Source organism: Aethalodelphis obliquidens, unplaced genomic scaffold (assembly GCF_003676395.1).
Source record: "Aethalodelphis obliquidens isolate GAN/ISIS:26980383/991018 unplaced genomic scaffold, ASM367639v1 scaffold9, whole genome shotgun sequence".
Taxonomy (NCBI): Eukaryota; Metazoa; Chordata; class Mammalia; order Artiodactyla; family Delphinidae; genus Aethalodelphis; species Aethalodelphis obliquidens.
In genome coordinates, this window is record NW_020837953.1 from 3283226 (window position 1) to 3355314 (window position 72089).

Consider the following 72089-nt stretch of genomic DNA (forward strand, 5'->3'; position numbering starts at 1 on the left):
TGGAAAGGAGGTGCTGCCCTTTGGGCAGCCAGAGACAACATACAAAAGAGGAAAAAGGAAGTGACCTCCAGCTAGAAAGCAGCAGAAGGGTGCGGCTCTCCCTGACCCAGGCACTCAGGGGGAGGCACAGATTTTCCAAGGCTATTTGTTTGTAGGTTACATTTTTCCTGAACAGAATCCAAATGTCTTTGTTTTCGCAAAGAGCACCATAGTTTCCAAAGAAAAGAAAAAACAGACTTCTTGGTCCAAGGGCTTTCCCTGAGAAATATTCTAATGGCTATGGGCCAAGATAGGGTTCCACCAAGCTCTGCACTCGGAGAACAAGAGAGCAGCAGGCTAGAATCTTCTTCAGAACCTGCAAGAAAATGGAAATTCAAAGAACATTCCCTGGGAGATTTTTAAATACAAGTAATATGTCCTGTTGGATCTGCCCCAACAAAACCCTCCTACACGAGGTTCCCAGAATATTGCGTGCAGTGTGAAAATTCTGTGCCTGTCAGGCACAGTCACTTACACCCCACCCGACAGCCCTGCCTCCTCTTCCCTGTTTGGCATGGCCCTCTCTTCCTGCAAGCCCAGCCGAAATACTCCTCCTCTGTGAGCTTTGCCTGGCGAATCTCGGCCCCCAAACCAGAGTGGTAGGGTGGCTTTGACCTCAGTGCTCCTACAGAGCCATGGACCCACCTCTACAGACAGTCACCTCACCGCTTTGCAATCATGGAACATCTTTTCCCCAACCCACCCACCCCGACCCCACGCCATCTCTCTCTCTTAATCTTGTGAGCCAGTGATGAACCGAAGATGGTGGATATGAGCCGTCCACTCTGGGTGCAGGTAATAAGAGGGGGGAGGGGGTCATTATCTGTAGCAGACTTTAAGAAGTAAATTTTTTTTTTTTTTTTTTTTTTTTTTGCGGTAAGCGGGCCTCTCACTTGTGGCCTCTCCCGTTGCGGAGCACAGGCTCCGGACGCGCAGGCTCAGCGGCCATGGCTCACGGGCCCAGCCACTCCGCGGCATGTGGGATCTTCCCGGACCGGGGCACGAACCCGTGTCCCCTGCATCGGCAGGCAGACGCTCAACCACTGCGCCACCAGGGAAGCCCAAGAAGTAAATTTAATAAAAGTCAGTCTTTTTTTATTGTCACCATGTGCAGGCAATTCTGAACAATGTCAGAAATAAAATACTCTTCCTCTCTGGAGCAAATGGTACGTGGCAAGTGGCATACCCCTTGGTGTGCCACTCCTGTGAACACACTCCAATTCCTTCTGTCCAGGAAAAGGATATGCATCAGTGACAGAATGTAATGCTGGCCAGCGCTTTCAGTCAGTCAAGAGTTACTTACTAAGGCCCACTACGTGCCAGGTACCACACTAGCCATTTTATATGCATTATATCCAATCTTCCCAACAACCCTGAAATATGTGCATCTCTATTTGGTCATTTGTCATATGAAGAAACTGAGTCTCAACTTAGGGAAAGGATTTGTCCAGGGTCCAACAACAAGGAAGTAGTGGAGAGAAATTCGAACCCAGATCTGTGCACCCAGTGTCCCTGTTCTTTCTCCTGTGCCTGGAACATCATGTCCACCCCATACCAAGGGCTAGAACTGCAAGCCACACATCCCCTTCTTAGAAGTTCACAGCCTAATGGAGAAAGAGACTCATGCAACTCACCATGATTCAGCTTAGCATGTGACAAGTAGCTTCAGGAATAAACCAGACGAACCCCCAACTACAGCCACCGCATTGAGGATTTAAGTCTGAAGATCCACGTGGAGGAGGAGGGGTTGGCAAGAGAAGTAATCAGCACTGATTGATCTTATACCAGATGGTCTTCTGGATATACACACATGTTCTCCTGCTTGGGTCTTCCAACAAATAGCTCTGAGGTAGGTCTCATTGTCCTGAGTTCTCAGAAGTTCTCAGCGAGGGTAAATGACTCACCCAGGGTCACATAGCAGCTAGTAGTCGGTAAAGTGGGGAACTGAGCAGAAGCCTCTCCGACTCGGAAGCTGGCGCTCCGGGCACAGCAGCAGCCTGATGAGCAGGGTGTGAGCACATCCACCCTGGAGGTCCTCTTAGGGACTAGGGAATATAATAATGACAAAGAGGACAAGGAAGAGGAAAATGATAATTCCTCATTTTTCTTTCAGCACTTTACAATTTATAACATGATTTCTCGTCCATTGTCTAATTGGATCCCTATGAATTTGGGAGGATGGGTATTACCTCCAGTTTGCAGATGAAAAAATGGAGGCTTTAGTAAAGTTATAAGATGTTCCTGAGATCATACTAGTTGGTTACAGAGAGCCTACTGTTACTTTATCTTACTTGCTCCACACATTATCACAGGTAATAGACAGGTACCTGACTCTTGAAACAAGCCAGGAGGTAGGCTGGGCGAGTCTGATGCTCCTCGCTTTACTGTGGAAGAAATGGAATCTGGAGACGGTAAGGGACTTACCCAAGAGGTGGAACTGGGACTAGAAGGCAGGCGCTCCCTATCATACGACATGGAACAAATCACTCATTTACTCATTCAGCACCAAACTTAGCAGGCTTGCCAATCACTTGGGAGTGGGCGTGTCCCTAAGAAGCCCACCATCATGTTGGACATCCAGGTCCCTTCCCCTCCAATAGCTCTTAGATCTCCCACTACCGCCACCTCCAAACCTTGATATCAAAAGGCAACTCTCGCAGACCCTTGAGTCCGCTTAGCCAACAGGAGGCAAAGAGTGATCAAACAGTGGACCCCACTACCGACATAACTGCATCTTAAATAAACCTTAGTTTATTTCCCTTTCCCCCGCCCTTTTTTAAAGTTTCCCTCCAGTTCTAAAGAAAGGTATAAAATTTCTCCTCTGCCAACTTATTTCAAGTTTCTTGACCAAGATCCTATAATTATAAGCAAGAAAACAAGCAAAGTAAAGGCTGAATGACTTACTAAGCAAGAATATCAATTATGCACAGGTCAGCCAGAATTCATTTGGTTCCTGAAAAACAGAAATTATCATTTTTGTTGTTTCAGAGACATTGTAGACACACGGTCGGGGAGCCCGAAAGACAAGGCAATGTGGTGGAAATGTCTGGGCCTGTGGATTATTAAGAGTTCTAGCAGATAAAACTGAGGCTCAGAGAGGTTAAGTAACGTGCTGAAGGTCACACAGCACTCCATGGAGTTGAGAATGAAGAATCTGAATCCAGGTCCTTCTGCCTTCATATTGCTTCCCTGCCCTCTTGGTGTAAAGTGTGTATTTACTCAATGGCTGAGTAAAAGCAAACCAAGGGGTTGCAAACTGTGCCTAGGGACGGGGGCCCCTGGCTCTCCCTTAACTGTCCTGGGTCCTATAATCATTATATTGATAGTATAATGAGTGCTACATGCATGAGGCAGCACTGAGGCAGAAGAATGTCCAGATCAACCTTTTTTTATTCTGCCTTATTGTACCAGATAATGTCATTGTTCTGACCAGATTCCAGTGGGATTCCTCTTTATTGTTTACTGGCAGGGCAGAGGGGACCACCTCTGGTGTGACTTCAATGGCCAGTGCTATTCTTGGGAGGACGGTCAAGTGCTGTAGCTCCCTAGCCTTGAGTGGGGGTGACTGAGGTGTAACACACACTCCACAGTCCCCCAGCAGGATCAAGCTGAAGCTACCCTCTGCAGGTGGCATCTCAGTGCTCTCCCCAAAATTACAGTGGAAGCAACTTGTACATTTCTGTTGAAATAACCCTGGGATGGATTTGGCGGATTCCTTTTTAAGGAATAAACAGTAAAATGCCATCTATTTTACACTCAGAAACTCACTTGACTTTGTTCTATTTTGGTCATTTAAACTGATTTTAAAGATCATATTGCCCTTATATTTTGCTCCACAAGCCTTCATTCTGTTGCTGACTAAAAGCTATAAAAATCTGACCAAGGTATTCAGCCCAATTTCCTGGCTGAGAGACCATGTTTCATTCATTCACTCATTCATTCACCCACAGCTGAGTTGAACTCAGAACAAACTGCATATTGATCTTCTCTCACTACCAAATTATCATCAAACACCAGCAGCTGCCATTGAAAACAACATGGGACCTACCCTAGCCCACCTCAGGGCCTTTGCACTTGCTGCTTCCTCTGCTTGGAATACACTTCCTCCAGATCTTCACCTGGCTCCCTCCATCACTGCATTCCAGCCTCTGCCAAATGCCAGTTCTTCAAAGAGCCTTCTTGGACCTCCCCATCTAAAACAGTCTGCCCATCCTCCATTCCATCTGCCTTTTGTGATCCTGTTATTTCTTCATAATATTTATTACCATCTGAACCGAGACATTTATTATTTACTTATTTATTGTCTTTCTCCCCCAGGAGAGTGGAAATTACATGAGGGGAGATAGTTTATCTACCTTGCTTGCTACTGTATCTGTGGTGCCCAAAATAGCCCCTGGGAGATAGCAGGCAATATTTTTTTGAATAAACAAAGAATGAATGAAAACAAATGCTCTTCCCCAGCGTCTTTTTTATAAAATAAAACCTTTCCAGGGAAAGATTACAAAGGCAAAGGCCTGGAAACTGGGAGATCTATAGCTTCTATCCCATGAGAAAGTCTCTATGTTGCCTGTGGATCAAGGAACTCTCTACCTCAAAAACCTGCAGTGGCTCCCTATTGCTTCAAAAGAGGACAGTTGTCCGTGAGAGCTTAGTGCTTGGGTGAAGACTGTTAAAATAATCTGATAGTGACATTCAGTGTGGGTGTGTACACATATATTTATCTCACACACACTTACTGAGTGCTTGCTATATTCCAGTCACTCCGCTGAAAAAATATAAAGTTGTGGTTCCATCCCAATCCACCATAATTTGGGCAGTGGTGGTGGTGGCAGCATGCACAGGGAGGTCATAAGTGACTGAGAGGGAGGGACTTGTCAATAACATGTAAGTATAACAAATGCCAGGAGATAGTTCTACCCAGGCAGGCAGGAAAGAAGAATCAGTCCCTTCACTTGGATATAGATGGAAGTCCAGAAATCTTCCTAAGGGAGAGGCATTTCCCCTGAATCTTGATGCACAGGAGTTCACCGGGAAAACTGGAGCAGGGAGGGTGGGGGCAGGATGAGAGCATTCCAGGCAGAAGATATGGCTACGCAGAGGCCTGGAAGGATGACATATTCTGGAACTCCAGGTGATAAAGTCAGTCTGAAGCATGGACCCTGAGCTAAGGTGTGGTGAGAGACCAAACCGAGAGGCAAGTGGGGTTGTTAGACAAAAGACACCGCACTTGGAGCTAGCCAGTCAGACCTAAGTTCACGTGCTGACTGTGTCACTAGCAATTCACTCCTCTCTGGGCTCAACTTCCCAGGAAGGAAATGATCAGGAGGTGGGGGGGCACAGGCAGCAGCTCTCCACTGGGGTGGGTGGAGGAGAGGAGCTAGAACCCTGGAGAGGCGTACTGTGTTTAAAAACAAAATACTCAAAATGGGACTTCCCTAGCGGTCCAGTGGTTTAAGACCCTGCGCTTCTAATGCAGGGGGTGTGGGTTCGATCCCTGGTTGGGGAACTAAGATCCCACATGCCACAGAGCGCAGTCAAAAAGGTAAATAAATAAATAATACTGAAAAGGCTGTCCCTATGCTTTGTTTTGAATCACGATATTTAAATTATTTTGAATTTGAAACTCATTCAAAAAGCGTGCGAGGCTTTTGCATTTATCTAGGGTGACCTGGATTTCACAAAGAGGCAGAGAAACCCTGGCTAAGGTGATCTTCAAGTCCCCTCTGATTCTCGTCTCCAGGTCTAAGATGACTGACAGCCAGGCGTACAGGAAAAAGCAGAGTGGTGCAGTGAATCAGCCGCTGAACTTGGAGTCAGACCCAAATTTCAACTCACACTATACCACTTACTCACTGGTGAGATAGACAAGTTAATGAACTTCTTGAAGTGTCCATTTCTTCCTCTATAACATGATATTTTCCTCACATGCTTATTGTGCAGCTTATTTGAAAAAATGGACTTACAAGCAACTAGCACATAGTAGGTGCTCAATAAAAATCAGTTGCGTGGAAAGACTTCAATGCTCTCTCTGCATCCCGGTCTCTAACCATAATGGCTTCCCCTTGAGTGCCTACCATACACTGAACACGCTCCACGAGCTATCCCACGTTCAAAGAGAAATTCACAATTTAATACTTTGTCCTCAATTGAGCTCATTGCATTGTCTAAAGGTGGTTTAACCCTCAGGATACAGCCACAGTGGATGATAGGAATGTAGGGTATGCTGCCTGGAACCAGACCAGGCTTCAAATCTTTTAAAATTTAAAGCTGTTTTTTATTACTCTGGAAACCTACCCACTGCACGTTTTTATTTCCAACCGTTAAGCATTTTTCTTTCTTGCTTTCCACATTTAACTCAAGGCTTCAAATGCAAAAGCCAAGCTTGAAATGATCATACCATTTAAGCAATGAATGTAACGACAGCTTACACTTGCATCGCAGGAAGATCTACATTCTCTATTTAATAGCTTTAGCCATTTACAGCAAGAGTTATCACAGGCACCCCAAAGAGGGAGGGTTGGAGAGGGAGAATTCTGTACCTTTCATTAAAGATGTCATAGTCATGAGCTGTTGTGGAAATGATTAAGTGATAAATACAGTAAATTCATCTTCTGTTCTGGGAAACCCACAGCGAAGACAGTAATTCTCAGAGGCAGAAGCAATCATTATTATTAAAAGGTCTAAACCTTAAGTGTGTGCACTTTCAATCTGCTGAACTGGAAGATCACTAAGTACAGGGAAGGAGGAACTCGTACGTGGAGCACCTGCTAGATACAAAGTGCCCCATCACCTAAAACATCTAAGGTCCACCCTCCAAGTAAAGACTTGTAACTAGACCCAAAAAATACAGGAAGAGGGAAATTAGCGATGTTGAATACCTCCCGAGTACAAGGTGCACACAATGGGTATATAAAATATGATAAAGTTCATGCAATGCTTAAGCATATAGAAGGAAGGCCAGCAAACTCAGAAAGGAGATCCTGCCTTTTGTTGAGGAGGTGGCTGTGTGACGTTATTCCTGGCTGCATCCCCAGACCTAGCATAGTGCCTGGTACATCTGGTAGGGGTTAGGAACATGGAGTAGAAAGCCAGATTTTGTGGCTTTGTGCAAATCCTACTTAGTAGCTGTGTGACCTTAGATAATCATTTAACCTCTCTGTGTCTCGGTTTCCTACTTGTGAAACGGAAAACGGTAATACCTCTCTCACACTGTAATTGTAGGATTAAATGCACTAATAAGTGCAAAGTGCTTAAGACATTGCTGGCAAATAACGAGTTGCAAACATAACCACGTGTGGACTTGCCAGATGCTGGGGAGGCCCTCTGTCCTCACCCCCACCCTGTTATGGAAAGTGTAATGAAGCTCCATTTTCCAGGTGGGGGAACTGAAGAAAGTCCATCTGCCCAGGTCATCCAGTTCTGAATTGGCCTGAGAGTCCCACCGGGACCCGCCTAACAATAATAGTAAAACCGCATTTAATTAGTTTCTTAAACGTTCTAGGCCTTTACAGATAGGCACACATTTACTTCTCACAGCAATTATATGAGGTAAGAGTCGCTAACTCCCATTCTACAGATGCAGAAACTGAGAGAGAGAGAGCGAGCTTAAGTAATTTTCTCAAGACTTTAGAGTTAGCAAATTATCACGGGCGGATTTAAGGCCAAGCCTAAGAACCTGACTGTCCCCACGCGCAAGGAGAGGGCCGCCGGTCCCAGAGGCCTGAGGTTGGGCGAACTGGCCAGAGGTCCCGGAGCATCTTTCAGCCCCTGCCGAGAGCAGGGGTTTGGGGCGGGGGCTCTCGGGTCCCGCGGGCCTGGGGCGGGGGCGTGGCCTGCGGCGCCCGCGGCCTGCGCAGGGCTGGACCGCAGAGAGCTGCCGGGGCAGGGCGCCTCCCGCGTTCTCGTACCGCGGGAATCCCAGCGGCGGCCCCGCCTGCGTGGGCGCCTGGGCTCTCGACCCGCCGCCCTCCCGGGCCCGTCGCCCGCGCGTCCCTTTCGCTTTTAGTCCCAGCCGTGCTGATTGCCTGCGATGACTCAGAATCGGCCGCACTTGGTTAACACAGAGACAAAGATCGGCAGTGGCTGTCCGAGAATACCTATTTACAAACAGGACCCGCGCCCCCAACAGAAAGCACCCCAGGCCGAGAGCCCAAAAGTCTCGGTTCTCCTCCCCCGCTCTGCCTCTCTCTCAGTGGGACTGGTTTCAGGTCTCAGTTTGCCCATCTGTGTAACTGACGTCAACAATGTTTCTGGACAATAGAACAAAAGGTGTGCGTTGTGGAAACAGCCTGAAATTTCTTTGAAGTCTCCTATTTTCAGCTACCATAATTCTAAAAATTATATTCTTCTCCATCGTTATCTGTTTTAAAAAATCTATATAATTTTTAATTTTAAAAAGAGTAAAATTGTCACCCAGGAAAAATAGTCTGTTATTTATCTTGTGGTTCGAATCCTCCTGTTTGAGACACAGGAGGAAGCTCTGGAAGGCCCTTTCAACTCCCTTTGATCTGTTAATCTGATTCGTTGTGGCTATTTTTTTTTTTTCTTCCCACCTTTACAGTCTCACTGGTGACCAGTGAGGTGGGGAAAAGACTAGGTTTTGCATCCAGAATTCGGTTAGAATTTCTTGGTCTGCCTTTTTTTTTTTTTTTTGCCTATGGGACCTCGGTCAAGTCACTTACACTTGCTGAGCCTCAGTCTCCCGTCTATAAAATGGGGAGAATACTCGCAGCGTCGCTGGGAGGATTCGGGATGATGTTTGTCAAGGGCCTGACACGTGCTGGGTGACCCATGGAAGAGGGTGCTAGCGGGGTGGGGACTCTCACGGTCTTAGCCTGGATTTCTTCGCTCTGCTCCTTCTAGGGGCCCCGGAGCACCGCCCCTGCGCTCAGGGCTGGGCGTGGCTGGCTTCCAGTCTCCCCGAGGCCCACCTGCTGTGGTTGCACCGGTTCCCTCCCGCCTCCCCCATCAGCCGGCTCCCGACCGCAACCTGCAGGCGGAAGGCCAGGCTTTATTTACACAAAAGCAGCCGGTGGAAGCTGGACTTGTATGGAAGAAAGAACGCTGGCGGACCGGGAACGTCGCGGGGGGAGGCAGTAAGAAGCGTTCGCCTGATAGGAATCTGTGAATAAATAAATAACGTGAATCAAAGAATGCACTGAAATGCCCTCCAAGATCACAGAAACACGACCCAAAGGCGGCCTTCGGAATCCTCCCACACACCCCATCCTATCTGATAGTTTGGCAAAGAGGTTCAAATATTTCTCGAGTTATTACCAAGCCAGGGCACCTGCCACCCAGACCCCACCGTCCTATGGTCGCCTGTGGGGCGCGACTTCCGGGCTGGGAGTGAGATCTGGGTCTGAAACGAAGAAGGGAAAGGGAACCCCGCTTCCTGGGCACCTACTCATGTGCCAGGCAATGTTCCTATGTGATTTCATTGACTCCTCACACTATGCTTGAGGGAGGGAATCCCCATTTTTCATCTGGCTAAATCTGGCTCAGGTAGGCAGGAGTAGTCAGTTGCCCCAGAACACAAAAGCCGGTAGATGGGACAGTTGGATTCAAATACAGCTCTGTCGCTGGTTCTTTCCATCCCACCGTGCTGCCCGGGAAGGCGCAGGGGTAAAGCGCAAAATGCGCGGTTACAACGTCAGGACAGTGGCGTGACGACCCAGCAGTTGTTTCTGGGCGCCGCCTCTTCCCTCATTTTCCTTCCCCTACCTGCAGGATGTCCAAAGCCTCTTCCAGTTCTACCTATCAGCTGATTCGCTGCTGCCGCGCCCGCTCGCCTGATTTAGCAGCCAGAAGTCGCACGCCCGGTGACCGCTGACCTAGAGCCTCTAGTCTTATTGCCAAAGCCAACGTCGCCCTGGAGGACACACAGGTGCGCCCAGGGCGCGCATTTCTCCGGCCTCCGCCCTAGTCACGGGGCTGCATCCGGTCCGGGAGCAATGGAAACTGGCCCAGCCGCCCCTTTCCCGGCAGGGCCCCTCCCGTGCCCACCCGGCGGAGGCCCAGAACAGGTTTCTTCACTTTGCCTGGCCCAGCTCCTGACGTGGTGGGTCGGGGCTGGCGGCGAGGAAGGGAAGCCGGTTGCTCAATGTGCCTGAGGACTGTTCTCGTTCTCAGGCGACTTGTGGACGAGCCATCAGTCAGGTGAACCCAGATCAAGACACCGGGCACGTACAGTGTCTTGCACACAGAGGTCTACCCAACAAACCCTTAGGGTGCCTCGTGTGACATGCAGGCCCCTTGTTCTGCTCACGGCCGGCCAGCATCAGGTCCCAAGGAGAAGGTGAGCAGAATGGGATGAGTCCCCCAGCCCACTGGGTCCATCCAGCAGTGGGGGGTTGTGGGAGTCCAGTGTCAGCCTTGGCCTGGGGGTGGCACATTGATCTGTCACTGGCCCTCCATCAGTATGCGCCCAATGACCCTAGGGGACTTTCCCAGAAGCCCCAGCTCCTTTGCTTTAGACCTCTTGGTCAAGAGGAAAGCTTGGACAGAAAATCCAGGCAAAGGACAGAATTTATTCACACATATTTATCAAGTGTCAGGCACTCTGCTAGGCCCTAGGGAGACCACCATGACCCAGACACAGAGCCTGCCCTCACCAGTCCCAGCCTAATGAGTCAGACAGGCAACAGGTCATTTTAATGCCCGGAAAGGAACCATTTCCTGGAGTACATCTGGGAGAAGACCCTGAGTTGGTTAGAGGTGGGGTCAGGAAGCATTAGGAAAAACTTTCTCAGGCTTCGAACGTTGCCCTTGTCCTTCTTTCCTCCATCTTTCCGCACACATTTCTGGAGTACCTGCATCATGCTGAGAGCTCAAGGAGCAGTTGGTGGTTCTCCAGGGACAGCAGTTTACGGTATCATGGTGTAGTGTTTAAAACATCAGGGCTCTGGCTACAGCCACTTACTCTGTGCCCCTGAATGATCTGCATAATTTCTCTGAACTCTGCCTTCTTTATCTGTAAAATAGGGATAAGGATAATACCAGCGTCATAGAACAAGGCTGGCCCACAGTAGGTACTAGTGAAATCTATCGTGTTACTTTGTTGTTTGTGGTTCACACACTTCTTCCAGTCCGCACGACAACCGCCCCCACCCCCACCCCCAGTGTGGCAGCACAAGTAACTTCATACCCATTTTACAGATGAGGAAGCTGATTTGGACAAATTAACAGGTTGGCTCATGCCTGGTAAGTTTTCAAGACCAGGACCGTGAGGAGGAGAGGCCTCCTGAAATAGGGGAGATATTCTGACCTTCACCTGCCCTCCCTGAAACCCCAGATGACTGGTTAAGACTGAACTGTCTGGGGAACTTCCTTTGACCTAGATCCTGTCAGCTCTGCCTGAACACCAGCCAGAAAATGCAGGCAGCCACACCCTCAGCGCTCTTGCCCCAACCCGCACTGCATGCCGGGGATTGTGCTTTCAGGGACTATTTTTTTAAAAGGGGGGAATATATGATAATTGGACACCTATTGTGTGCCAGACCCTACACCAGGGCATGCTCATGAGGGTTATTTCATCTTCTGTGAGCCATCTTATGTGGTTACAGAAAAGAAGAGGAAAGAATCAATTTATCCCAATAATAATTATGTGTCCATAATAAAACTTGACACATGCACATTCAGCCTGAGTGTTCTTTCTAAAGTGCAAATGTGATGATGTTACTCCAACTCTCTTGCTTAAAATCTCTCAGTGGTCTCCCACTGCCTTTACAGAGTCCACACTGAGGAAAGGCAGACTCAGCTAGCCACATTATCATATCTGCTGTGCCCTTGCCTTTGTATATGCAGTTTCTTCTTCCTGGAATGCCCTTCCCAACTCGTCACTTCCTTTCCTACTTTTATGTGGTTAAATACTATTCATCCTTCAGCTCTCAGCTTTAGATGTCACCTCCTCCAGGAAGCCTTCCTTGTCCACTCAGACAGGGCTAAGCCTGACCACACTCTATTGTAAGTATCTGTAAGTATCTGTTTAACAGGCTGTCCCCCTAGATGGTGAGCTCCTTAGGGTCAGGGACTGTGTCCTATTCCTCAGCACCTAGCATGGTGTGGCTCATAACAGGCATTCAATAAATATTTAATGGATGGATGAGAAAAGGTTGAGCATGAAGATTATCTCCATTTAACAGAGGAGAAAACCAAGTCTCAAAGAGGGCAAAAATACCTATCAGGTCAGACATCTGGCTAGTGGGTGAGTTATGCTAGAGCTAAATCCCTCCAAATCCCATCTTGTTTCACTATCTTACTTATACTGAAGATAATACAACCTCCTTCTAAGTTGTCTCATTGAAGTTGTTTCTAGCACTGTCTTTTCCATATTGCACAGAAAGAGATCCTGGGTCCTGATAATGGAATGTATATGAATACCAACCACCAAGTCTATAGTTAGTCACAGCTACTGATTTTAGGTGCCTGAGACAGATTACATCTCATAACATCTTAGAGAAGCCAACCAACATTGTGATGTCTACTTAGCAGATGAGGAAGCTGGTTCAGAGAGGTTAAGTGATTTTCCCAATGTTCCACAGCCTTCAAACCCAAGTCAGTCTCCGACACCTAAGCCCAGGTTCTTTCCGCTTCCCCAGACAGCCTCCTGACCAGGCTCTAGAGCCAGCTCTCCTGTGGCCTTAGGCACCAACTGGGCCCGAGTTCTCTCTCAACAGGATACACATGAGACGCTATAACTTCGAGGGATCCTCTGGGCTTGACCCAAATGTCATCCTAACACTGGCCTTTTTCTCTGGCCACTCTTCTCTTCTCCCTTGGATTCCAGCATCTGCACTGGTTCCAACTCTGGGGAAAAGCCAGGGCATGGGAAGCTGTCATTGTTCCTTGTTCCCAGTAAATGGCTCCCTTGGGAACTGGGCAGGTAGGGACAGATCCTCCCGTTCTCAGGTGTCTCGACAAAAAAACTATTTAGTAATTATACACACCCTTGGCTGGAGCACCCACAACCTTTCCTGACTCCTAGGAATTGCTCCTCAACTCTAGGGTCACCCCAAGAGCTTCCCTAAGGTGCTTGCATTGATTTATTTGTTCCATGAATATTTGCCCATCTCTTGCTACTGTTACATTGCTCTTTCAGCTAACAGTGTTCCCCTTGGAGCCCCAGCACTTCTTCAACTATCTGAGATGAGGAAGCTCCCCCAAACTATCTCATACTAGACAAGAAGCTGCATGACGGGCCGGGCGGCAACTGTTCTGTCACTCTATACCCATCACCTAGCACTGTGCCTGACACACGGTTGTCCTTTAATAAATGTTTGTTGAACAACTGAATAGCTGAATATTAAAAGCTCCATTCGTCTCTTAAAAGTTAATCCTCCACTTAGAGATAGGAATCATGGCATGTTAGATCAATAGAGACCACAGAGGAAGTAAAACTTACTCGAAACCCCTCATTCTTCAGAAAAGGAGACCCAGAGAAAGGAGATACAGAGTCCAGGGCAGACCTAAAGGACAACTCAGGCCTCCTGACTCTTGCCTCAGCGTCTTCTCTGTACTGAGACCCTACTCCCAAACCATAAACATATTCTTCTCTAATTCTCACAGCAGCCACCTGGAGCAGACAGCAGGGAAGGGCAAATGGCAGAGGAGAACAGTGGGGCTCAGAGAGGTAAGTGGAGTATCCCTAAGGTCACACAGCCAGAATCCTGGGCTTTCCCCATCACAGCCCGTGCTCAGAGCTCATTCTCCCCCATTCCTTCTACCCACTGCTCACTGCTTTTATGAGCTTTGAAAGAGCTTTGAAAAGACAGCCTCTAGGGTTTCAAGAACTTTCATCTTTATTATTCATCTTGCTTCTGGAAGCTTTGGTCAATCTGTGTGCCCAGTGCAAAAAATTAAGACCATTCAGGTTTTCAAAATTGTCATCTACTCTTAAAGGGGGCTGGTGGCCCAAATGCTTGTCTCAGAAGTCAAATGTTCGCAAGTGACACTGAGGACATCTTCTACTTTCTATGGGGGGCATGGTGAGTGGGGACCAGGGGACTTTGGGAGACTATTAGAGCCCATAGTCACAAATCTGAGGTCCCTTTAGACCCTGAGCACAGCAACTCTCTCTGACCACAGGCTCGTCAGGCCACAGGTCCTGCCTTCCCAGTCATGGCTGATGGTACCTCAGCAACCACATAACTATGGTGATGGTGGGGAAGGTCTTGAAAGGAGGCCAGTGCCTTAGGAAAAAAAAAAAAAAAGAAGTGTCAAATGAGCAAGGATGGCCATTGTTATACCCTCTAGACATCACACTCAAGTGACCTGGCGTGAAGATTCTTATCTCTGGGACAAAACAGCCCAGTTACTCAGGAATGAAAAGATAAAGCCCTTCTTTCTCTAAAAGAACAGGAGCAGAGTGAGTATGCCAGCATACTGGTTCATGAATTCGAGATCATTTAAAACTTTATTGAAAAATAAAATGTCCCACCAATAACTTTAAAACACCAGTGTAGCCTGTTGTTTGGACAGCACCAGACAGGAGCCCCTGTTCTACTCCACCCCAGTTGAGTGATCTTGGACAAATGGCCGCAGCTTCCTGAATCTGTCTCCTGGGCTGCACAGGGGCACTAATGGTGGCCCCTTGGCAGGGTTTGTGGGAGTTAAGTGATATCACAGATGTAAAGTGCCCAGCACCATGTCTGGCACATAATGGGTGCTAAACAAATATTAGTTCCTTCTTTAAAAAAAAGAATGGGAAATGAATTGTGCTTTGGAAATAGAACAGTCATGGAAAAACCCAGGGGCCCTCCAACAAAGTGAAGTTCTACTGGGGCTACCCAGAGCCACTTCCCATTGGTTTGTTTAAGGACCAGCCCTCACTGTGTGTCTGGCCTCCCATGCAGTGGGCTTTTGTGCTTCCTTTTCTCTTCTCCTTGAGCCAGGCTTTGCCAGCAAAATAATGCAGTTAGACACTCAAAACACAATTGTTACGACTCACCCAGCAGGCACGTTGACATGCCTGTTGACACGTGCACACAAATACTAAAAATGCACGCAATGCGATGCAGCCCGATAAAACGTGTGGCGCCCTTCCACGTACATTCAGTGAAACGGTAGAGCAGACTGGAAAGAGCAGGAACTTTGGAGCTGGATGAATGGGGGTTCAAAGCTGTTTCCTTCTTTTAATAGTGGTATGATCCGGAGCACGTCCCTGGGGATCTCAGTCCCCCTCATCCGAAACATGGTAATTAGAATACTCAGCTTTTGGTCTTATTGCAAGGATCATATAAGACAATGTATATAAAAGAATGGTCTGATATGCAATAGATGCTTAAAGGTATCTGTTGCAGAAATGCCAAGAATCTGAAAAGGGAAGAGAGAGGGAGAGTCTAGTGCCCACCTTCTTTATGGTCTTTTACCTAATGGTCTCTTCTGTTTCTCAACTCCTTAGGGGCTTTTTGCCTCTTAACAGCAAGACCTTGACCTCAGCTGACTCTGCTCTCTTACGGACCTGTTTCCATTTTGCCTCAACAAATAACTTCTCTGAGTGTGAATACTATGTTTCCCTTCTGTGTCTCCCCACCTCCCACCCACGATCCCAAATGCCCTGTGCAGAGCTTGGGACAGTACATCCTCAGCAAAGGCTGGGAAAGGAGCATCGGATTTACCTTCACCCTCAAACCTCTTTCCATGGCCCAAACTCCCTACCCTCTTCCCTCTGCCTCTTTGAGCCTGGTTGGGTGAGAAGGACAATAGTAAGCAGGAAGGTGGGAATAAAGAAGGGTACAGGAGTGACAGTCCAGATCTGGAATAGGTATTCTGGAATGGGAAACAGACAAACAAAAAGTGCTGCAAAAAGAGTAACTCTCCTCCTCCCCTCCTCGTTTATCTGAAACGCTGTCAGGTGGAGAAGGAAGAAGGTAAAGTGAAGAAATCCAGTTCTGAGACAGATTCGAATTTGAGAATCACACAAGCACTTTTTTTTCGCATAATGCAGAGAGCTTTCCCCACCTTTGTCCTGTTTCACCTTCACACCATCTTGTTGAGGTAGATACTGTTAGTCCATTCTACAGATGGTAAAACTGAGGATAAGGGAAGTATAGCCATTTGCCTGAGATCACACAGCAGAGAAATACTAGATATGGGGCTCAAAACTAAGTCTTCCTATTCCAGATCCCAGCAACTTCCTGCCATGGGGGTCATTTCTCCACAGGACAAACAAGAGTAATTGTGAGTCATTGGCCACCTTGAACTCTATTCTGCCTCTGCTCTGACAATTCACTTATGCATCAAGCTGCACTCTTATAACTTGTGCACTTTTCAGTGTATATGTTATACTTCTTTTTAAAAACACACACACACACACATACATAACATAATAAATACAATTTTTAGATCTACTGGAAAATCACTTTTCACTACAGGCTTTCTCTACTTTTTATTTTTAATAGGAGATCTGGTCATGCCTAGCTCTCCACTTCTCTCCGGATGGCTCACAGCACCCTATACAATCTGACCCCTTGCCTGCCTCTCTAGCCCACCACCCCCTACTTTGTGGAGGACCCACAGAGGTTGGGTTTTCTTTCCTTCTTCCTAGAACTCCTCCCACTTTGGGTGTGGCTGGCTCCTACTCCCTCATCCTTCAGGGATGGCTGGCTCCTACTCCCTCATCCTTCCCCCTCTGGGAAGACTTCTCTGACCACCACCCCTCCGGAGCTGTAACCCAAACTTTCTGCTAAGCCCCCAAAGCTTCAGCACCCACCTCCTCCAAGCCCTACCACACTGAGCTGGAAATGCCCGTTACTCTCTCCCTATACCACTCCCTTCCACCCCCTCCTACCCCCATCAGTCTGTGAATGCCTTAGCGTTTCTGCTTCCCTGCATGCAGCTCAGCAAGCATTCAGCAATGTTTCTGGATCAAAGAGTGAATGAATCACACCTCCTACCCACCATCCAGGAGGGGTTGTTTCACTCTTTACTTGAGACTGGTGGCTCAGGTGTGTGTATTGTGTCCCTTTGCCTAACTGAAATTCCCGGAGGGCACCGTAGTAGGTCGAACTGTGTCCCACCCCCAAAAGATATGTCCAACCCTGAGGATTTGGGAATATGACCCTATTGGAAATAGGGTTTTTGCAGATAGAACTAAGTTGAGCGTCTCGAGATGAGATCATTCTGGATTTAGGGTCAGCCCTAAATCCAATGACTAGTGGATGATAACAGAAAGGAGAGGGAGATTTGAGACACACAGATACCCAGAGGGGAAGGCCAGGCGAAGATGGAGGCAGAGATTGGAGAGATGCTGCCGAAAGCCAAGTGTTATCAGGAGTCACAGGAAGCTGGAAGAGGTAAAGAACGGATCCTCCCTTAGAGCCTTCAGAGGGAGTGTGGCCCTGCTGACACCTTGAGCTTGGACTTTTTGACCTCTAGAATTGTGCGAGAAGAAATTTCTGTTGTTTGAAGCCAGCAAGCTTGTGGCATTTGTTACAGCAGCCCTATCAAACTAAGAGGAGCAAAACTGTGCTTCTGTGCCTTGATATCCCACCCACCCACCTGCCTGCCCCAGAATCTTCTACCCCACCATGCAAACAGTGGGACCTCCATGAAAGCCTTATGAAGTACTGATTCTGAAAGGCCTTGTCTCCAGTTTTAGCTGGGTTGTCTATCCTAAAGGTTGGCCAAAGCCAAAGAAACGATATCAAAACATCACCGTCATAAATTTAAAAAAAATAAAAATAAGAAAGAAAAGATCACAGTCATGTAAATCAGTAGGCATGGAAGGTGCTAGCACTACTGCGGGCTACCCCTCTACCCTGGTGTTGCGTTTTGCCATCTTTCATTCAACACATTGTATTGAGTACATGTTGTCAAGGCCCATTTTACAGAGGAGGACACTGAGGGTTAGGGAGGTGAGTTAACCTGCTTGAGATCTCACAGTGAATAAGTGGTGGTGTTGGGACTGGAACCCTGGATGCCCAGTGTGACTCTGCCCTTTACTAAGCTACCATACTTTACGACAGGAACAGAATCAGGAAAGGGAGGGTGAAGGTAGGGAGAGGCCAGGTGGGAAAGAGTGATTCAGTGCTAGCAGACTTTGTGTTTTTGCTTTCATAGTCTGGGAATAATTAGGTAGCACACCTCCAACTTTCACTTTGTTGTGGTGGTACTAAATATAAACCATGAGTGATCTTTATCTGTGACCGATACCTATCTATGTGAGCAAAATTCATCATATTGCAAAACTGCCACGGGAATTCCAGACAACGTTGCAACTATGGCACAAAGCAGTGTAAAAGCAGGCATGTCACTGCCACAGATGAAACAGCGTTGGTCTTCAAGGCACATATATGAAGGGGATGGGCCCCAAAAGACCACCTGATTCTCCTATTCACTGCTCATCACTTTGGCTTGTGTAAAATAAATACTGGTCAGTGAGCCATCAGGGCTGGAATGTCTACAGAGGCTCTTTCCTGCCATTTCATACAGAGGCAACACACATTCATGTAGTCAGCAAATATTAATTGAGCACCTACTATGTGCCAGGCTCTGGGGATGCAGCACAAAACAAAACAAAGTCTGCTCTCATACAGCTTAGCTTCCATTGTGGGGAGAGAGGCAATCAAAAGGAAAGGAATAATATAGAATCCGTCAGTGAGAAAAAAAATGAAATGGAGGATTGAGAGTGATTGGGGGTGTTATTTTATGTAAGGTCATCAAGGAAGGCCTTTCTGATAAGGTGACATGTGGGCAGAGGCCTGAGGAAGTGAGAATGAACTCTACAGATATTTGGAGGGAGAGGGAACTGCACGTATAAAGGACGCAAAGCTGGAACGTGCTTGGAAAGGAAGCCTCAGAGGAAGCCTCTGAGGCTGGAGCAGAGTTAGAGAGAGCGCGCTAGGAAGCCGGGTTGGAGAGTTAGCCAGAAGACAGTTCACACAGAGCCTTGCGGGCCATGGTGAGGGCCACAGACTGCTCTGTGTGTGATGAGGATACTGGAAGGAGTGGCACAGAGGAGTAGCAAGGTTTGGGTCAGGTTGATGGAAGGACACCCTGTGTGAAGAATAAAACACAGAGCGCCAGATGGAGGGGAGGATGGAGGATGCCAGGGAGAGAGCTGCTGCGACAATCCAGGGACCAGGTGACCCTGGACAGAGGGTCTGAGTCACAGTAGATGGAGGCTGACCAAAAAAGAAAAAGAAAGGGGACGGATAGGGAAGGGAGGGAAATAAAGAAAAAGGGTGGGAAGGAGAAAATAAAGATGGAGTGTGAGAGAAAAGAATGTGTTTCACAAATCAAACAAGAACTTAGTCATGCATCCTTGAATGTCATCAGCCTCCAGGATGAAAAAAAGGGAAATGGATACCTCCAACGTGCTATCCTAGGTACTAGGTCTTCATAGGTCCCGCCTCATCACGTGACAATCGTTTGAGGTAGGAATAATGAGCCTCTATTTCATAGATGGGGAATCTGAGGCCCAGAAAAGTTAAGTAATTTCTCCAAGGCCACACAGCCAATATGGGAGTGCTAGAATCAAAGCTGAGGGATTATGTAAGTCCAAAGCCTGCTCTTTCCAAACCTCATTCTGGCTGGGTGCAGAGAAGTGTACAGACATAGTCCCTGCCCTCAAAAACCTCCCTGAGGTCAGAACTGTTTTAACCCCAATTTTTAGAAATGGGAAAACTAATGCCCAGAGAGGTTAAGTGACTTGCCTAAGTCACAACAGCTGTTAAGTGGCAGAGGCAGGATTCAAACTCCGGTCTAGCTCCAGATATCTTAACTACTACTCTGTATCATTATATAATGTAATTGTTTTGAATATTAGTAAAATATATTTTTAAACCTCATCTACAGCTAGATGGTAGCTAATAAAGGAACCAAATCATCTAAATCCACCAGTACCTCAAGATTTCCTGAACACACACACACACACACACACACACACACACGCACATACACACAATACATTTATTGACATATAATATGGACACACCCATAAAGTGCATGCATATATAACATTCCAAAGTCAACTACCTCCTAAATTAGCCTCTGTTATCTGGGTCTCTGGGGAAGTTAAGTCATTCAGCCAATTATGATGAATTGCCAAAATCACCTTGTCCATTCACAAGAAGTACATGGATGTAGTCTTCAAATTACTTCTTAAAAAGTCAACTGAGGGCTTTCCTGGTGGCGCGGTGGTTGAGAGTCCGCCTGCCGATGCAGGGGACGCGGGTTCGTGCCCCGGTCTGGGAAGATCCCACATGCCGCGGAGCAGCTGGGCCCGTGAGCCATGGCCACTGAGCCTGCGCGTCCAGAGCCTGTGCTCCGCAGCGGGAGAGGCCACAACAGTGAGAGGCCTGCGTATCGCAAAAAACAAAAAAAAGTCAACTGGAAAATTCTGTTAACATTTCCTTGAGAAGCTCGGGGAAGAGATGGGAGTTGGAAGGTTGAAATGTCAAATATTCATCCCCTAGCAATGGAGGACTCTGCAAAACACTGATTCCCAATGCCTTGCTTCCTCTCTGTTTGAAATACAGACTCAGCCCTGCTGGTGTGTAATTCAATTCCAAGCATCAGAAGCAAAAAGTCTCCTGTTGAGAGGTGCTATAGTGTAGGGAAATGTGTGGAGGCTAAATTTGTCCTCCGACAGTGCAGAGTTCTAAACCAATATCCAGCTATGTGACCTCAAGCAGGTGACTGGGTTCCCTTAGAAACAAAATAAGGATAATATAATACCCCCCTCTAAGCTGTCATGAGGATTATGAAAGATCCCTTAAAGTGTCAAGCACACAGTTGATGCTGATGAAGTGTCAAAGTTCAGTGTCTTGACCTTTTCCCTACAAGGTAGAAAGTCACTAACTTCCAACCAGTAGAACCTATAATTACTCTCCTTGGCCACCACAGGAAGGAGTTTAAAAAACAAAAAAAAGTTAGATGTTTGCACGCAGAAAGGCAGGCGCAGGCATCATTACCACGTTGCTAGGTGTTGTTAAACCACCCACCTAGCCGCAGAGTGGGCAGCAATTAATGTAATTAGCATAGTGATGAGTGTCCTCTGCAGCAATAAATAGCTCAGCCCTGTAGAACTTGACAGACCTGCTGTTCCCACAAGGCTCCTGGCCCTGTAGGTCCACTTGTGGAGCAGTGTAGTGTAGTTTTGTGGAAAGAGACCAGCTTTACTCAGAAACAGACGTAAATCCTGTCTTTACTAATTCCTAGCTGTGTGACTGAGGGCAAGCCATGCCACCTCTCTGAGCCTTAGTTTCCCTTATCTATAAAATGGGGTTAATGATATTTTCATAGGGTTGTTAGAGTTATATTTACCATCATTATCATCATCACCACCACCACCATCATCAACATCGCAGAAAACCCCAAGCCAGGCTGATGCTGCATTGGCAAAAGGTGCAGGGTTCCAAGAAGACACATTGCTGGTACCTAGAGCTGGAGCAACCCATTTCTTTTTCTCTGGCTAAATTCAGAGCATGTAGCACTGATCCAAGTGGCTTTAGGGAAACCACTGGAGTTTGGGATACAAAGGATACTGATACCCAGAAAAAAGGGTGGGGGGGGAGAGAGAGGAAGTACTCTGATTTGATTAATTATTTAAGATAATGTTATAAATAATTACCACAAGTGTTATCAGCAATACTACTGCTTACACACAACAAACGTCACAGCAATCTGGAAGTTGGTAATAAAATCAGGAAACCAGCTTATAACTTTGGATCTAGCAATTCCGTCCGAATTGACACCCTCAGAAAAGAAGTCAAATGATCCAAAGGTTATTACGTGTATGGATGCATATATTGAGGTTCTTGATAATCATTAAGAATTCACTAATTCATCCAACAGTTGCTAAGTGCCTGCTGGTGCCAGGAATAAAGACCTTGAGTGTGGGGAGATACACACACACAGTTAGGATTCATTGAAATGAAGGCTCTGAAAAGGTCTGTAAAGGAGAGTGAATCAAGAAGGGGGGATCAATAGGGAAAGTACTAAGCAAAACTGAAGCCGAATCCCTGAGGCTGACAAGGGAGAGAACCCCCGTGGATTCTTGGAAACATGCATATGAAATGGTGTTAAATGAAAGGAAACAAAGAGAAAAGACAAATAATTACAGGATTCAGAGAATGTCAGAGCTAGAGAGGACCTCAGCGAACAGCTAGTTCAGCAGTTCACAACCCCTTCCATGGATTTCTTGTGACAAGTGAGGCTCACGGAGCCTAACAATCTAGGCAGAGAAAAATTAAGTTCTGGGTTATTGTTCTGCTAGTTGTCAATCCACTGTTTTCTCCCCTACTTGAGAAAGCTTTTCAGTATACCAGAGAGAATGGCTCCATTTAATGAAATGGAGATTGGGAGTGAACACTGCAGCTGAAAACCAGTGATGTGGCCCAAGCCTTCACACTGTCGGTGGAGAAGCTGAGGCCCCAAGTAACCCTAGCACATACGTCACACTAGCACATACTTCTTGCTCAGCTGGTATCTGTTGAGTGAGTATTGGTGAAGGAAGAGGAAATGAGATGACGTAACCAAGGTTGCCCAAACTATGTGGTTGGCAACGTATCCTGATTAAAACTTGGGCATCGGTAATGAATTTAGACCATGGCACGTAGAAGTGCATGCTCATTATGTCTCCTTTCTTTAATCTGCTCAAGTGTAACCTAAGAAATAAAACAACGGCCCAGCCAGCATGGCAGTGTAGAGGGAGTCACAGTAACAGCCTGAAAGGACATGGAGTCCTAGAATCCTCAGGATATGGGTGGTACCAGTGTTCAGACCCCAGTGCTTGAAAGCCACCACTGAGGGCTCCCCATACAGTAGACACTGAAACTGAGCAACTGGGAACAAAGGGTCTTTTAACAAGATTGGCCAGGTGCAGAACCGGTAGGGGAAGGTCCTCAACACCTGATCACCTGATCACCAGTGAGGGCTCTTTCCTCTGCCTGGAACACCCCTCCCATGCCAACCTCCTCCTGCAAGAGTCAGTGTTTATATCCTTTATATTGCAGCCCCTCTTCAGAGAGGCCCTTTCAGATCACCCTCTTTAAGAAGTTCCCCACTGTTAATCTTCTTTCAAACCAGAAGTGTACAGAGATCTTTCAGGTCCCCAGGCCCAACCACCTCCCGACTCCCCTGTCAGATAACGTTTGCGTAGTCTACTAGCTACAGAGTTAGATAGAACCACAGAGTTCCAGGTTATTCCTGGAATTTCATTCATAATACTGATAGCTTATCATGATTTTATATTCATGTGTTTATCATCTATAGACAGCAACTGTAATACTACTAATTACAGTTAATATTTATTGGGCACTTACTGGGTCAGGTACTATTCTAAGTCCTTTATACGTCAATTCATTTAATATTCATAACAAGCCCCTGAATTAGGTTCTATTATGAGCCTTATTTTCCAGGTAAGGAAACAGATTTGGAGAGGAATTTGGCCACGTTCATATAGTGGGAAAAGGACAGAGCCAGATAACAGATCCAGGGAACATGGCTCCAGAAGTTAAGCACTTAACCTCTAGGCCACACAGAAGCGCCATGAGGGCAGATTCCACACGTCTTTCTCGCCCAACTTCATCCTCAGGACCTTGTATGGTGCCTGGTATGGGATAGGGGCCTGATAAATATTTGTTGAAAGGAAGGAAGGGAGGAGGGCTGAGGAGAAGGATGTGCTGCTAGCCCTGTCGTGGCCTCGCAGCTAAAGCAGGGCTGGGACCCACTGAGGAGTCCCTGCCTCAACTTGGGAGCAACAGGGATGCTGGACATAGAGCTGAATGAGACACCGTCCCTGTCCTTGAAGTGGGGGGGGTGGGGCGGGCAGTGCTTCCATCCTCATCTCAAGGTGCCCAGTGTTTCCGATGCGCTCCGATGAGCCCCGGGACCCTTCAGTGAGTTTGGGGCTCTTCCTTACCTACAAAAGGAGGCTCAACTGTAATGCAGCTATTCTGTTCCAGGGCCCCTGTGTGGGTCTTCAGAGCACATCAATGAATAAGACAGAGCCCTCTCTCAAGGAGCTCACAGGCTAGGGAGGGAAGAGGAAGCCTGACACCAAGGAAAGGAGAAGAAATTAGACTGGTCAGACTGAGAAGAGAGGGAAGGGGGCACGGAGAGGAGACTCACGTCTCTGAATGAATTCTACCTCTGGGAGTCTTTACTTGTTTTGCTCACGGAGCCTGGGACCGGGGCATGGGCTCCTGGTTGAGAACTGCACCTCCCCCTATCTGCATATGTGGACTGCTCCACAATACATGATACTGTGACCCGTGTTACTGGAAGACAAGGTAAGGCTGATAACTAGAGGAATGGGAGCAGTATAACGTGCAAGTTGCTTTATTCCACACTGATTTTTCCCAGGATGTTAACATTGTGTCCCACCGAGGAGCAGTGGCTGAGCAGAAACTACACTAACAGAGTGGAATGTGGTTGCCTCAGAGGCATCCAGTACTCTGGGTACTGGACAGAATGCCCTTTCACCCTCCATCCTCTTGCTGGGCTGTTTGCCTACATACTCCTTGAAAGAGCTTATGGCGTGGTGCGGTCCCATCTTTGAGCGTTTGCCCTCGCCCCCATAGCTTCAGCAGCCTTGCCTTCCTCATGCCTTCTGTCAAGCTGCCTTTGCCAGTTTTAAGGTAAAACCCTACATTTGCTGTAGTATGTGTGTGTGTGGGTGTGGGTGTATTTATTTAGTCAAAGTTTAACAGATCTTTTTAGCTCTATTACTTTTATTAGGATATTTAGAGTTTTATCTTAACAGTATGGTTACAATATCGTACAGGTTTCCAGTGGCCTGCCTTAACCCTATTTTTGCAGAAAGTCATGTTATTTTTTATTTATTTATTTATTTTTTCGGTACGCGGGCCTCTCACTGTTGTGGCCTCTCCCGTTGCGGAGCACAGGCTCCGGATGCGCAGGCTCAGCGGCCATGGCTCAGGGGCCCAGCCACTCCGCAGCATGTGGGATCTTCCCGGACCGGGGCACGAACCCGTGTCCCCTGCATCGGCAGGTGGACTCTCAACAACTGCGCCACCAGGGAAGCCCAGTCATGTTATTTTGAATGTACAACTCTGCAGAACACAGAGTGTTTCAGGAATGTACATGTCACATTACAGCAGAAATGCCTGTATCCGTGTACCAAAGGCTTTCCCATTAGTAACGATGTCATTTCTTCCAGAAGTTCTTGGAAGTAGGCATAAATGGCAACCATCACACTCATTTGGTAGGCAATCAATCACTAAGTTATTCCATTTTATGGATAAGAAACTGATGTTCAACTATTAAGAAAATTGCCCAACAGGACAGGAATAAAGATGCAGACGTAGAGAATGGACTTGAGGACAAGGGGAGTGGGAAGGGTAAGCTGGGACAAAGTGAGAGAGTAGCATGGACATATATACAGTACCAAATGTAAAACAGATAGCTAGTGGGAAGCAGCCACATGGCACAGGGAGATCAGCACAGTGCTTTGTGACAGCCTAGAGGGGTGGGATAGGGAGGGTGGGAGGGAGACGCAAGAGGGAGTGGATATGGGGATATATGTAAACGTATAGCTGATTCACTTTGTTATACAGTGGAAACTAACACAACATTGTAAAGCAATTATAATCCAATAAAGATGTTAAAAAAAAAAAAGAAAGAAAATTGCCCAAGGTCACACTATTGGGAAGAAAATGAGTTGTTATTTGAACCCACGTCTTCCTGATTCCAGAGCCCATACCTTTCCACAATATCAGTGGAAAAACACCTACCACACGTAGAATAAGAGACAAGTTATCTATTTTAACGATTATGTATTTTTTTTACAGTTGTATCAGTGTTTATGGCAAGTAATACTTCTCATCCATTTACACTGGTAATATATCATCTCCTATAAAGGTACCTTTAAGTTTTAAAAAAGTGAATCTATCTAAAGAAAAATAGTAAGTTGATTTGAGAGAAGTAAGTGGACATAGCAAAATGGAAAAAGTGATGGATAAATGACTGAAACTTGAGAAATACAATTCATAATCTTAACAAAGTCCTTAGTAAAACATTTGCTTTATGCAATTGATTCCCATAAGCTATATCAGCAGATATTTCTAAATTACCTAGAATAGAAAGGAAATTAAAATATGCATGATTCCCTGGCCAGTGTTTTAGGGAATTTAATGTGCTCCTCTTCATTTCGGAGTCTGTGCCAATACTATTTCTTTGCATGACTCAGAGTTAGTTGGTCTAAGCAGTACTTGCGTTCTCTCAAGAGAGAGGAAACAGTAAAAGAAGGAGGCTTAATATACTTTTTAAAGAGAGTAATGGAAGCTTCAGGTCCTAGTGAATATTCCCAAATGATCCATATGCTTGAATGTTCATGTTTTGCAGAGAAACAAAGCAAGAGGCCCTGGGCCTACTAGAGACAATTAGGTCTCCATCCTATCTTGGCCACTCAGGTAAATGACAGCTGGGGATCTCACTGTCCCCGTGGGCTAAATGAAAGAATTTTGATTTCCATAACTATTTTCCAGCAATGTGAGACACACCCAATCAAGAATGACTATAATTGGCAAAAGCAGCTGTCCACATAACTTAAGAGGCTCTTGCCTACCACAGGCACTGGAGCCTTCCAGGCTTGAGAGTCTGTGATTCCATGATTTAAGTTCCTTGGATTGCAGATGGCCACACAAGTAGTAGTGATATATACATAGGGCCATTAAACAGTCTCTGAATTATGCTCAGAATGTTACACCACAAGCAGCATAAGCCAAGCTGGTGTAAATGCCTACCTGCCCTACTAGGCAATGAATACTTTGGTTAATTAAATGTCCATGTTATTATCACTGTGCTCATTATAACTGTAGATATGGAGTTTGTATTTCTGAGAAATGCATAAAGTGACTTTGTAATCTATTGAACACAAGTTAAACTATCACTGGTAAATATTCTTTTTCTCACTTTATTGTGATTTACTTTTTTTTAACTAAGAAAGCAATGAATGCTGACTGTAGATTACTATACAGTGAATATTCACTCCCTCCTTCTAAACCTCTATGACTTCCCAGCTCCACCGATATTGGACTTGGCCATGTGACTTGCTTCAGCTAATAGAATGTGGGCCAAAATGACAACAGAGCAGTTCCAAGCCCAGGCCTTCAGAAGCTTCCCATGTTTCCCTTTGTCCCCACCTCTGCCATGAAAAGAACAGAGCCCTGGCAGATCCTGCTTCTCCAGGGTGGGTTCTAGAATGAGGCACATGGAGCAGACCTGAATTTGACCCTCGGCCCTATTTCTCCAGGTTGCACCTGAGCACACACAACACAGCACTTATATACACAGTTCCAAGAAAAGCCATCATCACTACTTAGAAAACTGCAGGGGAGGCAGATGCAGTGGGGAGGAAAGAAGACCAAGCAGGGCCTTGAAAGGCCATGCCACCTCAGCTGACTGCAGACCCATAAGCAGAAGATAAATGACTGAGCATTGCACAGCACTCAGATGTTACTGTGGTTTCTTTTACCACAAAAGCTGATTAATCCACCTACTGTGATCAGTAAAAATGTACAGAAATCATTTACTTTTAAAAGTAAATAAAATCTCTCTAATCCTACCCCCAAGTAAGATAGCTGATAATAACTATTCAATATAACTTTCTACTCCTTTCTCTGGGTTTTTCAAGGATTAAATGAGCAAATGCACGTAAAAAGCACTTAGCACAGAATCGGCATATGATGTAAGCATTCCTTAAACATTAGCTGTTTTTATTAATATCCTCATGCAAACAAATATGCTCAGATATAGGTTTTCTAAATTTATGCAAACATGACACCAAGCTATACAATTTACTGGGCAAATTGCGTTCTTCACCTAACGCTAAACCATGGGCTTTTCTCAGGTCAACACACTTTTTTAAGGGCAATTAACTCATTTTTTTAAAATGGCCACATGACATTCCATGGTTTGAATATCCCATAATGTTTTACACCTATTTCCATTTTATAGATACAGAAGCAGAGATTCCGAGAGCTGAGAAGGTATCTGTCAAAACATTGGCTGCCCCTCCCTGTCAGCCCTGTGACACACTCTGGTCAATCAAAGGTGAGCAGAAATGACTGTGGGCAAAGCTTGAAGAACTGTCCCCTGGTGTCACCTCTCTCTCTTCCCTGTGACACACACCAGCAATATCTCAGATGGGGGTCACTTCTTCACCCAGAGTCTCAGCGTAAAGAGCTAAGCCCTAAATCGGGATGGAAATGTAACATGCGCATGAATTAAACTCATGTCGTTTTAAGCCTCTGAGATTTGGGAGGTGGTTTGTCACTGCAACATAACTGAGAGAATGTTAATACAGTGTTTCAAGACTTTCAAATGTCTGGGCGTTCATTGTCACTGGTTTGGCCAAGCACTAACACACTAGTCAATCAAGATGTGGGTTGACAGAATAATGAGAAACAATTTCCTCCCTAACTAGGCAAAGGACAGGAGAGCATCACAGAAAAGAGAGGTCTAAGGATGTAGACCAGGAGGTGGAGGACCATCTTTTGCGTGTGGAAAGCCTCTTAGGAGGGCAGGATCATGAGGACTTGGATCCAGTTTCTCCAAGTTGCAAACAACATACACACGAACTCGCAACATGGCGCTAAAGTCAGTAGTTCCAGGAAAAGCCATCATCAGTACTTAGATACTGCAGGGGAGGCAGGCACCACGGAGAGGAAGTAGGCTGAATGGAACCAGAGGAAAGCTAATTCTAACATCACTGTGTATCAGCTCTGGACCTCAGTTTGCTCAGATGACTGTTCTGAAGATCCGATGAGGCCCAGCAGGTACAATCACAACTAAGAAGAAAATACACTTTGATTTTTTTAATTCCAAGTGCAATACGTGTTTATTGTAGAAAGTTTTAAAACAAACAGAGACGCATAAGGAGGAAAAAAGAAATTACCCAAATATCACAACTGTTGACATCTTGATGATTAATCAGCCATATTTCCTCCTAGGTAAATTCATACACGTATAGTAAAAGGCTTTCTGTATGCATTTATTAAGTATATGCCTCATACTTATATATTATATAAGTTCCTCTTCTCACGCTCATCCTCTCCATTCTTCCTTTCCAGCTTACCTTCTGGTTCCTCCAAACACACCCCATATTCAAGGCCCACGTCCAAGCCCTTGTACATGAATTCCCTATTCCTAGAGCACTCTCTCTCCAGTCTCCTCTTCTTTTGGCTACCCCTACTCATCCTTGGGGGTCTCAATTTATTCATCACCTTAATAGAGGACAATTCTCTGACTGCCACCCTTGTCAGATGTCCCTTCCACGTGCGTCCAGAACACCCTGTCCTTCTTTCTCACAGCATTATCATGCTCGACTAGTCTTGCCCCTTTATCTCTATTTTCCTTGCTATACCCCAACTTGTGGGCAGGTACCATAGCTTTTGTTCACCAGTGCTTCCCAGTGGCTGGCTCATAGTGAATTCTCAAAAATTGTCGAGTAAATGAATAACGTTTAACAATATGTGCTGCCCATATTTCTCCTGAAATCCTCAAAGCACCTGGCATTTCTCTATAAATATCCACCCAAAGATTAAATATAAAAGAGGATGTAAGACATTGCAACATGTCTCATGAAGTTTATAAATTAGTTGGGAAGAAAACATGAGCACAAGGAAGCATCAGTGTGTAATTAAGCGCTACGTCTTTCACTTCTGCCTGCTCCACTAAGTCTCTTCTAACAGGAAAGGGCAGAACAAAATCCCTAACTTCAGTTCCATATTTCTTCTCTCTTCCAGGGCATCTTGCAGCACCAGTTGGAAGAAGAAGACGCTAGCAGCTTTAACATATATACTCCAAAATCTTGGTGTCTCAACAGTAAATTTCATTTCTCATTCAGGCAAAATCCAGTGCAAATAATCCTGGCCAGTGGGCAATTAATCTTCCACGTGGTCATTCAAAGATCCAGGCTCCTTCCACCTGTGGCTCTGCCCTTCTCTATGTCCCTGAAGATGGGGAGAGAGGGTTTTATGAGCCAGACCTGTAAGTGGCACACATCACATGAACCCCCTTTGCACTGGTTAAAACTCAGCCACGTGGCCACACCTAATTACAAAGGAGGCCGGAAAATGTAGTTAAGCAGTATGCTCAGGAGGAAAAGAAAAGGAGTTTGGGGAACACTTTGTAGTTCTTCTGCCCCAAATGGTAAGGGAGTATCTAGTCTTAAGTGATCCCAAGTACAGGTAATTTTGACTTATGGACACTAAAAACACTTTTTTTTTTTTTTGGCCACGCTGTGCAGCTTGCGGGCCCTTAGTTCCCTGACCAGGGATTGAACCCGGGCCCTCTGCAGTGAAAGCACTAACCACTGGACTGCCAGGGGATTCCCAACAATTGTTTTGATCGAAGAATGTTCACCTAACTAACATTGGACATGAGAAAATATCATCTTAGGTTTTCAAATTTTGAGAGGAAAAAAAAATGTCAGTTCTAGAATTGAGAAAAAAAAGCCACTAATATTGGTGACCACTCCCAGAAAAATTCTAAAAGAGAATATTTTAAAAGGTTTTTATGAACTTTGAAAACAAAGGATAACTTGAATACTGCAAGTTACTACGGGCTCATTAGGAATTGTCATAAACTAACCCAGTATAGTGGCTGGCACATTGTAAGTGGTAAATATGTATTGAATGGATGAATTTCCATTCTACTTTTAAGGCAATTATCACATTGATAAATAACTATAACTTCAGAAAGTTCTTCCTTAAAGATAGCTGAGTTTTCCTCTCTAACTTCTAGTCATTGCCCTTGCTCTGACCTCAAAACCTGCAAAATAAGTGAACTCCCCCATGTGATAGCTGCACAACTATTTGGAGACTTCTCTACATGGTCTCACGGTCCTTTATTTTTCCCCTTGGGTAAATATTCCCAGTTCCTTCAATTCTTCTCCACGGGTCATAGTTTCTGGCTTCTCACCATTCGGCTGACCTTCTCTGAGATCTCTCTGACTGATCAAAATTGCTTCCCACAGTTTCATGTCCATAATATTCCCAGTGAGGTCCTATCGGCAGCATTCGGTAGACATCACTCCCCAGCTCTGAGGATCGCTAGAAGCACTTAAGTAGTGAAGACGCTGTCAAAGGGAATCCTACATTGGGAAAAGGGCAGAACTTGGAAGGTGGCTTCTAAAGGGCCCTTGTTACTTTATGATCCCTTAAGTTTTGCAGATGTTCTGAGTGCTGAAAAGACATCACCGTAAGGGGGATGGTGTATACAAAAGCGGGCCCATCTCAGCCATCTGTTCTCTCTTCTCAGAATGAATTTGTCTACAGGATGCAAACACTGCCCGCCTTTGCCAGGGACCCATGGGTAAGTATAATACAGGGTGAAACATGAGGAAACCCATTGTGGCCTCATGTCTGCCACGCCCTCCAATCTAGCCTATATCAGCTATCAAGTGGGCATGCAATCCACATTCATCTGATTCCTGTATCTAACTTTCAGCTGGTTCTGAACTCAGAAGGGAACGAAAGAGGATGTGATTTATCACCCTCCTGAAATCCCAACTGCTATAAAGAAAAAACACAGAGACTTATGAAAAGGCATAAGAGAGGAACCTAATTTAGATGGGGGTGGGTACAGGGGTCTAATATAAAAGAAAGCCTCTTTAAGTGTCATTTAAGCTAACCTCTAAAGAAATAAAAATTGACCAAGGAACAGGCAAGAGGTAGGAGGGCTCATATAAGGGTTCTTAGGCAAGAAACAGTCTGTCTTGTTTGAGGAACTGAAGAAGTCCAGTGTGGGAGTCATTAGGACTGGTCATCAAAGATTTGCATCTCTCTGCCTTCCAGACAAATAGGATGGCATTTCCTGGTCAACTTGTAGCTGGGTGGGGCCATTAGACTAGTTTTAGCCAATGAATTGTAAGAAGTGACATGTGACATTCTCCCGCAAATGTGCCTAATTGCCTGGCTAGAGCCCTTCAAAGCTCCCTTTCCCTTTACCATGAGGTCTGTAATGCTCCTGAAAGTGCGTACTCCATCAGACTGGATCCCAGGGGAAGCCAAAGTGATCAGACTGCCTGACAACTTTTGATGGACATGGAGCAGAAGCGAGAAATAAAACTTTTTTGTCTTAAGACACTGAGATCTGGAGTTGCTTTTTCACTGGAACATAACCTAGGCTATCCTGACTGATACAATCATAGCCAGTGTGGCTGCAGAATAGTGAGGAGAGAAGTACTAGTAATTTCAGGCTGGTGAGGTAGGATAACCCAGGTCATGTGAGGTCTTATAGGCAAAGTAAAGAATTTGGGTTTTATCCCAAGTCCAACATGATATGCTTAGGGAAGGTTCAGCCGGGGAATTTGTTAGAAGTTTTATGTATTAAAACAAGTTACTGTTGCTATTTGACTATTAAAACACCCTCTTTAATTCTGCTATAGAAAAGACTATTTTTAAGAAACTCATCAATAAGCATTTATTTGAGTACCTTCTATCCTTCCATGTACCAGGCACTGCATTAAGCATTGGAAATATAAAAATGAGTAAGACACAATTCCTGGATTTGGAGTCAGGGTGTAAGAAGACATTTGCAAGAACACGTGATGTACATTCTCAGCTTCAGGTCTGTACCCAGTGTAATGGGAGCCAAAGAAGATAATAACTACTTGAGGGTGAGAGTTGGGGTAAAAGCAAGCTTCAGAGGGAGCAATTATTTGAGCAGGGTCTTGAAGGGTGAGTAGGAGTTAGCCAGGTGGCATTTTGATTAAGGATGAAAATAAATGGAAAACCAGGAAAATGTCAGAGGTATGGAAAATGTTTAGGGTAGCTGAGACTCATAGGAATGGGAGGAATGTGTAGTGTAGGGTGTGGTAAACTGTATTACTATTTGCAAATACTTGCTGCCGCTCCCCCTGACAACAGGCTTGGCCACGTGAACTGCTTTCAGTAGAAGCTTTAAGCACCATGTTCTTTGCTGTCTGCCATAGCAATCAGCAATGCTTCAGAAAAGGTCCCAGAGCAAAGACGATGTGTCTGAAGCAGAGACACAAGCAACCCGTAATGGGCATGAAGCATGAGTGAGAAATAATTCCATGGTTGTCATTCAGTAAGATTTTTGGATCGCTACCAGAGCATAACCTGGCCTATACAGCAGTGTGCATTTCCAGCTCTTAACTTCCAAGTGCATAGTAGGACTGCACTTTCCTGAACCTTTTAAGTAAGACGTGGTCATATGACTAGTTTTTGATCAATACTATGCAAACATAAGTAACATGTCATTTCATGGAGGAAGCTTTTAAAGCCAATTCGGGGGCTTCCCTGGTGGCACAGTGGTTAAGAATCTGCCTGCCAATGCAGGGGACACGGGTTCGAGCCCTGGTCCGGGAAGATCCCACATGCTGCAGAGCAGCTAAGCCTGTGCGCCACAACTACTGAGCCCGTGAGCCATAACTACTGAAGCCCACGTGCCTAGAACCCATGCTCCACAACAAGAGAAGCCACCACGATGAGAAGCCCACGTACCACAACAAAGATTGGACCCCACTCACCGCAACCAGAGAAAAGCCCATGTGCAGCAACAAAGACACAATGCAGGGCTTCCCTGGTGGCACAGTGGTTGAGAGTCCGCCTGCCGATGCAGGGGACACGGGTTCATGCTCCGGTCCGGGAAGATCCCACATGCCGCGGAGTGGCTGGGCCCATGAGCCAGGGCCGCTGAGCCTGCACGTCCAGAGCCTGTGCTTCACAACAGGAGAGGCCACAACAGTGAGAGGCCCGCGTACCACAAAAAAAAAAAAAAAAAAAAAGACACAATGCAGCCAAAACAAATAAAATAAAATAAAATAATTTATTTTTTTTAAAAAGCCAGTATGAATTCACCATGCTTTCTTTTCCCTGTCAAGGTGATTGTGATGATTGCAGAAGCACACATATTTCAAGATGAAACCTTCTTCAGACTCTGTCTTTGAGTGAGCATATTGAGAAAAGCCCCTCTGACCTTGAACATGTAGTATAAGCAAGAAGTAAAGGTTTTTTGTTAAGCCACTGAGATATTAGGATTGTTCTGGTGGCAAACCTAGCCTATCCTGAAGGATATAAAAACTGGCACCTAGACACGGGGTAATGTAATAACAACAATAATCAAAGTAAACATTTGTTTAGAGGGCAGTAACTAAGAACACTGTTATCAGAAGGTTAAAGGATGGTGATCTATTTGGTGAACATATCACTGTGATAATTTAGAAGACATATCATGAACCTAATGAACTAAGGCAAGAGATTGTGAAACAAAATATTAGTAGCATGTGTTGATGGCTGTTGGATGCATTTAGAAACTTATTACAAAAACGAGATGAGGGCTTCCCTGGTGGCACAGTGGTTGAGAATCCGCCTGCCAATGCAGGGGACACGGGTTCGAGCCCTGTTCTGGGAAGATCCCACATGCCGCGGAGTAACTAAGCCCGTGCGCCACAACTACTGAGCCTGTGCTCTAGAGCTCGTGAGCCACAACTACTGAGCCCGTGTGCCACAACTACTGAAGCCCGCGTGCCTAGAGCCCATGCTCTGCAACAAGAGAAGCTACAGCAATGAGAAGCCCATGCACCACAACAAAGAGTAGCCCCCGCTCTCCACAACTAGAGAAAGCCGGCACCCAGCAATGAAGACCCAACACAGCCAAAAATAAATAAAATAAATAAATTTATATTAAAAAAAAGAGATGAGCTCAGAGAAGATTTGGCCAGTTTGCAAGCAGGAATGAAAGAGACTAGGGACAATCTATAAATTCAGAGTAATGGAGGGATAGAGGAGGCTATTGTTTCTCAATCTCAACTAGTAAAATTAAGGAAGATTTTCAGCAAGAAACGGCTAGTTAAAATCAGCCCTGAAGTATGGCTCAAGTCAAAGGTATGGCCTCAAACCTATTGTTAAAACCTCTGGTTAAATTAAGATGTTACCGAGCATATGCTTTCAATTAGAGAAAAGGGAAAAGGGAGGAAATGGGAGGAAAAGTATGACTCTCCCACCTAAGCCCAATAAGCGCAAAGCACTCAAAGCCAAGTCAGGAGAGAGATAGAGAGACAGCAAGACAAAGAAACAGAGAGAGACAGAGAGAATATGAAAATGAGATGAATGAGAGAGATATTAGCAGGCAGGAGAGCAAGAAAGCAAAGAAACATGGCAAACAATGGAGGCATGTCTAGAAAAGGACTGGCTGTATCTGTTGACACACGGAACGCCTGGAATCAAACAGATAAGAAACCTACATTTTGGGAAGAGTTGCACTGACAAAAGAACATCAGCCTGGATTAAAGGAGACTGTATTTGAGACTTAATATCACTCTGTTCCCCCAACACCACCCCTATTTTTAAAGGCTGGTTTGAAAACCTATTACCTATGCCTGCTTTAGATGTACAGAAGGAAGACTCTCTCAGAGGTCAAGGCCAGGGGTCACAGAAAACAATGGCTAGGGCAGCTACACTTAGGGAGCAGAATCCACATCTAATCAGGGTGTTGGGTAGGGGTGTCCCCCACATGTCTGCTCTGGATTAATGTCCACTGTGGGGTCCCATTCCTCCACTTTCCGATCAGTGTGTCCATTGCAGTTATCCCATCTCTGTCCCACTGCTACATACTGAGAGTATGCCGGGCAGATATCTTGCCTTCGGATGAAGAGTCACATCTGGAGCTGATAGAGAGTCTACTGCGCATCACCCGCTCCCTGGTAAATGAGCTTGATATACCGTGACTAGGTGGGTCTTTAGGGTCGTCCCCCTTGAGGAGAGAGTGGAATTCTGCCTGTGGGAGGACAGTAAGCCAAACATTTGGTGAACAGAAAGGGAGACTGTTCGAGTCATTAGTGTTGTTTCCCAAATATTCCTGGCTCTCTCCCTTTGAGACACTTGGCAGGATTACAGAGCTTTAAAGTTAGGCATGGCCACGTAACTTGCTCTGGCCAAGGATGCATGAGCGGGAGGACAGTGTGTCACTTCCAGGTGGATGCTCTGAGAGCCACTGAATGAGTTGCCACCTTCCCTCTACCCAGCCGAGACCGTAAGGAGAAGCATGCAACAAGATGAAGCCTTCTTCAGCCCAAATCCATGGGGAATGGAACTCCCCTGCAGACCCACAGCGGGGACATGGCATGAGCAAGAAATAAACTTCCCTGCGTTAAGCCACTGAAATGGTAGTGCTGTTTGTTAAGGCAGCATAGCCCAGCCTTTCCTGATACTAGGAGTGAAGGATGGGGCTGGACAGCAGGAGCTAGGTTGTGAAAGGCGCCCTCTCCCCCGCAAAGGCATCCGAACCCTCTCCTGGTTGTGAGGGGAAGCCAATGAAGGCTTCCAAGCAAGGGCGTTAACATGAAAAGATCTGTTATTTTTTGGATGAAATATGCTATTTCTCAACATAAGGAGAAAATCAGCCTACTAAACCACATAAGGCAGAGTGGAACACACAGAACACTTAGGCAAAAGATATATATTTATGTAAAGTCCTAAGTTTTGAAGTTTCTAAATACAGGAGCTCTGAAAGGAGGCTTTGAAAGGAGCTACAGAGAATCGGGCAAGACAATTTCTTCCATCCCACCATCCAAGGGCCGTTTCCTCTGCAGACAACCAATACTTTACAAGAGTCTCCCTCAGCAGAGAAGATATAAAAAGGGAATGTAACACACACCTGAAGTCTACTTCCAGTTGCCTGTGTGACCTAAGCAGGATACTTAACCTCTCTGGGCCTAGTTCCTCATATACTAAATCCAGATAATACTATATGTAGCCCAAGACAGTTGTAGGGAAAACTATATAAATTACTCTGGTGAATGCTGGGCTGATGGTAGGTGTTTAATACATGACATTCAATCTTATTACTGTTATCATTAAAATTATTTTAAAAACACCAGCTCCCTGATTACAGAAGAAAACGATTCAGGGCAACAATATAGAGCAGAATGTTCCCTCCTTGAGGAAAGTAACCGGCTCGTGTCATCACTGTACCCTTACCCCCACCCAGTTCAGTGCCTGGCTCCCAGTAGCTACTGTTTTCCCCTGCTGCACAAGGCAATGAGAGGCAAGTGCTGGAGTAAAGGAAAGCTGTCAAGATTTCCCTGACACCAGCTGCTGCCGGGCTGTTGGATCTGAACTCTCAAAGCCACAAATACCTTAAAGCTCTGGGCTATGAACCCAAGGCTGAATTCCCCCAAGCTCAGAAGCTGAAAAGCCAGAATTAGAACCTAGGAACATAAGCTGCTGCAGGTCCAACTTCAAGCCCCAGTCCTGGAGAAAACCCTGGAAGGAACCGACTTCTGACCCTTTCCTCCCTCACCCTCCTGCCCTAACTGCTCCTCGCAGCATCAGTCCACCTGGTCCTGCCAAGTCACACTCTTACATCCTGGCATTCCATCGACGCTCTGGGAAACTCCGAAGAAGGGCAGAGAAGGGGGCTGATGGAGACCACCTCCTAGCCCTGGAGGCGATGACTCTATGCTAACTCAGCCCAGTAAGGTGGGTCTCACCAGCCCCACCTGCAGATGAGGGAACTGAAGCTCAAAGAAGTTCTCTGATTTGCTCACTTCACAACGTGGCAGCGCTGGCCACGAGAGAACCCACGATTCCCGACTTCGCTATTCTTCCCACCATACACTTTTGTCCCTAAGGGGTGAGGGGTTGGGGGAGAATAAAATAACAACCACAGAAAAGGAACCACTTACATGGGTCTAGCGCTTCCTAGAGGCTACACAGGATATGGGCCCACCGGCCGGCCGGGAGCGGAGAAATTTTAAATCTTGATTCTACTCCTGACTCGCTGTGTGACTTTTGGCAAGTGTCTGCTGCTCTCGGACTAGTTTTCCCGGAAGCAAATCAGGACGGGAGGAGTGGTGTGTGTGTGTGTGTGTGTGTGTGTGTGTGTGTGTGTGTGTGTGTGTGTGTGTGTTCGTGTGTACGTGGGATGTGTGGTGTGTCTATGCATCTTGTGCGGGGGCGGGGAGTAGGCGATCACCGGGTTCCCCGAGTTTCGGATTCCCTAAACGCTCGTTCCCAACTAGACACCGAGCTGCCCGCTAATTCCACCTCCTGTAAGAAACCTCCTCTCCGAGGCAAAGCTGTGAACCCCCGCACCCTTTCTCCCACGGTCAGGAGGGTGAGGTGGGGTGCGGCGGGGACTTAGCTGAACACCAGGTTTCAAGCAATGCAAATCACTCGGCTTCCAGGTGCAGCCGGACAGTCGCTCTTGAACTTGATCAGGAGACAAACTTCAGAGCGTTCTCAACGTGGGGGGCCGACTCGCAAGAACCGCCCCTAAACTTAAAAACCCACTTTCACTCGTCCCCACAGGAGACTTAACAGAGCCACCTTAAGGGCGGTGCTCCCGCCCCCCCGGAAGTGCGGGGGGGGGGGACCGGGACCCGGGCGCTCTGCCGGCCCGCCCCTCGCGGCGGCGAAATGACATCGAGCCCTGAAGTGGGGAAATACCACCCGCCCCGCGCCCTCAGCCCCAGACACCTGGCCCGGTTCCCCCGCCTTCTGGGTCCCGCATCCCCTGCCTTCCCGCCCCGAGCCCTGAACTTCAGCCCGCTTCCTTCAGAGGCTGCGAGCGCCCGAGTCCGCCCGTCTCGCGGCAGCCACCGTCACTAGGCAGTCAAACTCCAAGACGTCAGCCCACAATGCACCGGGCGGGCCGGGAAAGACGCGCCGGGGAGGGGAGAAGGAAGACAGGGGCTCAAGTCGCCTGGAGGGGGAGGCGGGGGGGAGGAGGAGAAAGAAGGGCCCAACTGTAGGAGGGCAACAGAGCATTACCTCATCCCGTGAGCCTCCGCGGGTCCAGAGAAGAATCTTCTAGGGTGGGGTCTCCATGGCGACGGGTGGGCCCGCCCTCCTGAGAGCGACGCGAGCCAATGGGAAGGCCTTGGGGTGACATCATGGGCTATTTTTAGGGGTTGACTGGTAGCAGATAAGTGTTGAGCTCGGGCTGGATAAGGGCTCAGAGTTGCACTGAGTGTGGCTGAAGCTGTGAGGCGGGAGTGGAGGTACGCGGCCGCAGGCAGGCAGACAGGCACAGTCAGCTGGGAAGGACTGCAAATCTTATTTTCTTTTCCATTTTCTCTCCAACGGCCCGGAGCTAGTGCTTGTGGTTCCCGGGCTGGTGTTCTGGGGAGCGCCGGGAGAGCCCCTTCTCCAGCCGCCCCCAGGCGGAGAGAGCCCAGCTGCGCTAGCGCTGCTGACAGCGTGGAGAGCGGCCACTGTCCGCCCGGGGAAGTCAGGAGAACGGCTGCAGCGGCAAGAAGTTTCCCAGCCAGGAGGACAGGAGACAAGTGGCCGCCGGGTCCCGGAGCGAACTTTTGCAAAGCTTTCCTTTGCAAAGGAAGCTGCCGCGGCGGCGGTAGAGAAAAGGAGGCGGCAGAGACAGGAGGACGTGCGCTCCGCTTCGCTCGAACCCGTTGCTGAACTTGGGCGAGCGCGAGCCGCGGCTGCCGGGCGCCCCCTCCCCCTCGCAGCGGAGGAGGGGACAGTCTTCGGAGTCGGGGCGGCGGAGACCCGCCGCCGGCCGGCCACCGCGGGGTCCGCGCTACCTGCTGCCGCCGGGAAGCGAGTTCGTCCGCGGGCTCCGAGGAACCTCTGGGCCCGAGAGAGCTCCGGGAGTGACCGCGACTTTTCAAAGCCGGGCGGCGCGCGCGAGCGGACAAGTAAGAGTGCGGGCGGCGTCTTAACCCTGCGATCCCCCGGAGCGAGCCGGTGAGGAGGGCGCCGGGGGAGGCCAGCCGGCGGGGGCGCGCGCTCTTCCAGAAACTTTCCTTGCTCAAGGCCCGGGGAGGCGCGTGTGTCCCCCGCTTGCCAGCGCGCTGTTACGGCCCCGAAACTTCTGCGCGCAGCCCAAACTAACCCCACGTGAAGTGACAGACTGTTCTATGACTGCAAAGATGGAAACGACCTTCTACGACGATGCCCTCAACGCCTCGTTCCTCCAGTCCGAGAGCGGCGCCTACGGCTACAGTAACCCCAAGATCCTGAAGCAGAGCATGACCCTGAACCTGGCCGACCCCGTGGGCAGCCTGAAGCCGCACCTCCGGGCCAAGAACTCCGACCTCCTCACCTCGCCCGACGTGGGGCTGCTCAAGCTGGCGTCGCCCGAGCTGGAGCGCCTGATAATCCAGTCCAGCAACGGGCACATCACCACCACGCCGACCCCCACCCAGTTCCTGTGTCCCAAGAACGTGACGGACGAGCAGGAGGGCTTCGCCGAGGGCTTCGTGCGCGCCCTGGCCGAACTGCACAGCCAGAACACGCTGCCCAGCGTCACGTCGGCGGCGCAGCCGGTCAGCGGGGCGGGCCTGGTGGCCCCGGCCGTGGCCTCGGTGGCGGGCGGCGGCGGTGGCGGCGGCGGCGGCGGCGGCTTCGGCGCCAGCCTGCACAGCGAGCCGCCGGTCTACGCCAACCTCAGCAACTTCAACCCGGGCGCGCTGAGCGGTGGCGGCGGCGGCGGCGGGGCGCCCTCCTACGGCGCGGCCGGCCTGGCCTTTCCCGCGCAGCCTCAGCAGCAGCAGCCGCCGCCGCCGCCGCCGCCGCCGCCGCACCACCTGCCCCAGCAGATCCCCGTGCAGCACCCGCGGCTGCAGGCCCTGAAGGAGGAGCCGCAGACGGTCCCCGAGATGCCCGGGGAAACGCCGCCCCTGTCCCCCATCGACATGGAGTCCCAGGAGCGGATCAAGGCGGAGAGGAAGCGCATGAGGAACCGCATCGCTGCCTCCAAGTGCCGGAAAAGGAAGCTGGAGAGGATCGCCCGGCTGGAGGAAAAAGTGAAAACCTTGAAAGCGCAGAACTCGGAGCTGGCGTCCACGGCCAACATGCTCAGGGAACAGGTGGCCCAGCTTAAGCAGAAAGTCATGAACCACGTTAACAGTGGGTGCCAACTCATGCTAACGCAGCAGTTGCAAACGTTTTGAGGCGAGACTGTCGGGGGCTGAGGGGCAACGGAGAACAAATAACCCAGAGAGGGACAGACTTGAGAACTTGACAAGTTGCGAGAGAGGGAGAAAGAGAGAAAAAAGAAGTGTCCGAGAACTAAAGCCAAGGGTTTCCAAGTTGGACTGGGTTGCGTCCTGACGGCGCCCCCAGTGTGCACGAGAGAGAAGGACTTGGCGCGCCCTCCCTTTGGCAGGGAGCCAGGGAGCGGCCGCCCGCGGGCTGCCCCGCTTTACGGTCGGGCTGTCCCCGCGCAAACAGAACGTTAGACTTTTCTTTAACATTGACCAAGAACTGCATGGACCTAACATTCGATCTCATTCAGTATTAAAGGGGGGAGGGAGGGGTCGCAAACTGCAATAGAGACTGTAGATTGCTTCTGTAGTGCTCCTTAAGAACACAAAGGGGGTGGGGGGGGGGGAGGCGGGAGGGAGGTTTGCGAGAGCGAGGCCCAGTCTGCAGATGAACTCCTTCTGGACTGCCTTCCATAACTGTGTATGTACATGTATATATTTTTTAATTTGATGAAAGCTGATTACTGTCAATAAACAGCTTCACGCCTTTGTAAGTTATTTCATGTTTGTTTGTTTGGGTGTCCTGCCCAGCGTTGTTTGTAAATAAGAGATTTGGAGCACTCTGAGTTTACCATTTGTAATAAAGTATATAATTTTTTTATGTTTTGTTTCTGAAAATTCCAGAAAGGATATTTAAGAAAATACAATAAAATATTGAAAAAGTGACCCCTCCCCCAACCTCTTTTCTGCATTACCTGTAGATTACTTTGCCAGGTGGAGCTGAAAGAGTTAAGAGTGTCCATTAAAATCACTATCAGTGCTTCTTACTATCAAGCAGTGAAAACTGTTACCTACTGGAGTTAAGAGATAACTGTAGCTGATTCCCTCATCGAGTTATACTCTTTCCTCCCCAACAAGCTATACAGAGTGGCTTACAAAGGATAATGTGGCATTTCAGGAGGCTGAGGGAAGGGAGGTTGTGGTGGAGAGGGGCAGCTCCCTGGGAAGTCAAACGTTTTAAAGTTTGGATCATATCAAGTGGCATGTGCTGTGACCATTTATAATGTTAGTAGAAATTTTAACAATAGATGCTTATTCTCAAAGCAGGAACAGTGGCAGATTTTTACAAAAGATGTATCCTTCCAATTTGGAATCTTTATTTTAACAATTCCTAGATAAAAGAGATGGTCTTTGCATATGAATATTTATAACAGCATTCTTGTCACAATAAACGTATTCAAATACCAATAACAGATCTTGAATTCCTTTCCCTTTACTACTTTTTTTCTTCCCAAGCTCTGTTCTGGAGCATTGCTTTTCAGTTGCTGGGGTTAACATTACTGCCATCTGAAGTTATTTGGTAATTAAGAAGCAAAGAATTTATGAAAAGTCAACACAGAAATTGCAGTCTGGATGAGACATTCTCCCAGCTTCATTCATCCTCATTCGCCTTCTCTCTCTCTCTCTCTCTCTCTCTGTCTGTGTCTCTCTCCTCTTTCGCTTTCCACACACCCCCTCCCTATGCCTAGACAAATTACCAGTATAGCAGTTTATCATTTCAGATTCTTCTATAGTTTCTTAATTTGTCTCTAAAATAATCAGCCTTGTTTAAATAATTATTATAGAATCGGTCTCAAAAGATGGTACTCTAGATACTATAAAAAAATACACAAGAGAAAACATGAACACCAGTACAATGATTATGTCTATAAATCAAACCTTCACTCTGGAGAAATGGCAGACTTAAATCCTGTCTACAGATATAACTTAAGAGATCAACAAGGCAGCCCTCAGCAAGGGAACAATTTTTGCTTGGTTGCTTTTCATCCCAAGAGCCGGTATGATTATCAAGCAGCAAAAGCAATTTGATATCCAGGAATACTTCCCCAAACCACTAATTGAGGCAGGGCTGTTTGCTCATTAGCAGTGCTCTAGTACCCAACAGGTCTGGGAGTGCTAATATCCTGCCTGTGGCTGTAAATCCAAAGACACAGAGAGTTTCTCCTCGGGAGAGTGTCCAGGAGTGGAAGGGATTGGACTGACTTATTAGCTATCAGGTCCACTCCATTGGAACAACACTTATTTAACAAAGGGTTACTGGGAGCAGATACACTTCTCCAAACAGTGAATTTGCCCATGTCAGCAACCCGGAAGGTGAGTTGATTTTGGCCATTTGTAGAAATAGTCAGAAGAGGGACAATAAAGCACTTTGGGGTGGGGCTCTGTGGAAGCTAAACAAGAGCCAAGTAGAAAAAATAAGCAGGCTGGGGAATTAATTACCTGCAAAGGTAGACTAAGCCCAGACGACAGTGCAGCACAGAAAAGCCACACCACTCCCCAGTTTGCTTTAGACTCTGACTTTTTTTTTTTTTTTTTTTTTTTGCGGTACGCGGGCCTCTCACTGTTGTGGCCTCTCCCGCTGCGGAGCACAGGCTCCGGACGCGCAGACCCAGCGGCCATGGCTCACGGGCCCAGCCGCTCCGCGGCATGTGGGATCTTCGCGGACCGGGGCACGAACCCGTGTCCCCTGCATCGGCAGGCAGACTCTCAACCACTGCGCCACCAGGGAAGCCCCTAGACTATGACTTTAAGAAAAATAAAAAGCCTGAAACTCAGGCCTATCCCTACCCTTGTTTGTTTCAACTATCGTTCTGAATGTATATCTCTGAAATTGTAACAAAAGGGATAGAAAAAAAATTGTGGTAGAGGAAATTCAGCAGTAACCTGTAAACTCTGGAGACAGAAAATCAGATACTTATAGACCCTCAAAGGTCAATGTTATTTTGGCATTCAATGAGTTATTGTTTGGGTAACACTAATGGTTGGAGAAGATGAAGCTAGTGGCACATGAAACCATTGATCCTCTTTTAATCTGTCTTACATATGTATATTTCAGAGATTCTTAACACTTTGTGTCCATTGGGGCAGAGGATTCATGAACTCAATGAAAATGCCTACAAAATTGTGTTTGTGTACGGGTGTGCCCACATGAACACACACTCCCCTAGGGAGAGAGATCATTAAGCTCTATTTGGTTCTCAAAAAGTTCCATGACTCGAAAAAGGTTAATAATTTCTAAGCTGAATGGCTACACATTCACTATGAGAAACATATCTTTGTGTGAATCTGAATTTCATGCCTTTTCACCCCTCCATGCTTCTGCTTGTACTCATCCCTCTGACTGGGATACCTTTCCTTCTGGCTCAATTGCTGAATCCTACCCATTTTTCAAGGTTTGGTAAAAGTGCCACCTTCTCTGTGACGCCTTCCTTGCTAACTCCCTCTTCAGGTGGAACGAATATTCCCAATTACGCATCCACAACATTTTATCCAAACTTCTGTGATAGCACTTATCAAAGTATTATCATCGTGAACCTCTGTGTCTCTTGGCTAGAACCTATCCTACTCGTCTGTGGAACCCAGACTCCTAGTACAGTGCCTGGTTACATAGGAGACGTTTATAAAATGTGTGTTGACTGAATAGACAATTGAACTGAAATGCTCCAAAATAATTCCAGGTCTTAACGTCTTCTAGTGAAATATACCTCATCCATTTCCAGGCGAACAACGCCAGATGGATTGAAGACCCTCAGAAAAGTCAAACGTGGCCAATCACCAGGTGCTAAAGCCTAGTTCTCAATGAGTGCTCTTAGAAGAATTAAACTGTTAGCACATTCATTCTTCCAGCCACACAGAGCATCCCTTCCCTCCTCCACTAAGCGGGCATCTTCTCATATAAAATGGGCCTGCGTGAAACATTAGGCTTGGAGGTGGAGATAGGGAAGGATATGTGATCGTTAGGCAGGCACAAAAAATAGTTCTACGTGCGACTTTATTAAAAACCACTATTTCATTGGTAATGACAGAGAGAACTTCCTGTTTGTGAAGTTAATGTATTTCAGGGGTCCTGAACTTAGTACCCAGTGTTTGCTTGACAGAGACAAGGATCATGCCAATGTATCTATTCCTCGTGCTCTTTTATTCTTAGAGAAGATACCCATTGAATGAACCAAGGAAAAAGACAATGCCTTTCAGTCTTGCCTACCCCACCACCTACTTCTACGTGGGTCAAGTGGAATGTTAAAGAAGAAGGGAAGAGGGTTAGAAGCTGGGATGGCCCCAGAAAGTGAAACAATCCCTACCTAACTCTGGACCCTGGCTCTAGTTATTTGGTTTTGGACTTTTGACGTCCCAAAGAAGGGCGCTCCCCTGGGCCCAGTCTCACTGAGGCCCTTGCTAAGAGTGGGGCTTCAGTGAGGAACACGACACAATCCCTGTTCGCCAGGAACTCCCAGTCTGGTGGGGAAGAGTATGGAGATGAAGCAGAAAGAGGCGCCAGATGCAGGAGGAAGAGACGTTATCAGGAAAGACTTCACGGGTGAAATGACGTCTGAGCTGATCCAGTGGAACTCAGCAGGAGCAAAAGGTTGGAGGAGGAACTTGTGTGCAAAGGAACAGGGCATCAGAAAACATGGTGTGTTGAGGGACTTGTAAGCTGCTTGGAGAGGCTGGGAATGAAGGTGTGAGAAGAAAAGTGAAGGAGAAGAAGCAGGAAAGTTTAAGGGTCGGGTTGTGAAGTACTAACTGTTCCATGCTAAGAGTTTGATTGTCATCCTGGTCTTTCTGGAGAAATACTTGAACTGAGACTGATTAGATGACTTAAGAGTTCTTCAGGTCAAGAGCAGAAGAGATGAGGTAGGGAATTCCAGAATGAGGGTCAGCATGAGGAAAAGCCTGGAAAAACTCTGGGGTACCCTAGGAGTTAAGGGAAGGCCTGCCTTCCTGGGGTGGGGTAAGCGAAGAGGAGAGCAATGAGCACTGAGATTGGCACTCACCAGTTTATACTCTTGTCCTTTCCAACATGATTTCATCTCTTCTATTGCGTTTTATTTTCACCACTACCCTGCGTGTGTCATTATTAGTAGCTGTGTTTCACAGGAACAGAAGCTGAGGCTCCCAGTGAGTTTTAAGAGTTTTTGTTGAGGCCCCTCATGCAGTGACTGGTGGGACCACAGTTAGGTCCCCAGCCGTCAAGAACCATATTCTTCTCCTATATTTTTCTAGGAACCTGATGCCCTGGTGATTCTGGGGCACCCCCTTGATTCTACATCAAGGACCCTGAGGAACTGAATTAGTCATCAGAAGGTTCTTTGATGTACACAGCATCTGAGCAAAGGTAATCAGATAGTCTCCTGGGATATTTCATCCATGCTACAGCAACGTCTAATGAACTCTCGTTGCCCTGCTGCAAACCGCTCAGTTCTGGGGGGACTAGAATACTAGTGCTGAGAAGCCCTGACGGTTTCTTGCTACACAAACTTCCTTCATGTACATCCACTAGAAGACATTGCTCGATGGTTGCTTCATTATTCCTTCAAAAAATTGGGTTACCAGATCATTAAGTTACTGCCTTCTTAGGCTATAGGTTTTCACTAGATACCTGGACAAAATTTGGGCATTTCCCAGATCTCCATGGGACTGTCTGTCCATCAGCTTTTGCTGATGGCAAATCTCTTCCAAGGTGTATTTGATTCATCCTAGATTCATGCTCGGAGGGAGGAATGCCCTCACCTTATGGCAAATCTTGAAAAAAGATAAGCAGGTACCTGGGCTGTTATATAATCGACCACTCCACCAGTTTGGATGCTTACACGGGCCAGTAACAGTAGACACAATTTAAACAAGATCCAGGGCAACTATAGTGGCTCAGCGACATCATCATGGGCTTTCTATCTGTTTCACCATTCTCAGTGTGTCAAAGACGCCCCTTGTGTGGACTCAAGATAGCTTTAGCAGTTCCTGGCATCATAGGTAAACACAATAGTCACTAGCAATGCAAGGGTGTTTACTTCCATCTTTCTCGTTTTTATTAGCAAGAGAAACCTCTCCTAGAACCTCCCTACTTCCACCCGAGTAGACTTCCCTTCAGGTCCCATTGGCCCAGAGCAGGTCATATGCCTATACCCAAACTCATCCCTGGCCAGGGAATGGGACCACCATGATTGGCCTACAGTCATGATTCACCCCCTTGGGATCACCTTCTTCTAAGCACATGGGAAAATGAACACCAAAAGTAAATTTAAAAATAAATAAAAATCAAGGCTCTGGTGGCAAAAAATAAGTGAGATGGAGGGTGGCTTTTGGGTGGGTAGATAGTCATTAGTGCTCTCCACCAAATGTTTCCAGGTCTCCTCTTGTACAAGGTAAGGTAGTACTTCCCTGTCTTCTACCTCCTGGAAGTTGGGTGAGAGGCACTGTGACTTGTGTCAGTCAATGAAATGCCAGCAGTGGTAACATCTCTCACATCCAGGTGGGAGCCTTAAGAGTGAGTGTGCAATTCACCATGTTTCCTTTTCCCAGTCGTGGCAACTGTGGCAGCACAGAGATGGAATGTCCATTAATCTGGTCCTTAAATGACGGTGATATAGATCAGAGTCCCTCCTCACCACCAGCATCAACAATAGACATTTAACAGAAGCAAAAATTAGACCTTGGTTGTATTAAGACACAGAGAGGAGGGCTTTTTGTTACTGTAGCATTAGTTAGCCTTTCCTAACTGCTCCAGCAGGAAACAACCGTGTCTGCCACAAGTATAATAAACAAAAGCCTGTATAATATTCAATACATATGCCATTTACTAAATTTCTACTATGTAGCAGGCACTCTGCTGGGAATTACAAGGTAAATGTTAGGGCTCTATTGTATACATGAGAAAATGGAGGTTTCCATCTTGTTCAAGTTCATGGAATAAGTGGCTGGTGGAAGCCGGAGCTGAGTCCAGGTCTTTCTTGACTCAGAAGAGCTAGCTTTGCTCACATATGACCCTGCCCTTGAGTAGTACTGCCACGTGAATTTATATCTCAATGGAGCCTCACAGCCTCCCTGCCACAGACACTGCTATCATTCCATTTTGCGTATGAGGAAACTGAGATTCAGAGAAGAAACTAACTTGTAGAACTTCACAGAACTCAGAAGACACCAGAGCCTTGCTACCCTTCTGACCACATGAAGAATCGAGATATTACAAGTTGGAAGAGAGAATTGAGGTATTAGGAGTTAGTGGAGGCACAGGGATTTTGGAGTCAGGTACCCAGGGGTTCAATCTGTGCTCTGCAGCTCAAACCTGGGAGACATGGATCAAGTTCATGAGTATCGCTGTGTATCAGTTCCTTCCTTTGTAAAAATGAGGCTAGCCATGTCTACCTCAGAGGGTTGTCAGAGGTTCATATATGTAAAACCCTGTATAGAGCAGGCAAGCAATAATTAGCCATTTTTCCCTGTAGATTTGTTAATTGAAGAGGAACTGATCAGGAATTCCACTTCCCCGCCCAAGCCAGTGTGAATGCATACACACACACACACACACACCACCCCGGCTGAAATGAAAACGTTTCCCATTAAGATTCAACGACGTCTCGCAGGACCTGCTTCTTGGTCATATAAGGGCTGGCAGGTCCTCTCTGCGGGCTGGAGAAAAGTTTTGTTTCCCCAGCTGCACTCGCAGGGGAATACTCTGCAGGCACGGGCGTTGGGAACCTGTTTGGCTTGGCTCAAAGGCCTGTCAGCACATTCAGGAAGTGAAGTCAGAGAGGGACAGGATTTCAAACAGAGCCAGCTGTACACGAATGCCCGAGCGGGAAAATGCCTTATCCAAGCAGGGTGCCTCTCAGCCTGTGTTGCCCTGGGTGCTGTCAAGCGAGCCTCTGAAGATGGCTCTGGGCCAGGAAAGGAAGAAGCAATCACTGACACCCAGGGAAGGGCCATGACTTCACAGCAAAGTGGCCAGAAGGACTATGTGGGGGTCATCTCAGCCAGTCCCCTGCCATGGGCCGGGGAAGGGCTGAGCCTGGGCTCCCAGAGCTTGCTGGGTGGAGGGGCTAATGTTCATCTCCCTGGAGTCTCAAAGTCAAGGTATGGGAGGGGAGGGGAAGAGAGGAGGAGGACAGCAAAATGAAGGACCAGGTTAGGAGTATTGGGAAGGGAGGGTGAGAAGTGGATGGTGCCTGATAGATGGTACCCCCCAGCCATGTTCCCGTGTCCAGGAAACAGTGCAAAGCTAAGACCTGAATCCTAATTCTAACTCTAACATCTCCCACCTGTGAGTGGGAAGATAGTTAATTTCTCTAAGCCTTTATTTCATCAGCTATGAAATGCAGATAATAACTACTCCCATAGGGCTGTCCTAAGGATTAAATTAGCTAACCTACGTAAAAGGGCTTAGCCTAGTGCTGGTGAATTATAAATGTATCAGTTAGAATTCTATGGTTGCAAGTGACAGAAAATTCCGTTAAAGTCAAAAGACATTTTATTGGAGTATATCATTGAAAAGCTTTAAGTAGAGGTAGCTCTAGACCTGGCTGGATACAGGGCTCAAATGGTATCATGAGGCTTTGATTGCTCTCCATCACTCAGCTTGCTGTGGGAAGAGTTAGCTTCATCCTCAGTCTCCTTTTGATAGTGTCCAGCAGCTCCCATTCTCTGTCTGTAGGAATAAGTAAGATGGCTATAGTAGTTCCTCACATCCTCCCGGGACGGTGTTTCATTGATCTGATTGCGCCTCATATCCATTCCTGAACCAGTCAGGCACAGGACATACTAGATTGGCTGAGGTGTAGGTCAATTGTCCACCTCTAAAACCAAGGTTTTGGGAGTCTCATCAAACTACATGGCCAGGGAAGAAAGTGAGGAGGAGAAGATTTTCAAAGGACAATCAGGACCTATGAAGGAGTAGGTGCTGGAGGTCAAACAGATGATTATTATCTGCTGTTATTATTATCAAATTTTTTCAGTCCAGGATAGAGGGACATCTACTCCACTTCAAAAACCAGGTTGGCATTCGTGATGCACAATTTGATCTCTTCTAACGAGTTGGGAACTCCAGATACAAATCATCAAGAACATGCTTCTTTGGATGGAAAATGCTCAGGGGGGATGTATTCAATGATATAACATATATAAAAATATTCTGTAAAAACAATAGTCATTAGTCTTAGTCACTGTTGTGACGTTCACTGTAAAAAACTTGACCCAGGCCAATTAAAATAGAGAGTTGAAGATTCTCCAAGCAAGATTTTGAAACATCAAGAAGCCCTCTAAGCATATCTACTTCTGGTCTGTGTTTTTCTCCACTCACCTGCTCATTGAACTGTATCAGTATCAGTTTCTACACCAGGATTTCCACAATTCAATAGTTGAAGTAGTAAAAGTAGAAAAGAAAAACTGAAATCAATTATCATCATGACTGAACCCTAAAAAAGGAGAATCCAATATACAATGAAATATTCTTTTTCCTCCCTATAGCGAATCAAAGATCTTTACACCCCAGAACCAGAATGTGAGAAGGATCTCTGAAAATTCTTAGAACTGACTATAAGCATAAGAAGTGAATGATAAATCCAGTGTTGCAAGTAGAAAATACCGAGAGGTTGATGAGTATCTACTGTGTGGCTGGGAGGTAATATAGTAACCAGTTCTTGGCATAAATAGTCTTAAAATCTTTCCACCTGAGGAGAGCGGTATGGGATTGAACGATTGTCACTCTCTCAGAAGGCCATGGCTCTATTCATTTACCCCATGTTTATTGAATCCATTCACCTCCTCTATCCAGGCACCTACTAAGCGCTGGAGGTGAGAAGTTGTGTAAAACATGGAGCCTGTTATCAAAAGCAGGTGGATTCAATATATAATTGCCATGACAGAGGTAAATACAGTATACTTTAGGAGCAAGTACCCCACCTAAGGGAATTCAGCAATGGCTTCACTGAGGGGCTGATTTGGAATTGTATCTTAAAAGAGAGGAGTGGGAGTTTGACAGAAAAATAGGGTGATCGTTTTCCAGGAAGAGGGGACATCAGGGACTAAGGTAAGGAGGACTCAGATGGAGCTATTTAGGACTCATCATCAGCTATTTATAGACAAAATGGACAGAATTCCTGACCACTTATTGTCAGGTAAAGAGAAGAGACACCAGACAAATTATTAAACAGATTATCACAATTACTGTATCCAGCCCAGCCCTTTGCAAAGTGCTGCAGAGAAGATGGACAGCAGTGACACTGCATAGACTGGGAAGCCACGATCGGAGGCTTCAGTGGAGGGATGAGCAGGGGCGGGCCTCAGTCAGGGAAGTCAAGGAGGCCTCCCCAGGAAGTGACCTTTAAACTGAGACCTGAAGGAATTAGGCACACGGGTGGGTGGGGAGAGCATTGTTGTCTTGGGCAAGAGTGTGTGTTAGAAGTAAGGAGAAGACCAGTGTGGTTAGAAGGTACCATTCCCTTGCGGGGAGGGGATGGGGGAGGAGGAGGTCACGGGACAGGTGGATCTAGAAGGGGTGTGGTTAATGCGGCATGTCCGAATATAGCACCCAAACTCCAAGTCTTAAACAATCTGAGAGGCTAGGTGATGGTGAACAAAGGGGACCCAGGCTTTATCTGAAAGTCAACACTTCATTCCAAAGGCAGAAGCTCCGATTCCTGGCTACGAGAGACTGATCATGTTATTAGCTGTTTATGAAGCTCTTGTGAAGTGCCCAGGCCCATGGTAAATGCCTTCTGTATTACCTTGTTTCAAGCTCGCAATAGCCTATCAGGTAACTAGCGCAGGCTTGTTCCCAGGTGAGGAAACTGAGACTCTGTGTGCTTACAGAAAATGGCTAAGGCTCCAGGACTGTAAAAGGCAGAGCAGGATTTGGCTCCAAAGTTGTGCCCCTGATCCCTCCATCGAAACGCCTCTAAAGAAAACCAAAAGCATTAGAAATATTGTAAAATTCCAGCAGCTCAGCAATATCACCCTCCCCACATGGTATTTTGACAGATAGTCGGTTTACAATGGTATTCCTTTTCCTTAATGTGGAAGGTGAAGGGGGAACTCCAGGGACCTTTTTATGTTTTCTTTCCCATTTGTATCTGGGCTTTATGCCCCTGCTGTTTCGAATTCCATTTCAAATGAAAAAATAACTAAAAACCACACTGAGCCAAGCTAGTTGGATTTAAAACAGACCAGCAGAAACCTGGAAAGAGTCAGGATTCTCCCTAATATATCAAATATAGCAGGCAGCCCCAATCCGAGAGGCTCTGCTCCATTTCGTAAAGAGAACAGGCTGTAATTTGAAAATGGATGAGTCAAGTTCACTGTTGTGACTTGTTTGAAGGTCTGGAGGCCAGGCCTGGTTTTGATCTGACAGGCCTGGGTCTCCAAACGTGGGTTATTCCTTTGCAAAGACTCAGAGAGGTGGCATGCTCGCCAGGCACAGACCCGGAGCAGCGTCACTTTGAAGAGTTCCTGGGTAGGTCTTAAATGGGATTTGGTGCCCATTGTGGAATCAGAGTAATGAGCTCAAAACCAATGATTTTCATTACGCCAGCAAACCAGTCAACCACTCTGTTTGCTCAGGTGTGCAGCTGTGTGCCCCATGCCCTGATCTCTATATAATAAGAAAATAAATATGTTTAAAGGAAGAAAGAATTGAAGATGAAGGAACGTCACAACGGGTGGGGTGGGAGAAGTGAGAGAGAGGAGATCCTGGGCTCTTTAAAGTAAGTTAAAGTCTTTGATATCTACTCTCTTTACCAATTGGTCACTCTCTCGTCCGTGTAGAAAAAAAAGAATCTGCTAATGAAGTAGCAGGATTCCTTCAATTAATTACTGAATACATCACAACTCCTCTCCAGGGGCCGCCGTCAGATTCGAACAGTGCCAGTAGATGGCGCCAGAGGGCACGCGCTGCGCTCCCTGCTTCTCAGGGTGTAAAGGATTAGAAAAAGCCCAGCCAACAAATTCGGCCGGGACAAAAGTATGGGCGTCGTTTGCCTTCAGGGGAACCAAGTATAAACACATTTTTTACAGAATAGGGAAGCATATGCGCTGGAACTGTTCTTGCCCCACCAGCCGGAGTCCAGGAAGCGAGCACCAGATACTGTTTACAGGGCAGCTCTTATTTCAGAATGAAGAATAAGGCTCAGCAGGTAGGGAGCCCTTGAGGACCAGCACCGAATTTCCAAGAAGCCCAAGCTGCGATGGATCTGCCAAGGGCTTGGCTCAGGAAATTCATTGGATTCGACAGTGGAGGTTGTGGAAATAAACCCATCTGTTTTACCAGAGGGACCAGATTGGTATACTGGGGAAAATGTGAATTTCTGGAGTTGGACAGAAATGAGTTAAAATCCTACATGTGTGACCTTAGGCAAGTCTCTTTCCTTCACTGAACGACAGTTTACTCATCCTCGGAATAGATGTAATACTTGTAAAGCATGGTGGGGAAGGGGGTGTGGAGAGTTGATTTGTGAAAGTCACTTAGCACAACATTCAATATTCAGCAATCTCTGGAAGATCTCTTCCAACCATGGCACTAACACATTCATGTGGGAATCGGTCGGTGCAAAAGACAACCTTCCCATTTGTGTCATCACGTTTTCTAATACACCCTGATTCTCTATGGGCTTATCACACTATTTTGCATCTTATTTACATATACAGGTCATTATATTGGGTACCCCTTTAAAGCAAGGACTGGTAAAAAAATTCATCTTGCATTCCCAGAATCTATCAGGGCCCCTGCATCATAACATCTGTTGAATACACGAGTTTTTCTTATGAGCAAGTTGTTCCAACCCACCAAGCTGAGTGATTCAGATACAGTATTATAGCCACATCTCACTTTTTTTTTCTTCACTGTGCTCAGGAAAGAAAACAGAAAATACTATAAACCCGGTGATGAAAATTAATTTTGAATTTTTTTTTTTGTTTTAGCCAAAGACCAAATAAAAGCCAGATGCTGAGCAGCCATTTTCAGTATTGGCCAAACTCAACCAGACAAGGCTCAAAATAAATTCCAAGACAGAATTACAGTATGAGACATAATTCTATGATTTAATGTCATAGCCTAAGACTTGGACATGTGGCATTGTAGTTTATGCAGGCCAAAGAGAGAGATGCAGAGAGACAGGAGGAACAACCTGGGTGGAAGCAAATGACAGGCAACCAACGGGGTGAGGGATGCCCATGGTGGCCAATATCAAGGAGGAGATGGAGACAGCAGAGCGTGGCTATTGTAAGTCAGATAGACTTGGTCACTAAGTAGCTGCTTTGATTAGGGCAAGTTACTTATTGCTGACTCAATGTTTTCAGTTATAAAATGGGGTGTATTAGTTAGGATAGGTTAACCTATGCTGTGATAATGAATAAACTCTGAAATCTCATTGACTTTGCAAAACAAAAGTAAATTTCTCATTCACCCAAAGTCTCAGCCAAAGGCAGGTTAATGGGAGTTCTACATCCAGTGACTCAGAGATCCCATTTCCTTCTATCTTGTGACACTACCACCCCATCTCGTCATGTGGCTTCCAGTGTTACTTTGGCAGGGAAGAGAGAGCTGGAGAGGGCACCCTGACACTTAAGTGCCTTAGTACAGAAGTGACATATGTCATTCCTGCCCTGAGGCCATTGGTCAAAATTAGACACATAGCCTCAACCCAACTACAAGGGAAAGAGAAATGTAGAGGAGCATATAGATAATTACGCAAAGGGATCACCATTCATGTCTGACTCAGGGGATAATCATTAAAATAATTAAATCAATCAGGATTCACTCCTATTGAGTAAAATAGAACAGCCAAATAACAGTGGCTTTAAAAATTTTACACATATATTTCCTCCCTTGAACAAGAAGTCTGAAGAGAGGTGGTATGGCAGCTCTCAGTCTTCAGAAGCACAGGCTCCATTGTTTCTGCTCCACCATTGTTTGCATATGGCTTCCATCCTAAAGTCACTTCATGGTTACAAGCTGCTCTCCAACTGTCAAGTCCCCATGCCAGCCAAGATGAAGGAGGAAAAGATGAGGACAATAAAAGGCACCCTACCAGCCTTAAAGAGCTTTCTCAGATGCTCACCCAGCAACTTCCATACATATTTCTTTGGCCATTCCTAGTTGCGAGGAAGTCTAGGAAATGCAGTCTTTAACTTTTGTGAATGAGAGAATGAACATTGGGTAGGCAGCTAGCTCTGGAGTCTGAGGGACTTCCTCTGAAACCCATGCCTCTGTCGGAGTCAATGGTTCCCAATCATGTTTCAGTGCTTTTTCTCTCTGCTCAAGGGATGTATTCCTGGAATAGAGAGATCCCGGCTTGAGTTACATTTCTTCCCCTCCATACCTGCTACCCAGCTGATAGTTTTCACCACCTCTACAAGCAATAGGACCTGGTACTTCCCCAAAGCAAAATTGGGGTATGACTACCAGAAAGGCAAATGGATACTGGGCAGGCAAATATCACAGGCAAATTTAAGGAGGCACCTTACTCTCAGGGTCATACAAGTGCAGAGTCAGCACTCGCACGACCCAGAGAGTAAGATGCCTCCTTAAATTGTGCACCTCGGATGTTTCGCTGGCTTTATCCTACTCAGGTGTATCAACTTCCAGAGCCCTTGCTCTTTCCCTGACACTAACAGGACAAGGTTTAAGACTGAATCAACCTATTGATACATGATCACCATGAGAGAGTAACTGGTCTTAGAGATTTAAGAAATACTTTCTTTGATATCAACTATGAGATGTAAGATTAAAAAAACTTTCTGAAGTCTCCATTTCAAAGCACCTCTGCTATTTTAAGAGCTAGCTTTGGGATTTCCCTGGTGGCACAGTGGTTAGGCATCTACCTGCCAGTGCAGGAGACACGGGATCGATCCCTGGTCCAGGAAGATCCCACATGCCATGGAGCAACTAAGCAACTGAGCACCACAACCACTGAGCCTGTGCTCTAGAGCCCACGAGCCACAATTACTGAGACCGTGTGCCACAACTACTGAAGCCTGTGCTCCACAACAAGAGAAGACACCGCAATGAGAAGCCTGCGCACCACAATGAAGAGTAGCCCCCGCTCGCTGCAACTAGAGAAAGCCCGCGCACAGCAAAGACCCAACGCAACCAAAAAGAAAGATAAATTTCTAAAAAAAAAAAAAGAGCTTTGATTGTTAGCTGGCATGGGAGTGAAAAGCCCTTCTGAAATACCTCGCCCTCCCATCCGCTTTCCAAGCAGGCAGTCTTGTTTATATATCATTTCTCCTGGATGAATCATTTGTAGCAAGAGTACAGCTTCCACTTGTCCATGAGAAATTGTTCAAAACAGTCCTTCCCACTCTGCACAAAACCTCAAGGGTAACTATAGATATTCAAAATGAGACTGCTATTTGTCAGCCTCTCAGAGTCAGGAAACAAATGAAAGTAACTATGTACCATCACAAATCACTTTGAAAGAAAAAACAAAACCCTCCCAGTGATCGCTTTTTTTTTTTTTTTTTTTGAGCTCCCACCCTTCATCTTCTGCAAAACTGGCTTTTATATTATGCTTCCTGCAGAAGCCTCCAGTTCCTTTTGTTTCTGGTTTCAAGGCGTTATTTTCACATGAAGCTTCCTGAAAGCCATGCAGATTTATCATGCGGGAAAGGAGAAGGCTGGTTTGGGGGCCAGAGTTTAATTGTCATTTGCACCTTAGGGATCTGAACCCCCAAATCAAGGTTAGAGGGAAATGTAGAGTCATTCTCAATATTGTGTTTATCTGATATGCTGAGTTTATGTAGTGCTGTACAAAGACCTTACAAAGAAATACATTTTCTGCAGATCTCTGCCAAACTCTCGGGAACAGAGAAGGGGTAGGTGGGGAGACAGGGCTAGAGAAGACACCAGAAGTGGAGAATGGTGTCTGGATCATGGCTTGTGAATAGATACTGTCCCAGAGGCTTTACATTAATTCTCACAGCCCCTGCTTCAAAGTGAGTGTTTTTATCTCCTTCTTACAGGTAGAGAAAGCGAAGTTCAGGGAGCTAAGTAACTTGGCCAAGATCACACAGCAAAGAAATGACAAGTGGGGCCCCAAATCTAGGCTGACCCTACTCAATATCTGTGCTCTTTCTGTGCCTTGCTGCCTGCAAAAGGTCAGTTTACTTCTTGTTAGAGGGAAGATCAGCAAGATGTGGTGAGTAAGGAAACTGAGGATCTAGTCCCAGCATGGGGACATGGGACAGAGCATCCCATTCCCCTGGGCTTTAGCATTCTTACCTATATAATGAGTGGAGCTAGATGCTTCTTAAACTGCTTCTGCTCTCTGATCATCTGGGTTTTCATATCTACCTTCATCAAAGGCATCCAACAAGAGAATCAAAATAACAGGAAGGGTGAACCACAGGCAGGATCCCTCCCTGTGGGTCAGGGATCCAGTAAAGGCCAGAAACCGCCACTGCAGGGTAAATAAACTGAGCTCGGTGTTCCTTGCACCCTCTCATTTCCTCCTCAACTTCCCTAGCCCCTGCCTCCACCATCCAGGTACTCTGCTCCTGGCTTTACCATGTCTAACCACCCCGTCAACTGATAGCACCCCATCCAGGCTTGCCTGGATGCCTGCCTTGCTGAGTTCAAAGGTCAGCTATTTTTAATCTAGCCAAAGGAATGGCTCCGTTTTGCAAATTATGAGAACATGCTTCTCCAACCTGGGTAGACATAGCCCTGAATTGGGATGCGTGGCTTGGCGAGCAGAGCATGAACTGACTCTCAGCACCTGCCTACCCCACTCAGCCAGATACCCTGTGCAGTGCACAACTCACACAACTGTATGTGGCAGCCCTGAGACAAGGCCAAATGCTGATTCATTTCAGTGAATGGTATTCCATCCATACAATTATGCATGCCAGAGAGGAACCTAGGACATATCCTTGACCCTTTTCTCACCTTCATCTCCCATGTTCTATCCACCATACTATTGATTTAGCTCCAATTTTTCTCTCCATCACTGCCACCACCTTAGTCAAAAGAACATAACCTTTCTTCTGAACTGCACCACTAGCTTCCTAACTGGCCTCCCCCTCATCTATACTCTTCTGCCTTCTGTTTATTCCCACTGTCACAGCCAGAAGGTATATAAACTCAACTAGTTTAACACTGAGAGCTTGCAAATTAGAGAATCTTTTCAAAATATAAATATGACCATCCCCTTTCATGCTTGAAATTTTCAGTGGCTTCTCATGACTCTTAAGATAAAGACAGAATTCTTTGACTGGGCCTCCTGCATCATCACTCCCCTCCCTACGGATCCAGCTTCATCCTGCATCATCTTCCTTTCAGCTCTCTCCTCTCCAGCTCCTGTGGAGAATAGCCCAGGTACATGCGATTCCTGCTATCTAGAGCATTGGTCCTTCCCCCTCATCCCTGTTAACTCCTATTCACATTTCAAACGTGTCAAAGGTCAAGAGTTATGCCTCAGCAAGGCCTTCCCTGGTACCCCTCCTGATCAGCTCCCCTTATGATAAGTTCTCAGCGACAAAGGCCTTCTTCCCTTCTCTGCACTCATTAGTTACACCTGCACATGTATCTGTGAGATCATCTGACACTGTCTCTCTCTCCAGCCAGCTGTAAGGTACATAACAATCAGACTGCCTGGGCTCATCACTGTATTTCTAACTCCTCACTGTAGTGCCTAGCACACAGTTTATATCGATAAATATGTGTTGAATGAATGAAGATTTGTCTGGCTTGGAGAAACCAACATTTAACAATGACCGGTTTTGATAATCCCCCAAGAAACTTGCAAGTTTAACTTCCCCCAAACTGGTGGTATAAAAGGAAGAGGAAGAAGAGAAAATCATAGAAAATTAGTAATTGACAAACAGCTCCCTCCTAACTAGCCAACTCTGAAGGCATCGTCTGTGAGGTATTGTGGTTCACTGGCTCCTAGCAAATATTTGTTGAATTGATGGATAAAATCCAATCATTCCAGGCCCAGATTAGATGTCACATCTGCTAAGAAGTCATTTCTAATGTGTACCAGTCTCCAGAAATAATCTCTCTGTTCCCTATATATTCAAAGCATTTTATCATTCCCTCTTTGATGATAGTTTTTATCCTCCATAAGAGTTATTTGGGTATCTGTCTCATCTCTTAGAGTACATTGTAACTGTCTAACGTATTTCTACTCTGACCCTCCATTCCCTAACACCTAGCACACTGTCTACCTATAGTAGTGCTCAGATCAAGTTCGGTCAATGAATGGATGTACAAATGGATTATAAATAATGCTGGAATTAGCTCTCTCTCTCTCTCATGGGTACAGACTGTTAGTTTGAGTGTATTCTGACTTTCCTGATCTTATAATCTCTTTTAAAAAAGCTTGGGAGGGGCTTCCCTGGTGGCGCGGTGGTTGAGAGTCCGCCTGCCGATGCAGGGGATGCGGGTTCGTGCCCTGGTCCGGGAGGATCCCACATGCCACGGAGTGGCTGGGTCCATGCAGCGGCCCTGAGCCTGCGCGTCCAGAGCCTGTGCTCCGCGACGGGAGAGGCCACAGCAGTGAGAGGCCCGCGTACCGCAAAAAAAAAAAAAAAGCTTGGGAAAAGAATTGCTTAGGATACTTTCAATTACTTTAAATTAATTAATTGTCTATCATTTATTAAGATTCTATTGTGAGAAGTCACGTTTTTGTTTCCCTTCCCCCAGTCAAGCATCTTCAGTTCAGGTGGTCTTGACAGCTTTCTAATTCAAATCAGAGAACTTTCAGTATCAGATATGTGCCCCAAACACTCCAGAGGTTCAAAATCCACCTTGGGAGAGTTCAGTACTCACCATATAATCGCCTATGCTTGTGTCCTTATGATATGGAAATTCAATTTAATAACCATCAACACTTTCCTCGAGTCTCTTGTTTGTACCAGTCGAAAACATACATCGATACATAGAAAATCCATCCTTTTTTCAGGTCTCCCAATTCAAATTTAGATCATTTAGATCTAAACATTTGTCTAATCTAGACAAATTTAGATCATTTGTCAGGATGGTGGTAGTCTCTTTTCAAACCATGAGCTACCATTAGGATTCAAATAACGTTTACAGAAATATGCCTTAGAGTTAACAAGTTTGAGAGCAGAGAGAAACCTCAGGGGTTATTTGACCTAAATGTCTATTTTACAGGTGATGAAACTTAAGTCCAGAAAGAGGAAGTGACTGGTCAAGTGGGTTGTGGAACTGAGATCCAAATTCAGGTCTTTGGAGTTGAAATACTTTTTATACCCTGACGATGTGCCAGTCTTCTTAAATACTTTATCTCTGGTTATCTCGAATAACACCCCGAGAAAGGTGTATCACCCCACATTTTACAGATGAAGAAACTGGACTCAGAAAGTTGAAATGATCTGTCTCAAGTTTTCCTGGCTAATAAGTCCTCCAGATAACAAAGCTGGGATTGAAGCCCAGCTCTGTCTAAATCTGAAGACAGAGCGCCTTCCACTACATCATGGTGGTAAAGGTCATCGGAGCTTTGTGAAGAGCACATTGCTACTGAGTGATGAGTTTGAGACCAAAAGAATGCAAATTCCACACTAGAGAATTCAAGACTAGAGATGCCATATCCTCCTGCATCCCCACCCGCACCCCCCCACACACACACACAACCACCACCAGCTCCCTGGATACCTAGACCAATATCTTCGTAAACTTTACTGGGCATGCAAGTCTTTTTAAAATACAGACTATGATGAATAGGTCTTGGATGGGACCTAATTTCTTCAGATTCTGAGATGTTCAAGTGATGCAAATGCCGCTAGTTCTGGAACCATACCTTGCACAACAAGTCTTCTAAAGATATGACTCAGTCCTCGGTGGTTCCATCCCCAGACTGCCAAGCAGCAAAATTAGAAAGGGCAAGGGAGGGCAGCTGTGGCTAAGTAGTCAGAGGGGACACAATGTTTGTGTGGATGTCATTTGTTGAACATCTTACCGTGTGCTGGGCATAATGCTAAGGACTTTACAAGTATAATCTCATTTAATCCCCACTGTCAACCTCTGAGTAGCTACTGGTGTCCATATTTTACAGATGAGGAAACAGAGTTTAGGCAACTTCTCCAAATTCACATGGCTCTGTCTGATTCCAAAGCTCATGCTCTTAAGCACCGTGCCAACTTCCTCTGCGATGAGTGTTTCCTTTACACCCAGTCTGAATGGTACTTTCAAGGAGGAAGGAGTCTTTGAGTAGATATGGATGAGCTGATGTGGACATCACAAAACCAACCCCAAGGTGCTAAAGAATATCTTAGACCAGATGTTTATCAACTTGTTTGAGAAATGTGCAAAGGATTCATTCACACCCAGACAGAAATAAGCATGAATAGCTTGAGTGAAAAATTAGAAATAACTCGCATGCTCAGTAATAGAGGAATGGTTAAATAAAACATAGTATATTAGGCAATGCTCATGCTAATCAGTCAATGGCTATACAGATTTCAGATAATACATTTGCTACTATAGCACGATCTGAATTTTTTTATTTTTATTTTTTTATTTCTTTTTTTAGCAGTTTTTTTTTTTAATTTATTTTTGGCTGCTTTGGTCTTCATTGCTACGCATGGGCTTTCTTCAGTTGCGGCGAGCGGGGGCTACTCCTCCTTGCGGTGCGCAGGCTTCTCATTGCGGTGGCTTCTCGTTGCAGAACATGGGCTCTAGGTGCGCGGGCCTCAGTAGTTGTGGCATGCAGGCTCAGTAGTTGTGGCTCAAGGGCTCTAGAGAGCAGGCTGAGTAGTTGTGGCGCATGGGTTTAGTTGCTCTGCAGCCTGTGGGATCTTCCTAGACCAGGGCCTGAACCCATGTCCCCTGCATTGGCAGGTGGATTCTTAACCACTGTGCCACCAGGGAAGCCCCTGAATTTTTTTAGAAAAGAAGATGTGTGTGTGTGTATGTTTGTACATAGGAAAATATTGGAATGAGATACCTCAAGAAATTAATATCAGTAAACTTTGGATGGTATTATTATTCATTTTTTTAATTTTATTTTTATACTTATCTGTATTTCTCATTTTTCTATAAAAGGGTGTACCATATGAATAATTGTTTAAAGAAAAAATAAATATGGGTGAGAAGACAGGAGAAAGCTGAAAAAGGACAACAAAAGTAGATATACACTCCCAGATATTCAAATAAATTATAAAGTTATAAATACTAAAACAGTCTGGAATTGGGAGATTAAAATGACAAATCAGTGGAAGGGAATAGAAAATAAAGTAAAAGACCAGTAAGATTTGCATACATAAATAATTTATTTTTTCTCTTGGAGTGAGAACACTTTCTTAATAACACAAAACTATATTATGCCCCCCCCAAAAATACTATATATGCATTCAATAGATCATTGACAAAATAGGAAAAGATATTTCTAACATGGAGAAAAATATTTCTAACGTACGCAACAAGTAAATAAGACTAATTTTCTTAATATATAAAGTGTTCTTATAACTCAGTAGAAAAACTGGCAAAGAACATGAACAGCTATTCAAAAAGAGAGAAGAAAGAGTGTGAGAATTAATGCTAGCACAGTAGCATTTAGAAAAGGGCACTGCTCATGCCATTGTCCACCCTGTTCATTAGAGTTTTTATGTAATAATCTAGGTAGAAATTCAAATCAAACCAGAACAGGAACAATCCCATTAGTCACTTCTGACCACTAAGGGCTTCATCAGTAGCTTAGTGAGAGAGGGATAGGAAATAAATACCTAGTTCCTACCATGCAGGATTCATAGTCTGTTGCATATAATTAGGCTTATGCTGACTGCATAATAAACTATAGCAGGAAGAGAAGTGAGATGGCATGAGGAATGAAAAGGGGACTGATAAGGGACTTAAATCCCCGCTCTTTCTCTAGCTGTGTGTATCCTGGAAAACCTCACTAAACCTTCCTTTCCTCATCTATAAAGTGGATGCAATAAATCCTATTTACAGGGTTTTTCTTTGGAAAAGATAAGATCGCATATGTAAAGCGCCTAACACCTTTAGTGAGTATTGAATACACAGTAACTGTTATTACATCCCCAGGATTATTGTTACCACCCATGTAAGGGCAGAAACAGGGCCCATGCTTTTGGCCTCCCCTACGGTACTGAGCACAGAGCAGGCCTCTGCGATGACTGAGGTTGGGGCCGGCACCCAGTGTTGTGGCCGCAGGGCGGGAGCGGGGCTTGGCCTCAGGTTCAGAGCCTGCACTGCACTGACTCCCACCTGAGGAACCTCGCAGGACATCTGTTTCTTCAAGTAGGGAGAATGTCGGGGATGCAAGCTACAGGAATCAAATTAAAGGAGATCGTGTTTGGGAAAACGCCCTCTGAGCTGTACATCTGTCAGCCTCAGCCCTGCCCATCCGGTTTGGAGACCCCAGTCCTTGAGGCAAGCCTATCTGGCAAAGGTCACCTCAACGTCCCCTCAGCCCATCAAGCAGGGCTTAGAAGATGTTCTCAGACCAGGAATCTGGTAACTTAGCCAGGACGAAGCACCACCTTATCTAGTGCATGACGCCAAGATCAGGCTGCCTGCAAAACTATGGTGACCTCCAGGGGTATCCCCTAAACTGCCACCACCATCCAAACACATACCACAAAGCCCCATTTCCTGTGCCTTCGCTGCCAACCCAACCAGGACCCGACATCCCAGGACCAAGTAACAGCTAAGACTCATGGAGTGCTTTCTATGTTCTGAGCCTAATGCTAAGTGTTTTACCTGCATTGTTTCAATTAATCCTCACACCAGATCTATGAGATAAGAGGAGATGCTCTTAGCCCCTTTCTACAGATGGGGAGACTGAGACTTACAGAAGGTAAATACAGAAGCTAAGGTACTTATGGTTTATAAGTGATGAATCAGGGCCTGGAACCCAAGTCTGCCTGACTAGGATCTTGGTTACTGCACTGCCTCTGCAGGAATGATTTTGCAGATATGCCCCAAGAAGTGAAGTGACCCACCCGGGATCACACGTCTAGTAGGTACCAAAACTGAGATTCGAAATGATAGTCCCACAAGTCCGAAGTCAGGTGCTCCCCATGACACCATGCTGCTTTCCCCAATCCTGTAAGACTAGCTTCCGTCTAAGTGCCTCTTCCCTGAGCCCAGAGCCTGCTGGTGTCCCAGCCCATTGGTTGGTGGCCAGGAACCATGCCTGACTTTTCTCAGCTCCTTTCCCTTGGGGACTGGGTTCCGGAGTCTGTCCTTGCTGGTAGGACACTTCCTGCATGTGGACAGATCTTCTGCAAAGATGGCAAATCCCTACCTGGTTCTGGAGAATGCAAACAGGAGTTCCCACTCCAGACACATCCACCTTCGAGAATAAGAGGCAAACTAACCCATTCCCTTGGCTACTCTGTTTTGTCTCCTAGGTGGCCTTGCTCTTAAGCTGACTTCAGTGGGGCCTAGGTTGACCCCCTACCCTGCCTTATCCCAGTGTCATCCTTCTGTTCGTTCAGGCATGCTAGGCTTCCATAATGCCTCATACTCAAACCTGTCCTGTGACAACTGTGAGCTGTTATTTTTTGTTATTTTTGTTCATCTCCAATTATAAAAGCAACATGCTCATTTTGTTATTTCCCACTGCTATGACAAACCCATCCGCTCCACAGCAAATGCTGCAGAAACATCAAGGGAGCAGGAATTACCCTTGAAGTTTTATAACTGGCGTGAGTACCAATTAAAAATCCTCCAAGGTGTTCAAAGGATGCTACAACCAGATCAATTAGCAACAGATTCAACAGAGGAAAAGCAGACTAAGAAATAGAATATTTAAACACTGCAAATCATTTCCTTGGAATGGCTCTCTGCATCTTGTCAGAGGAGCGAGTCATCTTCCTGTGTGAAGTGTTCATACTCATTTCTGGTGAGTAATGAGAGGGGCATTCGGGTCTGGACACAGCCATTGTACACGTGATGGAGCCCACAGCACTACAGCTTCCCTTTCAGAAAGCAAAGGTGCTGCCTCTAGGGCCCCATAACTCCCAGCTTTTCTCCAGGCTGCAAAACAGCCGGAGTTTCTGACGGGCATCTGCGGATGGCATCTGCCAGCTCTCCATCCAGTGCATCGTGGTGTCGTGACTTACAGCCAATTCGCACCGGAAGACATTCCCCTGTGTCTCTGTGCAGACTCTGCTGGCTGAAACTCATGCCAGCCCCAGGAAAGGTTTATGACGCTGGCAGGCAGCAATCATGAATTGCAGAACCGCAAGGACCCAGCCTTAGCTTGGGCTGCAGCAGCACTTAAGGGCAAAAATACAAACTGGCACAAACTGATTCATGTGATGAATGGGCCTGTCTATTCAGTAGGTTGAAAAACACATACCGCAGATCTGGTGGAGAATGCAAACTCATGCCGCACACACAGAAGGCTATATGTTATCTAGGCCAAGCACGGCATTTCCAAAGAGATAAGGCAGGAAAAGAACCCATTGCTCCGAACAGCAGATCAGGCAGGACAATGGGAGACTCAGTATGTTAGAAACTCCCATCCTGCCTCTAATTTAGGTTAATCATAAAACCTTCAAATGACCACACAGAAACAGCCTAGGAGGGAGGAGTTGTCCCCTCCACTTTACACAAACTGATCTTCAGAGATCACACCAGTAGTCAGTGGTCCAGTGGCATGGGAACCCATGTCTGTCAGTCTCCCATGCTCTTAGCTACTTCAAAATTCCTTTTGTTCTGATAGATTTTTATTGAAAGCTACCCGTGTACAGCATCCCAGCTTGGAACCAGACATCCCTGTAAAGTGTTGAATGAAAGAAAGAAAGGGAGAGAGGAAGATGTCTCAACATGGTTGCTTTTCAAATGTGTGACCTTGAGCAAGTCACAAGTAACCTACAACTGCTCTCGGGGATCCTGTCATGCACAGAGCCCCATGGGGAGGATGGAGCTGGACCTCCATCTGACGCCACCACCCACCAGCAACCAGACTGGGGGGGTAGAGAACATCCGGGTGGTCCCCTCTAGCCTCCAGTTACTCATTTGTAAAACGGTGGACTTATCAATAAAGACTCCTTCTACCACTGACATGGTTTTATTTTATGGTTGAGAGGTTGAAATTAGATTATTGTAAAAATCTAATTTTTGTTGTAAAATCCCCATCAGCTCAGATTTCTTCATAGAGATGGAGATAGACTGAAGATGTTATCATTATATAAAAGATTGCCCCCTTAGCACATAACACTTTATAGCTGGGTAGTGTTGCTTCCTCTCCCTCCTTTTCTACTGGCATTCATGAAGATCTGGATGGTTTTTCCTCCAGCTGGGTTCCCGTACAAAGTGACTCTCACCAAGACTAATCTGATCACTTTAGTTTGTGAGTCAGAGGCCCATCTCTGATCTCTAATGAGTTAGAGCAATATAGGCCGGGAATTCTATGGGAAAAAAGTCTGTGTCTGCTTGTTGCCCAGCTCGTAGTGCAGAGCAAATACTACTGCTGCTGCTGCTACTACTACTGCTGCTGCCACTTCTACTGCAGCTGCTACTACTACTACTACTACTAGCCCAGTGCATGGCAAATACTACTACTATTACCACCACTGCTGCTGCTGCTACTACTGCTGCTGCTACTTCTACTGATGCTGCTGCCACTTCTACTGCAGCTGCTACTACTACTGCTACTATTAGCCCAGTGCATGGCAAATACTACTACTATTACCACTACTGCTGCTACTTCTACTGCTGCTGCGGCTACTTCTACTGCTGCTACCACTACTACTACTACTAGTCCAGTGCATGGCAAATACTACTACTCTTACTACTGCTGCTACTGCTACTTCTACTGCTATTACTACTACTACTACTAGTAGTCCAGTGCATGGCAAATACTACTACTATTACTACTACTGCTGCTGCTGCTACTACTTCTACTACTACTATCAATACTACTAGCCCAGTGCATGGCAAATCTACTACTACTACTGCTATTGCTGCTACTGCTACTGCTACTACTACTGGCCCACTGCAGGGCAAATCTGCTGCTGCTACCGCTACTGCTGCTTCTGCTCCTCCTCCGACGACTACTACTGGTTCAGTGCGTGGCAAATAGTACTGCTATTACTACTACTACTGGCCCAGTGTGTGGCAGGTACTACTACTACTACTGGTAGTAATAATCATAATAACAACAACAACAGAATCAGCAACAATAGCATTTAGCACTCAGTAACCACTTATTAAATACCAGCCTTTATGCTACATGTTTTATGTGCATCATCTCACATATTTTCCTTCAACAGTCCTTGGAGGGAGGTACCATTATTATCCCTGCTTTACAGATGAAGAAATAGAGGTATGACAAGGTGAATATACCTGCTCAGAGCGACACAGCATCAAGTGGAGGAGTTTAGATTTGAACCCAGAGAGCCTGGCTCCCGAGCTTATACACTTAACCTCAAATGACACTGAGTTACCATTTTGAATAAGTGAGTGAATGTGTGCAAGGATGGGGAAGGGGGAGGACACAGGCTTAGAAATCAGGCAGTCCTGGGGTTTGAAAGTCTGCCCTGTCACTTACTAGCTAGATCTGGAGTCCAAGTTTATGTCCCAGCAACCTTTGGAAGTGCTTCTCCTTTTCCACAGTTTTTGTTCAAAATTCCTTTGTAAATCTGCTTCTTTTCAACTAAAGACACTTCTAAAAACATGTATGAAATGCCTCTCATTGCCTGGTATGCCACTGGGTCCTGGGGAAAGATGCACGAGTGAATGGGACACAGTCCTTGTCCTCTGAGGGCACAAATATCTCAGGTATGGACACGGAAACAGCTGCTCACTAGGCACATGGGACTGATGCTGCAGGACATGGGCGCAGAGGAAGGGCTGATTACTGCTCAAGACTCCATCCCTGGAACACAGCAGCCTTCTGGAATTACACCTTGGGTCCTTTGGGGCTGAGTGACATTGTTGGGTGATTTATTTTAGAATTCAAAGCTGGAGAAGAATTTCGAGACCATTCTAATCCAATCTTTCTTTTTACAACTGGTGAAACTGAGGCTCAGAAAGGTGAAAGTCACAGGTAGGAAGGGACAGGAACTGATTCTGGACCCAGACCTCTGGACGTCCCTGTCTTGCTAAGTTTCAGCAGTTATGAGATGCCCAAATCTTCCCTCTCATTTTATCCTACTACCTCCATTCATACCTCCAATCTCATTCAACTGGGTGTAATAATGCAGGACAGGAATTAAGAATAAATACAACATTTCTCAGTGGGACACTTGAAATTAAATAAACATTAAATTTTTGGACTCGTTTCCAGAAATCTCTCCAGTGAGGACCTTTATTTATCTAGCTGAAGTGCTAAATTCTCAGTTAACATTAAAATCTGATGCAGATGAATCTCGTTTGTAAAATGTAGTAGATGGAAAAAGTCGTGATCTAGGATTTGGGAAGCCCAGATTCTAAGGACAACTCTCCCAGGAGGTGGCCTTGAGACCTTAGGCATGTGACTCAGCTCCCGGCACCTCCAGCAGTCCTCTGACTGTAAAGGAGAAGCCTGACTGCAATAGAAGCTTTATGAGGTCGGGTACTTGGTCCATCACTGTCTCTCCAGAGCCCAGAGCCATCCCTGGCACACAGTCGGGACTGAACACATACTTCTTTAATGTGTGGACCATCTTCAAAGTCTCTAGCATTCGGTGAATAGGAGTACATAAAATCATTTCCAAAATCTAAAGCTCATCTCTTTGTTTTTTTCCCCTCCCTTTAATTAGAGGCATGAATACCTCCCCCAACCCCCAGCCCAGTCTCTTAGCAACAGCATGGAAGAGTTGACAGCTCTGAAGCAGTTCTCAAGTTGTGTGACCTGGCAGCTGGGAGTTATTCTGTGGACTCTAATATTATCATTTCAGCATCACTCCCTCCCCTGCTGTCACTCCCCAGGCCTCCTGCTCAAAACCACCCGCTCAGCGCATGGTGCAGATCCCAAATTTGAAACCTGTAAGCATTTCCTGGCATCTTCCACATGTCACTTGATTGTGCACCAGATTAAACATTTTTAAAGCAAATAATCAGGTTGTTTGGCCTGAGGTGACCCAACACTGGAGCCTACCCAGGCTCTTTAGTGGGGCTAATGGTGGACTCTGGGAGGGTGCACACCAAGGAGCACTTCCCAGAACTTCTGCTGCCAGTGTCCTTGTCCTTACGGTGAGACACAGCCACCCCCCGCCTCTGCAGCAGACTCTCCAACACTAGCAGATCAGAAAACCTTCATTAAAAAGCCCCAATCTGGAGAAAGCCTCATCCACCAGAGGGCAGACAGCAGAAGCAAGAAGAACTACAGTATTGCAGCCTGTGGAAAAAAAACCACATTCACAGAAAGATAGACAAGATGAAAAGGCAGAGAGCTATGTACCAGATGAAGCAACAAGATAAAACCCCAGAAAAACAACTAAATGAAGTGGAGGTAGGCAACCTTCCAGAAAAAGAATTCAGAATAATGAAAGTGAAGATGATCCAGGACCTCGGAGAAAGAATGGAGGCAAAGAACAAGAAGATGCAAGAAATGTTTAACAAAGACCTAGAAGAATTAAAGAAAAAACAAACAGAGATGAACAATACAATAACTGAAATGAAAACTACACTAGAAGAAATCAATAGCAGAATAACTGAGGCAGAAGAACGGATAAGTGACCCGGAAGACAGAATGGTGGAATTCACTGCTGCAGAACAGAATAAAGAAAAATGAATGAAAAGAAATGAAGACAGCCTAAGAGACCTCTGGGACAACATTAAAGGCAACAATATTCACATTACAGGCGTCCCAGAAGGAGAAGAGAGAGAAGGACCTGAGAAAATATTTGAAGAGATTATAGTCAACAACTTCCCTAACATGGGAAAGGAAATAGCTACCCAAGTCCAGGAAACACAAAGAGTCCCAGGCAAGATAAACCAAAGGAGAAGCACACAAAGACACACAGTAATCAAATTGGCAAAAATTAAAGACAAAGAAAATGTATTGAAAGCATCAAGGGAAAAATGGCAAATAACATACAAGGGAACTCCCAAAAGGTTAAGAGCTGATTTCTCAGCAGAAACTCTACAAGCCAGAAGCGAGTGGCATGACATATTTAAAGTGATGAAAGGGAAGAACCTACAACCAAGATTACTCTACCCGGCAAGGATCTCATTCAGATTCGATGGAGAAATCAAAAGCTATACAGACAAGCAAAAGCTAAGAGAATTCAACACCACCAAACCAGCTCTACAGCAAATGCTAAAGGAACTTCTCTAAGTGAGAAACACAAGAGAAGAAAAGGACCTACAAAAACAAACCCAAAACAATTAAGAAAATGGTCATAGGAACATACATATCGATAATTACCTTAAATGTGAATGGATTAAATGCTCCAACCAAAAGACACAGGCTTGCTGAATGGAAACAAAAACAAGACCCATATATATGCTGTCTACAGGAGACCCACTTCAGACCTAGGGACACATACAGACTGAAAGTGAGGAGATGGAAAAAGATATTCCATGCAAATGGAAATCAAAAGAAAGCTGGAGTAGCAATACTCATATCAGATAAAATAGACTTTAAAATAAAGAATGTTACAAGAGACAAGGAAGGACACTACATAATATCAAGGCATCAATCCAAGAAGAAGATATAACAATTATAAATATATATGCACCCTACACAGGAGCACCTCAATACATAAGGCAACAGCTAACAGCTATAAAAGAGGAAATCGACAGTGACACAATAATAGTGGGGGATTTTAACAACTCACTTACACCAGTGGACAGATCATCCAAACAGAAAATTAATAAGGAAACACAAGCTTTAAATGACACAGTAGACCAGACAGATTTAATTGATACTTATAGGACATTCCATCCAAAAACAGCAGATATCATAGTTTCTTCTCAAATGGCCACAGAGCGTTCTCCAGGATAGATCACATCTGGTTCACAAAACAAGCCTCAGTAAGTTTAAGAAAATTGAAATCATATCAAGCATCTATTCTAACCACAATGCTATGAGATTAGAAATCAATTACAGGGAAAAAAACGTAAAAACCACAGACACATGGAGGCTAAACAATATGTTACTAAATAACCAAGAGATCACTGAAGAAATCAAAGAGGAAATCAAAAAATACCTAGAGACAAATGACAATGAAAACATGATGATCCAAAACATATGGGATGAAGCAAAAGCAGTTCTAAGAGGGAAGTTTATAGCAATACAATCCTACCTCAGGAAACAACAAACATCTCAAATAAACAATCTAACCTTACACCTAAAGGAACTAGAGAAAGAAGAACAAATAAAACCCAAAGTTAGTAGAAGGAAAGAAATCATAAAGATCAGAGCAGAAGTAAATGAAATAGAAACAAAGAAAACAATAGCAAAGATCAATAAAGCTAAAAGCTGGTTCTTTGAGGAGATAAACAAAATTGATAAACCATTAGCCAGACTCATCAAGAAAAAGAGGAAGAGGACTCAGATCAATATAATTAGAAATGAAAAAGGAGAAGTTACAACAGACACCAGAGAAATACAAAGCATCCTAAGACTACTACTACAAGCAACTCTATGCCAATAAAATGGACAACCTGGAAGAAATGGACAAATGCTTAGAAAGGTATAACCTTCCAAGACTGAACCAGGATGAAGTAGAAAATATGAACAGATCAATCACAAGTAATGAAATTGAAACTGTGATTAAAAGTCTTCCAACAAACAAAAATGCAAGATCAGATGATGTCTCAGGTGAATTCTGTCAGTTAGACAAGAGATAACACCCATCCTTCTAAAACTCTTCCAAAAAATTGCTGAGGAAGGAACACACCCAAACTCATTCTTTGAGGCCACCATCACCCTGATACCAAAACCAGACAAAGGTGTCACACACACAAAAATTACAGACCAATATCACTGATGAATATAGATGCAAAAAACCTCAACCAGGGCTTCCCTGGTGGCGCAGTGGTTGAGAGTCCGCCTACTGATGCAGGAGACACAGGTTCATGCCCTGGTCCGGGAAGATCCCACATGCCGCGGAGCGGCTGGGCCCGTGAGCCATGGCCGCTGAGCCTGCGCGTCCAGAGCCTGTGCTCCGCAACGGGAGAGGCCACAACAGTGAGAGGCCCATGTAACGCAAAAAAAAAAAAAAAAAAAAAAAATCCTCAACCAAACACTAGCAAACAGACTCCAACAACACATTAAAAGGATCATACACCATGATCAAATGGGATTTATCCCAGGGATGCAAGGATTCTTCAATATACGCAAATCAATCAACGTGATGTACCATATTAACAAATTGAACAATAAAAACTATATGATCATCTCAATAGATGCAGAAAAATCTTTTGACAAAATTCAACACCGATTTATGGTAAAAACTCTCCAGAAAGTGG

At 45.9% G+C, this 72089-nt stretch overlaps 2 protein-coding genes and 1 long non-coding RNA gene across 3 annotated transcripts; 2 read left to right on the top strand and 1 right to left on the bottom strand.

The window, feature by feature from the left end:
- Window positions 1-10548: 10548 nt before the first annotated feature.
- LOC113621514 (uncharacterized) lies at window positions 10549-38338 on the bottom strand. Its single transcript, XR_003433201.1, has 3 exons — window positions 37664-38338; window positions 23906-24036; window positions 10549-11011 (listed from the first exon to the last, which is right to left on the bottom strand). It is a non-coding gene; the product is annotated as an uncharacterized LOC113621514 (long non-coding RNA).
- A 58-nt stretch (window positions 38339-38396) lies between these two features.
- LOC113622373 (uncharacterized) lies at window positions 38397-39744 on the top strand. Its single transcript, XM_027110674.1, has 2 exons — window positions 38397-38580; window positions 38969-39744. Exons 1-2 carry the CDS (start codon window positions 38397-38399, stop codon window positions 39688-39690), a joined length of 906 nt encoding a protein of 301 aa, XP_026966475.1. The 3' UTR covers window positions 39691-39744.
- Window positions 38671-41653, top strand: JUN (Jun proto-oncogene, AP-1 transcription factor subunit). The gene has a single exon (XM_027108373.1). It carries the CDS (start codon window positions 39860-39862, stop codon window positions 40892-40894), a length of 1035 nt encoding a protein of 344 aa, XP_026964174.1. The 5' UTR covers window positions 38671-39859; the 3' UTR covers window positions 40895-41653.
- Window positions 41654-72089: the final 30436 nt, after the last annotated feature.

What these genes read in the sequence shown, in the direction of transcription:
- LOC113622373 (XM_027110674.1), top strand. Translation starts at nt 38,397, where the DNA reads ATGACATCGAGCCCTGAAGTGGGGAAATACCACCCGCCCCGCGCCCTC. An exon ending in CCCGTCTCGCGGCAGCCACC is followed by an intron (nt 38,581 to 38,968) that starts GTCACTAGGCAG and finishes TGAAGCTGTGAG; the next exon opens with GCGGGAGTGGAGGTACGCGG.
- JUN (XM_027108373.1), top strand. Translation starts at nt 39,860, where the DNA reads ATGACTGCAAAGATGGAAACGACCTTCTACGACGATGCCCTCAACGCC.